At 45.0% G+C, this 72089-nt stretch overlaps 1 protein-coding gene across 1 annotated transcript; it reads right to left on the reverse strand.

The window, feature by feature from the left end:
- Positions 1-24514: 24514 nt before the first annotated feature.
- On the reverse strand, positions 24515-36689 carry LOC141192247 (uncharacterized). Its single transcript, XM_073661742.1, has 7 exons — positions 36588-36689; positions 34252-34401; positions 33943-34122; positions 33737-33860; positions 33556-33653; positions 33267-33357; positions 24515-28036 (listed from the first exon to the last, which is right to left on the reverse strand). The coding sequence occupies exons 2-7, from the start codon at positions 34327-34329 to the stop codon at positions 26775-26777; spliced, it is 1833 nt and encodes a 610-aa protein (XP_073517843.1). The 5' UTR covers positions 34330-34401; positions 36588-36689; the 3' UTR covers positions 24515-26774.
- Positions 36690-72089: the final 35400 nt, after the last annotated feature.

Genomic DNA, 72089 nt, shown 5'->3' on the forward strand with positions numbered 1-72089 from the left:
ATTGGGTGGGGCTGAGGAAAACCTAGCGGTCATGGTACACATTGGTACCAATGACAGAGTTAGAGGGAGGTGGAAGGTCTTTAAAAATGATTACAGGAAATTAGGAGAGAAGCTGAAGTATAGGACCTCCATGGCGGTGTTCTCAGAAATACTTCTGATTCCACTAGCATCACTAGAAAGTCATGGGGAGCTTAAGGAGATAATTAAGTAGCAGGAAGAAAGGGTTTGGGTTCATGGAGAACTGGGCTGACTTTTCTGTCAGCTACAGGCTCTACGATAGAGACAGGCTACAGTTCTAATGGGGAGGGTGCAGCTGTGCTGGGGGAAAAAATGGTTAGATGGATGGAGGAGCTTTCAAACTAGGATGTGGGGGAGGGAGGGTAGCTGTCCAAATAAGGGAGTAGAGTAGACAGAGTGACACAGTAGGGGTCAATGAGGATTTAGGGGGGCTGGAACATTCAAGGAAAGAAAGAAGGCGAGTAGCAGTAATAAATGTGCTAATAGTATTAAATGTCTGCAGACAAATGCAAGAAGTCTTGAAAACAAAATAAATGAATTAGAGACTCTTATGTCAGCCACAGATTACGATGTAGTGGCCATTACTGAAACCTGGCTGGATAAAAGCCATGACTGGGTGACAAACATAGAGGGTTACACTACATTCAAAAGGATAGGAAAGAAAAGAAGGTAGAGGGGTGGGTAATTTTGTTAAATCCAACTTAAGACCTTGAGCTCAATGACCACATAGGGGGAAGCTTCAACAATGTAGAGCAGACATGCCCGATTTTGGGTGATTATATTTGGCATGCGACACCAGAACCACCACACCTATGTGGGGCTATTATTCTGCATAGAGGACTTTGTGGGGCCCATTATACTGTATGGAAAGCTATACAGGGCCCACTAAACTGTATGGAGGACTATGTGGGGCTCATTATACAGTATACTGGTTGGCCCACGACTTTGTTCAAGTTTTTCATTTTGGCCCTCTGCGTGTTTTTAAGTTTTACATCCCTGATGTAGAGTCAGTATGGGTAAATGTACAGTACAGACCAAAAGTTTGGACACACCTTCTCATTTAAAGATTTTTCTGTATTTTCATGACTATGAAAATTGTACATTCACACTGAAGGCATCAAAACTATGAATTAACACATGTGGAATTATATACTTAACAAAAAAGTGTGAAACAACTGAAAATATCTCTTATATTCTAGGTTCTTCAAAGTAGCCACCTTTTGCTTTGATGACTGCTTTGCACACTCTTGGCATTCTTTAAATGAGAAGGTGCGTGCAAACTTTTGGTCTGTACTGTATTGAATAGCATAATGATGTGAATTCATGTTATGGTAAGCCGTAACTAATATTCATATAAAATGTATAATTATACTTCCCTAAATCTAAATCGAAGCAATCACAGGTCCAATCGTCATCGTCTGATGTCATCGGGTCTTCGTCTCGTCTTCTTCTTGGTTCTTTTATAACACAGTCTTTAGAAAAAAACTCCTTTGAAATAAATTATAGCGTGTAGCTATTGTACAGTCCATAATTGTATTCATTATTGTTCAGTCCATAAACTGTACTATGTGTCATGTGTCAATCAAAGTCCATAAATTAAATGTTGATAAGAAAACAAAGTCCATAGATGAAATGTAGCTTTAATATCTGTGCAGAGTCACCTGGACTTACATTGGATTGTCATTGGATAATTCTGGAATCCGCACTGGTCTCGTGTCCTTTGTGACTTTTGGAACAGATGTGACATCTTTGGTCAGCATAGCAAGGGTTAATTTGACACTTCCCTGCTTTATATAGCAACATAACCAGTACTTAATCCTTAATGTACAGGACACATATGTCAGGATGATAGCTTCCTGACAATCACCTTTCATTTTCACCAGCTTTCATTGAAGCGTTGCAGGTGATAAGAATAGTGTTGAGCGATACCTTCCGATATCGGGAAATATCGTATCGGATTGGATCGGACCGATACCGAAAAAGTATCGGATATCGCTGATCTGATACCGGAAACCAATTCAAGTCAATGGGACAGAAATATCGGAATGAAAATAAACCCTTTCTTTCCTTGTAGGTTAATTCTACATGAAGGAAAACAACTAAGAATAATGTAGAATGTATTGGGGGAGGTGGGGGAGACAATAAAGGCATAGAGGTTTAGCCCAATCAAATGGAATAGAAAGAATTAATATTTTTTTAAGACGTTCTGGTTACGGAAATGTTGACTATGTTAAGCTTTTTTATATTTTGTCAGATATTTATGTTTCACTACTTCCATGCTCTTCACCTTCTTTTTTACTTCTCCCACACTTTCTCCTTCATCACTCTCAGCATCAGCATCTTTTTCGTCAACTTCTTCTTCACCTACTTCATCTTCTTCTTCTTCACCTTCTTCGTATTATTCTTTTTTTTTACATTCTTCATATTCTTCTTATTCAACTATTCTTCTTCTTCATATTCTACTTCTTCATCTTCTTCATCTTCTTCATATTCTTATTTGTGACAGGCATTCCTGTAGTTGTTATCTATAAAAGTTTGAACATTACACCTTTCGTTCTGCCCATCACAAAAGAATTACAACAGGATTTGTCTGCGTTCAGTTTGGCCTGCAGCAGCAGGTCTTTTCCAGGGGCACCACGAGGAGGAACGGACTCACCCCCATACACTGCTTAGTCTTCTTCTGCTTATAATTTAGATAATATCTTTTGCTCTGATTTTTAGTCTTATGCTTAATGTTCTTCTGCTTTTTGTTCTGCAGCTTCTTGTACTTCTGCTTCTTGGTTTTCTGTCTCTTGTTCTTCTGTATCTTGGTGGTTGTCTTCTTGTTCTTTGTCCACTTGGTCATCTTCTTCAGGGTCATCTTTTTGGTCTTTTTCGGGGTGGTCTTCAGGGTCGTCGTCTTCAGGGTCGTCGTCTTCGGGGTCCTCGTCTTCTTCGGGGTGGTCTTCAGGGTCCTCGTGTTCAGAGTCGTCATCTTCGGGGTCCTCATCTTCTTCGGGGTGGTGTTCAAGGTCCTTGTCTTCAGGGTCTTCGTCTTCGGGGTCCTCGTCTTCTTCGGGGTGGTCTTCAGGGTCCTCGTCTTCAGGGTCGTCGTCTTCGGGCTTCTCGTCTTCTTAGGGGTGGTCTTCAGGGTCCTCGTCTTCATGGTCCTCGTCTTCTTCGGGGTGGTCTTCAGGGTCTTCGTGTTCAGGGTCGTCGTTTTGGGGGTCCTCGTCTTCTTCGGGGTGGTCTTCAGGGTCGTCGTCTTCAGGGTTGTCGTCTTCAGGGTCCTCGTCTTCTTCGGGGTGGTCTTCAGGGTCCTAGTGTTCAGGGTCCTCGTCTTCATGGTCCTCGTCTTCTTCGGGGTGGTCTTCAGGGTCTTCGTGTTCAGGGTCGTCGTTTTGGGGGTCCTCGTCTTCTTCGGGGTGGTCTTTAGGGTCGTCGTCTTCAGGGTCGTCGTCTTCGGAGTCCTCGTCTTCTTCGGGGTGGTCTTCAGGGTCGTCATCTTCGGGGTCCTCGTCTTCTTCGGGTTGGTCTTCAGAGTCCTCGTCTTCGGGGTCCTCGTCTTCTTTGGGGTGGTCTTCAGGGTCCTCGTCTTCAGGGTCCTCGTCAGGGAGATCCAGAGTGATTACCAAGAACCATTTTAAAAAGCTTGAACTTGGAAATGTAGCAGAAGGTACAAGAAGGCTGAGGAACTGCCGAGAACCAGCTGATGGTACTGGAACTCGGATGGGTAGCAGAAGGTACAAGAGCCAATGGAACTACCGAGGACCAGCTGACGGTACTGGAACTCGGTTACTAAGCAGGAGGTACCTGTGCCAGAAAGCACTACCAAGGACCAGCAGACGTTGGTGGAACTTGGATACCGAGAAGGAGGCACCTAAGCCAAAGGCACTGCCGAGAACCAGCTGACGGTACTGGACCCGGATGGGTAGCAGAAGGTACCCATGTAAAAAAAAGTTGCAAGGCCACGAGCCGGCCGCAGTTACCGAAACCCACAGTCCTACAGGGGGTGCTTGTCTTATTGGCACTATGGAACCAGCCTTCATTGCCAGATCCCGCAGCCCACATAGGAGTCACCTAAACTGCAGGCACCATAGAGTCGGCTAACCCGACCGCAACACGACAGGACAACGCATTGGAGGCAAAGTGTCGTTGACACTACCCGGAAACAGCTGGCGTGCTGGAACCAGGCTGGGCAGGAGTGAGTACCCGTGCCCAAGACACTGCCGAGAACCAGCTGACGGTACTGGAACTCGGATGGGTAGCAGAAGGTACAAGAGCCAATGGAACTACCGAGGACCAGCTGACGGTACTGGAACTCGGTTACTAAGCAGGAGGTACCTGTGCCAGAAAGCACTATCAAGGACCAGCAGACGTTGGTGGAACTCGGATACCGAGAAGGAGGCACCTAAGCCAAAGGCACTGCCGAGAACCAGCTGACGGTACTGGAACCCGGATGGGTAGCAGAAGGTAGAAGAGCAAATGGAACTACCAAGGATCAGCTGACAGTACTGAAACCCGGATGGGTAGCAGAAGGTACAAGAGCCAATGGAACTACCGAGAACCAACTGACGGTACTGGAACTCGGTTACTAAGCAGGAGGTACCTGTGCCAGAAAGCACTACCAAGGACCAGCAGACGTTGGTGGAACTTGGATACCGAGAAGGAGGCACCTAAGCCAAAGGCACTGCCGAGAACCAGCTGACGGTACAGGAACCCGGATGGGTAGCAGAATGTACCCATGTAAAAAAAGTTGCAAGGCCGCGAGCCGGCCGCAGTTACCGAAACCCACAGTCCTACAGGGGGTGCTTGTCTTATTGGCACTATGGAAGCAGCCTTCATTGCCAGATCCCACAGCCCACATAGGAGTCACCTAAACTGCAGGCACCATAGAGTCGGCTAACCCGACCGCAACACGACAGGACAACGCATTGGAGGCAAAGTGACGTTGACACTACCCGGAAACAGCTGGCGTGCTGGAACCAAGCTGGGCAGGAGGGAGTACCCATGCCAAAGACACAGCTGGGAAACAGCTGGCGGTGCTGGAACCCAGGGTAAATACTAAAAACAGAGTGGAGCCAGAGGCCTAATTGGAGCAAGTTTAAAATCAGTAGTAGTGTGAATGTGGACAGAGCAGGAGAAATTGACGTACGCACAGCAGGGGAACAGCTGACGTTACTGAACCCCAATAACACGGCAGCCAGTGTTGACTGTGCATGAAAAAAGCCTTGGCACTCGGAATGTTTCCAAATGTGAAAATTTTATTATTGCAGTCCAAAATTTTATAAAACGTTTCGGTCTTGGTGACCTTCATCAGTTAACTGCAAAATGTGACATAATGTGAGTACAGAAAATACAATACATATATTAAATACAATAGACATTCAAATTTTATACATGTAAGGGACAGGACCACTGACAAGGAAAGACAACGTGAGGATGGTAATTAGGAGGGATAGGGGACAGGGATGCGGATCTATAAGCAGTGCTCAGTAGATTAAGGCAGACTACACATACCGCATGTTAGAATGTGGCTAAGGATACTGATATTCACTCAGTATGGACGATAATGGTAAGGACCACCTAGAATCAATAATATAGGTGAGCATGTATACAGAAGCTAGTATGTTACACAGGGAGTGCTGTGTTAGTGACAGAGGGCATTACCTTATTGCTTCATATGACCTGGATGGCGCCAAAATGCGGTGTCCACCGCTTGTTGTGGTAGCCAGTGTGTGTGAGAAGGTTCTCATTTATGCAGGAGCTAATAGAGCCCTGCGCAGGTGCTGCTGGGGTTAATTAGCGTGCACTTGGGAGGCTGAGCGCGCGGGACCGGAAGTAGCTCGATGACGTCACCGGAAGTGACGTTCCCTAGTGATGATTGCGTTCCACAGTCACTGTGTTTGCGTTCCAGCTAGCAGGAAGCGCTAGTACGTGCTAGTAGAGAAGAGGGGCGCTTTCCTGGACTAGGGTATAACTGAGTAGGGCTTTCAGAGAGGAGGAGGAGGAGAGGACCAAGGGTAGGGAACATCTGAAACAAAAATAATCACAATTAATATCATGATATACTGAACAAAATCGCACAGCTTGAAAAGGATAATAGTTGAACTATAGTAGATGAATAATTTATATACAGTCTATTCACATAAGTGCCTAAAACCAGAAAGCTGTAAATTTATACATAAGGCATTTTGCAATGAGCGGTATGTATACAATACTGCGTTAGTAAATAAGTCTATGTACCTGTGTCTGCATTACATTGTGTGTCTGCATTTCATTGTGTGACACCTGTATGTATACAAATGGTAATCTAGTTTTCCTCATGTGGATGTTGGATATTCATGTACACAGATACACCTACATATTCCCATTAATGTATATACGTACATGAAAAACGTACAGAGAAAAGTGTATAGAGAAAATATAGACATAAATCCCAGCATATTGTTACATAGGTGCTAGATGACTGTCTGGGCTGTCTAGACAATGGGTGAGTATCCATTAGGTGAAGGATAGTAAGTCGTATTCGCGGTTGAGGCCTTTGGGTGATAGAGACTCTAGAGTGTGTATCCAGAAGGCCTCTCTCTGTTTAAGGAGGCGGATACGGTCGCCACCACGTCTTGGTTGTGGAACCTGTTCTAGGACTTGATACTTCAGTTGAGATATATTATGTCCTTTACTGATAAAGTGGTGTGGAATGGGTAGTAATAGGTTTTTGCAGCGGATTGTGGACTTGTGTTTAGAGATCCTGTCCCTAACGGATTGGGTGGTCTCACCTATATATATCTTGCCACAAGGGCATTTGATAAGGTATACCACAAAGGAACTTTCACAGGTGAAGTAGCCTTTGATGTGAAATTTCTTACCCGTATATGGGTGGTGAATGGTATTTCCTCGTAGGACGTTATTGCATTGTCTGCATTGGAGGCATGGGAATGTGCCGGTTTTGGGGTTCTGCAGGAATCGTTGTGTGGGTCCCTGTTTGGTGATGCCTATATCTGCCCGAACTAAAGAATCTCTGAGATTGCGGGCCCGTTTGAAGCAGGGCAAAAAGGGCTTCTGGAAGCTAGGGATAGTAGCATAGCCTGAGCGCAGTATATTCCAGTTTTTTCGGATTGTTTTATGTAAAACATATGCATAGGGGTGAAAAGTGTGGACAAAAGGAATCCGGTCGGAATTATCGCTGCGAGGCCGAGGCTCTGTTTGTTGAATTGTTAGTAAAGATGGAGGGTATCCTCTGGAGATGAACTTAGAGCCCATTTCTTGTAGCCTTTGATGGCGTGTACTGGGATCTGATACTATCCTCTCTACTCTCTTGAGCTGGGACCTAGGGATAGATCTTTTGATATATGCCGGATGATTGCTGGAATAGTGGAGTAGTCCGTTGCAGTCCGTCGGTTTAGAATACAGGTCTGTGGAGAGGAAGCCATCGTCATCTTTGATGACGACAGTGTCCAAGAAGCTTACTTTATGCTGGTCATAGGTGACAGTAAAACCTAGATCAGGCCAGGCTGTGTTGAGGAGGTTGAAGAACGTGTTCAGGGTTTCCGGGGTGCCATTCCAGATGCAAAAAATGTCATCAATGTATCTCTTCCAGAGTACGGAATGTGTCTGGAAGAGAGGGTTAGTATAGACTACCTGGGTCTCGAAGGCTGCCATGTAGCAGTTAGCATACGGTGGCGCTACGTTCGAGCCCATAGCCGTCCCTTTGACCTGGAGATAGTACTTATCTTGGAACATGAAGTAGTTTTTGTGAAGTACTATGGTGAGTAGGTCAATTACCAGGTCAGTAAGTCTAGGGTCAGTGTCGGACTCCTTAAGCAGGGACTCCACCGTGTAGATGCCCTGATTATGAGGTATAGAGGTATATAGATTCTTGATGTCAAATGACACTAGAAGAGAAGCGGCGGGAACTTGTTGTAGATCAGATAATGTTTTCAGGAACATACCGGTGTCTAACAAAAAGGCCGGGGTTTTCTGAATCAGGGGTGTGATGATTTTCTCGAGAAATCTGGACAACGGAGAAAAGATGGAGTCGGTGGAGGCAACTATGGGTCGTCCGGGTGGGTTAGTCAAGTCTTTATGTATCTTGGGTAGTATATAGAAAACTGGAGTGATAGGGTAAGTTTTGTTGAGAAATTCACCTGTCTTACTGTCGATAATACCCGTTTCTATGTATCTATTAACTGTAGTCCTAATGAGGTTGGTGAAGGAGGTGGTAGGGTCCTGAGGGAGTTGTCGATAGGTAGTCGTGTCATGCAATTGACGCTCTACCTCCCGGATATATTTGTCTCTATCCATGATCACTATAGCCCCTCCTTTGTCAGCGGGCTTAATGATCAGGTCTTTGTCATTTTTGAGGCTATTGAGAGCCTGTTGGTCCAGTGCAGACAGATTGGGCTCATAATGGAGTTTCCCTCTGTCTACACTGGTCCTTAGGTCTCTGAAGGCTGAGTCTACGAACCCAATAAAGGTTTCCAGAGCATGTGAGCCATGGGGAGGCCTGTACATACTTTTGTTGAATAGACCCAGACTCTGAGATGTGATAACCACGTTAGTGTTAATTCTCGTGGTGGTTGGGTTTTTTGTTAAGGAGGGGAGGTCGGTATCCATGAAATGAGTCTTGAGCCTAAGAGAGCGATAGAAGCGTTGTAGCTCCATATCGAGTTGGAAGGTGTTATATCTCCCTGTAGGACAAAAGGACAGACCCTTCTGTAATACAGATAACTGGGTAGTAGTTAAAGTCTTAGATGAAATATTTACCACCAACGAGGTTGGGTTTGGGATCGAGTCACTCTTGTGAATTCCATGTTGCCGCCTGTGTTGGCCGCCTCTCCTCGTCTTCTTCTTCGGGGTAGTCTCCGAGGGAGTCCTAAAAAACGAGAGGAAGTGGTGAAATGGTCTCTCCTGTCCATTTCGGACCCTGATGAGGAGAAATCTGTGGAGGAGCGTGCGGGTCTGTAGGTATTTCCACCCGTATAGTGTTTCTCTTGCCATTTGTAGACTCTGTTGAGCTCGTAATCCTCGGTGTCTCTTTGAAATTTGCTTCTCTTTCTCGATTCAGTGTCCCGGTAAGTCGGAGAAAAGGATGTCATCTTCCACCTTCTCATACAATGCGGACGAAGCTTCCTCTATCTTGGCACAAGGCACCATATCTAGCGATTTCTTGAGGGCCCCCCCAGGCGAGACAAGGGGACGCGACTTGGAAAAAGAGAGACGACACCTCATCAACCTTGAACTGCATTGCGCCACGTTAACTGAGTACTTGAGGGTACAACGCATTCCAAGAGGTCTAAGGGTGGCACTGAGACCCACCCTTTTCTCCGACTTACCGGATTATTGCAGCAGATTCGAGCAGATTCTCAATAAATGCTCCTTCGATCTCATGACACGATCTGTTGATTTTTTACACAAAGCCATCACATCAACCAAAGACCAGATCAAGAATATTGAAACTCAATTAAGCACTTCGGCCAGTGCTGAAGAGTGGTTGACATTACAAGCAAAGATCAAAGCCAACACAGACCAACATAAAAGGGACACTGAATCGAGAAAGAGAAGCAAATTTCAAAGAGACACCGAGGATTACGAGCTCAACAGAGTCTACAAATGGCAAGAGAAACACTATACGGGTGGAAATACCTACAGACCCGCACGCTCCTCCACAGATTTCTCCTCATCAGGGTCCGAAATGGACAGGAGAGACCATTTCACCACTTCCTCTCGTTTTTTAGGACTCCCTCGGAAACTACCCCGAAGAAGAAGACGAGGAGAGGCGGCCAACACAGGCGGCAACATGGAATTCACAAGAGTGACTCGATCCCAAACCCAACCTCGTTGGTGGTAAATATTTCATCTAAGACTTTAACTACTACCCAGTTATCTGTATTACAGAAGGGTCTGTCCTTTTGTCCTACAGGGAGATATAACACCTTCCAACTCGATATGGAGCTACAACGCTTCTATCGCTCTCTTAGGCTCAAGACTCATTTCATGGATACCGACCTCCCCTCCTTAACAAAAAACCCAACCACCACGAGAATTAACACTGACGTGGTTATCACATCTCAGAGTCTGGGTCTATTCAACAAAAGTATGTACAGGCCTCCCCATGGCTCACATGCTCTGGAAACCTTTATTGGGTTCGTAGACTCAGCCTTCAGAGACCTAAGGACCAGTGTAGACAGAGGGAAACTCCATTATGAGCCCAATCTGTCTGCACTGGACCAACAGGCTCTCAATAGCCTCAAAAATGACAAAGACCTGATCATTAAGCCCGCTGACAAAGGAGGGGCTATAGTGATCATGGATAGAGACAAATATATCCGGGAGGTAGAGCGTCAATTGCATGACACGACTACCTATCGACAACTCCCTCAGGACCCTACCACCTCCTTCACCAACCTCATTAGGACTACAGTTAATAGATACATAGAAACGGGTATTATCGACAGTAAGACAGGTGACTTTCTCAACAAAACTTACCCTATCACTCCAGTTTTCTATATACTACCCAAGATACATAAAGACTTGACTAACCCACCCGGACGACCCATAGTTGCCTCCACCGACTCCATCTTTTCTCCGTTGTCCAGATTTCTCGAGAAAATCATCACACCCCTGATTCAGAAAACCCCGGCCTTTTTGTTAGACACCGGTATGTTCCTGAAAACATTATCTGATCTACAACAAGTTCCCGCCGCTTCTCTTCTAGTGTCATTTGACGTCAAGAATCTATATACCTCTATACCTCATAATCAGGGCATCTACACGGTGGAGTCCCTGCTTAAGGAGTCCGACACTGACCCTAGACTTACTGACCTGGTAATTGACCTACTCACCATAGTACTTCACAAAAACTACTTCATGTTCCAAGATAAGTACTATCTCCAGGTCAAAGGGACGGCTATGGGCTCGAACGTAGCGCCACCGTATGCTAACTGCTACATGGCAGCCTTCGAGACCCAGGTAGTCTATACTAACCCTCTCTTCCAGACACATTCCGTACTCTGGAAGAGATACATTGATGACATTTTTTGCATCTGGAATGGCACCCCGGAAACCCTGAACACGTTCTTCAACCTCCTCAACACAGCCTGGCCTGATCTAGGTTTTACTGTCACCTATGACCAGCATAAAGTAAGCTTCTTGGACACTGTCGTCATCAAAGATGACGATGGCTTCCTCTCCACAGACCTGTATTCTAAACCGACGGACTGCAACGGACTACTCCACTATTCCAGCAATCATCCGGCATATATCAAAAGATCTATCCCTAGGTCCCAGCTCAAGAAAGTAGAGAGGATAGTATCAGATCCCAGTACACGCCATCAAAGGCTACAAGAAATGGGCTCTAAGTTCATCTCCAGAGGATACCCTCCATCTTTACTAACAATTCAACAAACAGAGCCTCGGCCTCGCAGCGATAATTCCGACCGGATTCCTTTTGTCCACACTTTTCACCCCTATGCATATGTTTTACATAAAACAATCCGAAAAAACTGGAATATACTGCGCTCAGGCTATGCTACTATCCCTAGCTTCCAGAAGCCCTTTTTGCCCTGCTTCAAACGGGCCCGCAATCTCAGAGATTCTTTAGTTCGGGCAGATATAGGCATCACCAAACAGGGACCCACACAACGATTCCTGCAGAACCCCAAAACCGGCACATTCCCATGCCTCCAATGCAGACAATGCAATAACGTCCTACGAGGAAATACCATTCACCACCCATATACGGGTAAGAAATTTCACATCAAAGGCTACTTCAACTGTGAAAGTTCCTTTGTGGTATACCTTATCAAATGCCCTTGTGGCAAGATATATATAGGTGAGACCACCCAATCCGTTAGGGACAGGATCTCTAAACACAAGTCCACAATCCGCTGCAAAAACCTATTACTACCCATTCCACACCACTTTATCAGTAAAGGACATAATATATCTCAACTGAAGTATCAAGTCCTAGAACAGGTTCCACAACCAAGACGTGGTGGCGACCGTATCCGCCTCCTTAAACAGAGAGAGGCCTTCTGGATACACACTCTAGAGTCTCTATCACCCAAAGGCCTCAACCGCGAATACGACTTACTATCCTTCACCTAATGGATACTCACCCATTGTCTAGACAGCCCAGACAGTCATCTAGCACCTATGTAACAATATGCTGGGATTTATGTCTATATTTTCTCTATACACTTTTCTCTGTACGTTTTTCATGTACGTATATACATTAATGGGAATATGTAGGTGTATCTGTGTACATGAATATCCAACATCCACATGAGGAAAACTAGATTACCATTTGTATACATACAGGTGTCACACAATGAAATGCAGACACACAATGTAATGCAGACACAGGTACATAGACTTATTTACTAACGCAGTATTGTATACATACCGCTCATTGCAAAATGTCTTATGTATAAATTTACAGCTTTCTGGTTTTAGGCACTTATGTGAATAGACTGTATATAAATTATTCATCTACTATAGTTCAACTATTATCCTTTTCAAGCTGTGCGATTTTGTTCAGTATATCATGATATTAATTGTGATTATTTTTGTTTCAGATGTTCCCTACCCTTGGTCCTCTCCTCCTCCTCCTCTCTGAAAGCCCTACTCAGTTATACCCTAGTCCAGGAAAGCGCCCCTCTTCTCTACTAGCACGTACTAGCGCTTCCTGCTAGCTGGAACGCAAACACAGTGACTGTGGAACGCAATCATCACTAGGGAACGTCACTTCCGGTGACGTCATCGAGCTACTTCCGGTCCCGCGCGCTCAGCCTCCCAAGTGCACGCTAATTAACCCCAGCAGCACCTGCGCAGGGCTCTATTAGCTCCTGCATAAATGAGAACCTTCTCACACACACTGGCTACCACAACAAGCGGTGGACACCGCGTTTTGGCGCCATCCAGGTCATATGAAGCAATAACGTAATGCCCTCTGTCACTAACACAGCACTCCCTGTGTAACATACTAGCTTCTGTATACATGCTCACCTATATTATTGATTCTAGGTGGTCCTTACCATTATCGTCCATACTGAGTGAATATCAGTATCCTTAGCCACATTCTAACATGCGGTATGTGTAGTCTGCCTTAATCTACTGAGCACTGCTTATAGATCCGCATCCCTGTCCCCTATCCCTCCTAATTACCATCCTCACGTTGTCTTTCCTTGTCAGTGGTCCTGTCCCTTACATGTATAAAATTTGAATGTCTATTGTATTTAATATATGTATTGTATTTTCTGTACTCACATTATGTCACATTTTGCAGTTAACTGATGAAGGTCACCAAGACCGAAACGTTTTATAAAATTTTGGACTGCAATAATAAAATTTTCACATTTGGAAACATTCCGAGTGCCAAGGCTTTTTTCATATATCTGCGGGTTCGGCCCCCTACTTGAGCACCATTAGACCACAGTGCGGCGATTTTCTTTTGAAAGTGTTGACTGTGCAGACGGCACTTCTGAGCGCCAACTGGCGGTGTTGGAGCTCAGGGATAATACTGAAAACAAAGGAGCCAGAGGTGTAATTGGAGCAACTTTAAAATCTGTAGTAGTGTGAATGTGGACAGAGCAGGAGAAATTGACGTATGCACAGCAGGGGAACAGCTGACGTTACTGAACCCCAATAACACGGCAGCCAGTGTTGACTGTGCAGACGGCACTTCTGAGAGCCAACTGGTGGTGTTGGAGCTCAGGGATAATACTGAAAACAGAGGAGCCAGAGGTGTAATTGGAGAAACTTTAAAATCTGTAGTAGTGTGAATGAGGACAGAGCAGGAGAAATTGACGTACGCACAGCAGGGGAACAGCTGACATTACTGAACCCCAATAACACGGCAGCCAGTGTTGACTGTGCAGACGGCACTTCTGAGCGCCAACTGGCGGTGTTGGAGCTCAGGGATAATACTGAAAACAGAGGAGCCAGAGGAGTAATTTGAGCAACTTTAAAATCTGTAGTAGTGTGATTGTGGACAGAGCAGGAGAAATTGACGTACGCACAGCAGGGGAACAGCTGACGTTACTGAACCCCAATAACACGGCAGCCAGTGTTAACTGTGCAGACGGCACTTCTGAGCGCCAACTGGCAGTGTTGGAGCTCAGGGATAATACTGAAAACAGAGGAGCCAGAGGTGTAATTGGAGCAACTTTAAAATCTGTAGTAGTGTGAATGTGGACAGAGCAGGAGAAATTGACGTACGCACAGCAGGGGAACAGCTGACGTTACTGAACCCCAATAACACGGCAGCCAGTGTTGACTGTGCAGACGGCACTTCTGAGCGCCAACTGGCGGTGTTGGAGCTCAGGGATAATACTGAAAACAGAGGAGCCAGAGGTGTAATTGGAGCAACTTTAAAATCTGTAGTAGTGTGAATGTGGACAGAGCAGGAGAAATTGACGTACGCACAGCAGGGGAACAGCTGACGTTACTGAACCCCAATAACACGGCAGCCAGTGTTGACTGTGCAGACGGCACTTCTGAGCGCCAACTGGCGGTGTTGGAGCTCAGGGATAATGCTGAAAACAGAGGAGCCAGAGGTGTAATTGGAGCAACTTTAAAATCTGTAGTAGTGTGAATGTGGACAGAGCAGGAGAAATTGACGTATGCACAGCAGGGGAACAGCTGACGTTACTGAACCCCAATAACACGGCAGCCAGTGTTGACTGTGCAGACGGCACTTCTGAGCGCCAACTGGTGGTGTTGGAGCTCAGGGATAATGCTGAAAACAGAGGAACCAGAGGTGTAATTGGAGCAACTTTAAAATCTGTAGTAGTGTGAATGTGGACAGAGGAGGAGAAATTGATGTACGCACAGCAGGGGAACAGCTGACATTACTGAACCCCAATAACACGGCAGCCAGTGTTGACTGTGCAGACGGCACTTCTGAGCGCCAACTGGCGGTGTTGGAGCTCAGGGATAATGCTGAAAATAGAGGAGCCAGAGGTGTAATTGGAGCAACTTTAGAATCTGTAGTAGTGTGAATGTGGACAGAGCAGAAGAAATTGACGTACGCACAGCAGGGGAACAGCTGACGTTACTGAACCCCAATAACACGGCAGCCAGTGTTGACTGTGCAGACGGCACTTCTGAGCGCCAACTGGCGGTGTTAGAGCTCAGGGATAATACTGAAAACAGAGGAGCCAGTGGTGTAATTAGAGCAACTTTAAAATCTGTAGTAGTGTGAATGTGGACAGAGCAGGAGAAATTGACGTACGCGCAGCAGGGGAACAGCTGACGTTACTGAACCCCAATAACACGGCAGCAAATGTTGACTGTGCAGACTGCACTTCTGAGCAGCAACTAGCGGTGTTGGAGCCCAGGGTAAATACTAAAAACAGAGGAGCCAGAAGTGTAATTGGAGCAAGTTTTAAATCTGTAGTACATTGGATGTGGACAGAGCAGGAGAATTTGCCGGACACACAGCTGGGGATCAGCTGACGTTACTGAACCCCAATAACACTGGAACAAGCGTTGACTGTGCAGACGGCACTTCTGAGCAGCAACTAGCGGTGTTGGAGCCCAGGGTAAATACTAAAAGCAGAGGAGCCAGAGGTGTAATTGGAGCAAGTTTTAAATCTGTAGTACATTGGATGTGGACAGAGCAGGAGAATTTGCCGGACACACAGCTGGGGATCAGCTGACGTTACTGAACCCCAATAACACTGGAACAAGCGTTGACTGTGCAGATGGCACTTCTGAGCAGCAACTAGCGGTGTTGGAGCCCAGGGTAAATACTAAAAGCAGAGGAGCCAGAGGTGTAATTGGAGCAAGTTTTAAATCTGTAGTACAGTGGATGTGGACAGAGCAGGAGAATTTGCCGGACACACAGTTGGGGATCAGCTGACATTACTTCACCCCAATAACACGGCAGCAAGCGTTGACTCTGCAGACGGCACTTCTGAGCAGCAACTAGCGGTGTTGTCGCTCAGGGATTACAGTTCAGGTGGTAGAAACATGAACACAACAGGAGACCTGGATACTGTTGCCAACCAATTATTTATTCCGGAAGAGAACTGGCAAATTAATGCGAGATCCAGGCCTTGTTCATTTTCAGAAAAGTAAGCCAGTCAACGTTATCGGAGGATAGTCGCATGCGACGGTCTGTTAGTACACCACCTGCGGCACTAAAGACGCGTTCCGATTATACACTAGCAGCAGGGCAAGCTAGCACCTCCAATGCATACTGGCTAAGCTCTGGCCATGTATCCAGCTTAGAGACCCAAAACTTGAAGGGGGCAGAGCCGTCTGGGAGTACACTGAGAGGGCAAGACATGTAGTCTGTCACCATCTGACGGAAACGTTGCCTCCTGCTGACTGGAGCCGTCTGTGATGGTGTAGACATTTGTGGCGGCGGGGACACAAAACTTTGCCACACTTGGGCCATACTGGTCTTGCCTTGTGCTGAGGCGCTGCTTCTGCTCCCTCTTTGTGCAGAGCTTCCTCCACTGCCTCGACGCACTGAGCTGCTTTGTAAAGCACTAGCAGCACTGCTCTCGGTTGGAATGGAGAACATGATGGAATGCACCAGTGCGTCTTGGTACTCCCGCATTTTACGCTCCCGGTTCAACGGTGTTATGAGGCTTTGTAAGTTGTCCCGGTAGCGAGGATCTAGGAGGATGGACACACAATAATCAGCCGTGTTGAGAATGTGAGCGATGCGGTGGTCGTTTCTCAGGCACTGCAGCATGAAATCAACCATGTGCTGCAGACTGCCAACTAGCCAAGAAACGCTGTCCCCTGCTTGAGGCGTGATCTCTGCCTGCTCTGCATCACCCCACCCTCGCTCTAGATACTGACTACTAGAGCATTGTGTACCTCCCTCCTCTGGACAGATGTCTTCCTCCTCCATTGACTCCTCCTCATCCTCCTCACAAAGTGTCCCCTGCCTAGGCCTTTGTGAGGAACTACGTTGCGCAGACTGTGCAGAAGCAGATGGCATTTGTGACTCCTCATCCTCCACCTCTTCCAAAACCTCGTCCCTTAGTGCTTGCAGTGTTTTTTCAAGCAGGCAGATAAGGGGGATAGTCATGCTGACTAGTGCATCATCTGCACTCGCCATCCGCGTGGAATAATCGAAGGCACGCAAAACGTGGCAAATGTCCTTCATAGAGGCCCACTCAGTGGTGGTGAAGTGTGAACGGCGCGCACTGCGACTTGTTTGCGCCTGCTGCAGCTGGTACTCCATTACTGCTGCCTGCTGCTCACACAACCTCTCCAACATATGTAACGTTGAATTCCACCTGGTGGGTAGGTCACATATGATGAGATGTTCCGGAAGACGTAATCGGCGCTGCAGAGCTGCAATGCGCGATCTTGCGTTGCTGGAACGCCGCAAGTGAGCGCACTCTATGCGGACCTTGTGAAGCAGTGCATCAAGTCATCATAGTCCCTCAAAATACTCTGCACGACCAAGTTGAGCACATGTGCCAGACATGGGATGTGAGTGAGGTTGCCTAGGCCCAGAGCTGCCACCAGATTTCGGCCATTGTCACACACTACCATGCCTGGCTGGAGATTCGCTGGCACAAACCACACGTCGCTCTGCTGCTTGATGGCATTCCAGAGCTCCTGCGCTGTGTGGCTTCGATTCCCGAAAGAAATTAATTTTAATACGGTGTTGACGTTTGGCCACGGCTGTGCTCATATCGGTCATCATAACAGGTAACCGTTCACGGGTCGATGTGGAAATAGACCGTGACGGCTCCTGCAGCGCTGATTCAGAGGAACTGGAGTATGAGGAGGAGTCAATGTGTACAGACTGGATTCCTGCAATCCTTGGAGTTGGCAGAACACGTACAACGCCACTCTCAAGATCTGTACCCGGCTCCACAACATTTACCCAATGGGCAGTGAGGGAAAGGTATCGTCCCTGTCCATGCTTACTGGTCCACGCATCGGTGGTCAGGTGGACCTTGCTACTGACGGCGTTTTGTAGCGCATGTTTAATTTTTCCCTCCACATGCTGTTGCAGGGCAGGGACGACTTGCCTGCTGAAGTAAAAGCGGCTGGGCACGTTGTATTGTGGGACTGCCAATGCCATTAAGTTACGGAAGGTGTCAGTCTCCACCAGCCTGAATGATAGCATTTCAAGGGCCAGTAGTTTAGCAATGCCAGCATTCAGAGCCTGTGCTCGGGGGTGGTTTGCAAAGTATGGGCGCCTTTTCTCCCGTGCCTGTGCTAACGATGGAGGTAGACTGGCCTGGGAGTGTGAGGATGACAGGAAAAGTGGTGCTGTGGGTGGAATTACACTGTGTCTCTGTACAACAGTGCCAGAGGTTCTTCCATGGCGATCCTGTGAGGAAGCCGAACCAGCTGTGTGTGAGCTGGAGGAAGAGGCTACAACACGAGCTGAAGAGGTGGTAGGTGGCGCTGTTGGTTGGCCTAGGTCTTCAGTGTGTTTTTGTAACTCCACCACGTGCTCGGTCCGCACATGTTTCCACATATTTGTGTTATTGAGGTTGCTGACACTTTTCCCTCTTTTCACCTTCTGATTACACAGCTTGCATTTGACAAAGCAAATGTCATCTGCAACTGTGTCAAAAAAGGACCAGGCACTGCAAGTCTTGGGAGCGCCCGCTTTGGATTTTGGAAGAGCCATGCTCCTAATGGGTGCCGAAGTGGAGGCTACAGGGAACCAAGTCTGCCCCCTCCCTCTCCCTCCTTTTTGGGCCATTCGGGGAATCTCTTCCTCAGAGCTGCTCCCACCACCTTCCTGTCCCTCATGCCATGATGGGTCAAGGACCTCATCATCTACACCACCCTTTTCAAACAACTGCTTCTCCTGGGTAGTCTCGACAGCACAGTACGCACCAGAAAGTGGCACCTGAGTCTCATCATCAGATGCGTACTGAGGTGTGCTGCTGACTATAGGCACTGGCCCACCCGCCTCTTCAGATTCAGAGAGACAAAACGGTTGCGCATCACTGCATACTATCTCTTCTTCAAATTCTCGAATTCTGCTTGGCTGGCCCCCTCTTTCCAAGCCAAGAGATTCAGAGAACAGAAGTAGAGATGGCTCCTGTCCAGGGCTCTCTGACTGCCTGGGCAGTTTGGCAGGTGGTGAAGAGACAGATGGGTGCTCTTCAGTGCTCAGGACCTGAGAGGATCTGGAACTAATTGAAGTCGATGTGTTAGCTGCCATCCATCCGACAACGGCTTCAATTTGGTCCTCCCGCAGCAGTGGGGTACGGCTAGCTCCTACAAAGCTGCGCATAAAGGACTGTTCCCTGGTAAAACTGGGGGATGCTGAGTCACTGGTGCCCGCAGCAGGCACAGAATCCCCACATCCTCTCCCTGCAGGCACAGAATCCTCACGTCCTCTCCCTGCAGAAACTCCACGCCCACAAGCCTTACTCCCTGCCTTCTTCATCTTGGTAGACTGATAAAGATAGGCAGAAAAGTACTAAGGGCTTAGTGTGCTTATTCCTGAACAGCTGCTAACAGGTATAAGAAACACTAATTTTATAAAGTGTGGACTAGACTTTAATATGAGCTAATGTGGCCTACACAACTGTAAAGTGGAGTGTTTGGTGAACTTTATTTAGGATTTTTTTGTCACAAAAAGACACTGGATGTGCCCAAAGATGTAATACCGATAGTATCACAAACTTTTTGTAGCTATTACAATGCAGGAAGGTAACCTACAATGCAATAGATGAGGCTACAAAAAATAGGCTAATACTAATCTGGCTGGGGCTGCACGGCACAATGCTGCAGAAAGGCTCCTCTATCTACTCCTATATAGTGTGTTTGGAACCAATGTAGCTGAATACGGATGGAACCACCACACTAATAGGAGAAATCAGGAAAAATGATCAATTAGCAAAAAAGGACAATGTATGAGGCAGTGACTCACGCTGAGCGCACTACAACCAGAGGTGGCTGAAGCACACACTACAGCGTGAGCTGCACTCACACACAGAGACCTTGCAGACAGGTGTGAACAGTGCAGATGCAGAGCACTGTGCACTAGCGCTGCAAGACAAAAAAAAATTCTCTATCTACTCCTATATAGTGTGTTTGGAACCAATTTAGCTGAATACGGATGGAACCACCACACTAATAGGAGAAGTCAGGAAAAATGATCAATTAGCAAAAAAGGACAATGTATGAGGCAGTGACACACACTGAGTGCACTATAACCAGACGTGGCTGAAGCACACACTACAGCGTGAGCTGCACTCACACACACAGACCTTGCAGACAGCGGTGAACAGCACAGAGAACTGTGCACTAGCGCTGCAAGGCACAGCGATTTATAAAGTAGCTTGGGTAAAGCAGAATAGAGCAAATAGGTAGCTAAAACTGTCCCTCAGAACAACAGCATCCTATCCCTAACTGAATTCACAGCAGAGTGAGCTCAAAATGGCGGCGGAGGCTTTTATAGTGCATCATGACATCATTTCAGCAGCCAATCACAGCCATTAGTCAACATGCCTACATGCCTAACAGGATGTGCCCATACTTCTTAGGATCCTCATTGGCTGAATAAAATGAAACTGGCTCATTGCATTCCGGTATACGATATGCTAAAAGTATCGGAATTAAGTATCGGAATTCCGATACCGCGAATATCGGCCGATACCCGATATTTCAGTATCGGAATGCTCAACACTAGATAAGAAACCACTGGAACTTGATGAAAACTTGAACACAACACTGTTCATTTAGGATCATCGTCCTCTGTAATCCTGGTGGTCAGTGGTGTGAATGTATTGAATTGACACATCTATCATCACTGAGCATTCAGCAATTTTACCTTCTGATACTTCTGGATAGCGTCTGTTTCTTCTTGTAATTTTTGAGAATCTCTTTAGATTTATAAATATGGAAAGTCTTTATTAAGATAAAATTAATAATTGCAGTATTTTGATTGAAGTCTTCATTCCCTAATCTAATACCAAATCTGGCAATTTCCTAACCTATAATATCACAGCATACCATAGCAATCAGTAATATTCATCTAATTATTTTCAAAATATTAATATCAATGATGTTTGGAATAATAAAACAATAATAGAAAATAATTATTAATCAGGTTCTTCATGTGATAGAACATTTTTTCATATCATAGGTGTAATTACCTCCTTTTCCAACCCATAGGTGTCAGTGTGTTTTGATGTAACAATGTTTATATCTTTATTAACTAGAGATATTGATTAAACCAGTAATACCAAAGAATGTATACTCTTGAACCAAAATGAATAAATATATGAATGAATGAATGACTTGTATTTACTCAAAAAATTGAAATATTTTCTTTTAGTGGAACCATATCATTATATTTAATAAAGCAATATTCTTGTACTAGACATTACTTTATCAAATATTGATGGGCATGGAGAGGGGGTGAATATTCATGCTCTTTAACAGTGGGCACACGCGATCGCCCGGCCACAGCAGGAGCCGCGCTGCTGATACACTGTGTGCCGCTATTAAGGAGCATGAACTGCGACTACGCTGTGTGCCGGCTATTAAGGAGCTTTAAGTCACTGCTCCCCACGCACACAGTCCCGACGTGGGGAGCAGTGACTTCCGGCAGCTGATCTCTCCTTGTGAGCCGCGCATGACGTCACATGTTGAGATCAGTGCGGGCAGACAGGATGCAGCGCTGAAGGAAAGAGAAGAAAGGTGAGTAGGAGTGTTTATTTTTTATGTGAAGCCTGATGGGGATTAGGGGGACCATGCATACTAGGATAAGGATGAGGGGGCCATACATACCAGGATAGGGATTAGGGGTGCCATGCATACCAGGATAAGAATGAGGGGGCCATGCATACCAGGATAAGGATGAGGTGTGCCATGCATACCAGGATAGGGATGAGGGGTGCTATGCATACCAGGATAGGGATGAGGGGTGCCATGCATACCAGGATAGGGATGAGGGGTGCCATGCATACCAGGATAGGGATGAGGGGTGCCATGCATACCAGGATATGGATGTTGGGTGCCATGCATATCAAGATGGGGATGGGAGCCACGTATAATAGGAAGGGGGGGCATATCTACCAGGATGGGGGGGTATTATCAGAATTGGGGGACATTGCCCCTATTCCAGTGTCAGCAGCAGACCCACTCTCCCTTAACAGTGCATCGTGACCACATTTTTAGCTTACTTTTTTTTTTTTCTATTTTCCTTCTCTAAAACCTAGGTGTGTCTTATAGTCCGAAAACTACGGTAAGTTATGCAACTTCGCATGTAATACCCTTCTTAGTTATACCATTGTACCTTATTAATATTTCTTCTTTATTAAAATGTGTGAAAAATAAGTATTGATCAAAAGTGATTATATAAATCAGGATCAAAAACACATTTTCCCCCTTAATGCCCAAAAAATATTATTTTATAAAATAATTCACCAAAATTAAAAATAATTATTTTATAAATATTTTGCATACATTTCATATCAATGTGTAGCATATATTTGTCTGAAGATGTGTGTACTCATCTAGGTAACCATTAAAAAATATTAACCTTGAATACTATAAAATTATAATGTGGAAAATTATTCTAAATTATTCTAAATGTAAATTTCCTTTATAAATCATTTTGATGTGTGCTTGCACTTATCCACTATAAACTAAATCAAGAAATAATAATTACTAAAGATATATATATATATATATATATATATATATATATATATATATAATGTGGATAATACTTAATTATGTATCATAATATTCTCAGAATGAAATGTATTTCTATTACTTCACATAAAAACTTTTTTTTTGGGGGGGGGATTTTGCAGCTGCTCATGTACTCATCTGTCATTTCACTCTGTCCTAGATCTATTCAAACCATACATTCAACATGCAAAGGTATGAATACATATGTTTTTAACACAAAATTATTATATCCTAATTATCAATGAGCATTGTAAACTATTAAATTTAATATCTTAATATTTCTTTGAATATTCCCCACATACATATAACTATTTCCTTTACTTGCAAAGATAGAAATGTCTTGGAAATTCTCTCTACTCGGCTTACAAGCTTTAAGTTACACCAACAGAAAATAGGAATTCACATATAGTAAAAGGAAAGCCAGCTCACCCAATACTTATAATCTAGCTTGCACGGAACCAGGTGATTCCACACCAGAATATGCTAAAAAAAGGGATAGTTGTTCCAGAGTCTGGTAAAATAATTCTTTCTTTATTTTTCGTCCATTAAAAACTTGCAAAAATTACAAAGGTTGCATAGACAGGGAAGGGGAGCAAGACGCGTTTCGAACGCTCACTTGCGTTCTTTATCACTGCATAGCTACACAATGAACAGGATTTTCTAAAATAATAAAAATGTGCCAATGAAAACAGTTGGAACAAATCACATAATATAATTACCACATTAAGCAACAGTCGTGTATGTTATCAAGCCAAAATCACCAGGGTATGTGAACTTTTGATCAGGGTCATTTGGATGTTTTTGGTTGTCATTAAGATTTAAAAAGAGAAAACACAGTAGTTTGACAATAAATGGCTTCACCCAACCAATAACCATGAGTGGAGAAAAGGGTTTTTTTGTTATCATTCATATTCTCTGAAACAAGGCCAAGAAAGGAAAAATTCTGCCGGGGTATGTAAACTTTTGATCACAACTGTATATACAGGGTGGGCCATTTATATGGATACACCTAAATAAAATGGGAATGGTTGGTTATATCAACTTCCTGTTTGTGGCACATTAATATATGAGAGGAGGAAAACTGTTCCAGATGGGTGGTGACCATGGTGGCCATTTTGAAGTCGGCCATTTTGGATCCAACTTTATTTTTTTCAATTGGAAGAGGGTCATGTGACATCAAACTTATTGAGAATTTTATAAGAAAAACAATGGTGAGCTTGGTTTTAACATAAAACTTTATTCTTTCATGAGTTATTTACAAGTTTATGACCTCTTATAAAATGTGTTCAAAGTGCTGCCCATTGTGTTGGATTGTCAATGCAACCCTCTTCTCCCACTCTTGACACACTGATAGCAACACCCCAGAAGAAATGCAAGCACAGGCATCCAGTATCAGTTGTTTCAGATGCTGCACATCTCATATCTTCACAGCATAGACAATTGCCTTCAGATGACCCCAAAGATAAAAATCTAAGGGGGTCAGATCAGGAGACCTTGGTGGCCATTCAACTGGCCCATGATGACCAATCCACTTTCCAGGAAACTGTTCATGTAGGAATGCTTGGACCCGACACCCATAATGTGGTGGTGGCACCATCTTGGTGGAAAAACTCAGGGAACGTGCCATCTTCAGTGCATAAAGAAAGCAACACATCATCATGTAGCAATTTCAGATATCCAGTGCCATTGAGGTTTCCATTGATGAAGAATGGCCCCACTATCTTTGTACCCCATATACCACACCATACTATCATTTTTTGTGTTCCAACAGTCTTGGAGGGATCTATCCACTGTGGGTTAGTGTCAGACAAATAGCGGTGGTTTTGTTTGTTAACTTCAACATTCACAAAAAGTTTGCCTCATCACTGAATATAATGTTCTGTGTAAACTGAGGATGCTGTTCCAATTTTTGTTTTGCCCATTCTGCAAATTCAGTGCGTTGATCTGGGTCATCCTCGTTGAGATGCTGTAGCAGCTGGATTTTGCAAGGGTGCCATTTGTGAGTAGCTAATATCCGCTGAAGGGATGTTCACTGAACCTGTTTTACGAAATTTGGCAAGCAGTTTGGTAACTGTAGCATGGGAGATGGGTGGTCTCATAGGGTGTCTTGCATTGAATCTGCTGCAATGACCTGAGTACTGCGCGTTCACCAGACATCAACACAATTTCTATCCACTCCTCAAGTGTTAACCTCTGTGACATATCAATGGCTGTAAACAAAGAGAAACTTGTAAAAAACTCATGAAAGAATAGAGTTACGTTAAAACCAAGCACACCATTGTTTTTCTTATGAAATTGTCAATAAGTTTGATGTGTCACATGACCCTCTTCCCATGGAAAAAATAAAGTTGGATCCAAAATGGCAGACTTCAAAATGGCCACCATGGTCACCACCCATCTGGAAAAGTTTTCCCCCTCCCATATATTAATATGCCACAAACCGGAAGCTAATATCACCAACCATTCCCATTTTATTTAGGTGTATCCATATAAATGGCCCACCCTGTACAGACATGGATTTTGGCATGATTTTTTATAATTTTAACAAATTTTTCCTAACTTTAATTTGGAATTTGGCCTGTGTAGCTTTTAAGTTTTCTTCTAGTTTTAATGGTCTTTGTACATAAGCTCCTGCTACATCACTTGAGTCAATTATCATGTCTCCTCCTACATCACTTAATATGTCAGTTTCTCTTTTGTCCGTTCCCATGTCAGTCTCTTTGTCACCAGACGGTCACCTTCAGTAGCTGTTATCCTGTTCAATTTCCACATTACAGTCAGAATCAGTAACATCATTAGTATCCTTTACACTATTACACAGTCATGCTTTGACTTTTCTGACACAAGTTTGTGAAATGTCAACCAATTGTAAAATATTTTTCAACTTCTCTTTGTCTCTATAAAAGGACACCAGCTTAGAATCTAATTTTAAATTCTCCATTTCACATTCTGCACATAAGCTAAGCCACAAAACGTCTAAGTCAGTCTCGTCAGTAGCCTTTAATTTTAGTTTACTTTGCTTAGAAAAGAAGAAATAATATCCATATTTTTCCTTAACTTCAGATTTCTCAGATTCTCCTTTACACTGGGGTTTGGTCATCAGTGTACTTCTGATCCTTGTAGTACTTCTGGTGCCTGTCAATCCATCTGGAGAATATATCAGTCCTCAATCATCTGTAGGTTCTTTCTGATTCTTGTGACAAAGTTAGTGGATTTCCCGACACTTGGACAACAGGTGTTCAGCAAAAGCTTTCCTCCTCTCCCCCACCTTGTTCAAGGAGAAGGAAGCCACTTGAAAGCACAAAAAAACTCAGGACTGGGGGCTCGCCAAAATGTTAAATATAATTATTTTTGTATATTTATATATAGATAGGACTGTTTATCAGATGCGATTGTTCAAAGAATATATTATTTATTCTTGGGTTGTCCATTAAAAAGAATAATTCCAGCAGTTACATAAAATAGGTGAAATAGTTACAAAGTGATTTTCCATTTGTCCATAATTAGCCTATTAGTTGAAATTCACCTATCTTTTCCTGGGATCCTGAATGGTAGGTTGCGTCTGTCTGTGTCCAGCACGTGTGTCAGGGCCTACATGTCAGCTGTCTCTTCAGCTCTTAGATCCTAGGACTGAGCCATGTAATGTAGAATGGAAAAGAGACCCCGAGACCCCCACCCTGTGTGGGTTATATTGGCCCCTCACAGCACCTGTTGTTCTGCTTATGGCACTAACTTACACTGAGCTAAAAAGACACGAATAGCCTGAATGTCTTGTCAGCAAAACCTAGCTCGAGGCTGATCTATATAGAATTCAGATTAAAAAATGAATATCCATAATTCATATTTAACAGTAATATAGCACACCTATAAGTGTATAGGATTATAATGTTTATTACAATATTATGGTTATATAAGAAATTTCAAGAATGTGGAATGTTAATTGTAAGATATAGTGACTGCAAGTTATCAGACGGTAATGGGCAAGCTGAAAGGATATATAGGAGAGATGCATGTATGTCATCCTATGGTATGTTATTTTATTACTGTATGTACTGGTTTCTTGGTTTGTAAAAAAAAAACCTAATAAAAAAATATCTATAAAAATGTATTGGATTAAAAAAAAAAGATTAGGAAAAAGGCTTCTCCCCTGTGTGAGTTCTCATGTGTCTATCCAAAGCTGATTTCTGGTTAAAACTTTTCCCACATTCAGAACATGAAAAAGGCTTCTCCCCTGTGTGAGTTCTCTGGTGATTAACCAAAGCTGATTTCTGGTTAAAACCTTTCCCACATTCTAAACATGAAAAAGGCTTCTCCCCTGTGTGAGTTCTCTTGTGATTAACCAAAGCTGATTTATGGTTAAAACATTTCCCACATTCTGAACACGAAAAAGGCTTCTCCCCTGTGTGGGTTCTCTGGTGCTTAATCAAAGCTGATTTCTGGTTAAAACATTTGCCACATTCTGAACATGAAAAAGGCTTCTCTCCTGTGTGAGTTCTCTGGTGACTAACCAAAGTGGATTTCTGGTTAAAACATTTCCCACATTCTGAACATGAAAAAGGCTTCTCCCCTGTGTGGGTTCTCTGGTGCTTAATCAAATCTGATTTCTGGTTAAAACATTTGCCACATTCTGAACATGAAAAAGGCTTCTCCCCCGTGTGAGTTCTCTTGTGGATATTAAGAAGTGATTTCTGGTTGAAATATTTCCCACATTCTGAACAGGAAAAAGGCTTCTCCTTACTGTGAGTTCTCTGGTGTCTAACAAAAACTGATTTCCAGTTAAAACATTTCCCACATTCCGAACATGAAAAAGGCTTCTCCCCCGTGTGAGTTCTCTTGTGGATATTAAGAAGTGATTTCCGGTTAAAATATTTCCCACATTCTGAACATGAAAAAGGCTTCTCCCCCGTGTGAGTTCTCTTGTGGATATTAAGAAGTGATTTCCGGTTAAAACATTTCCCACATTCTGAACATGAAAAAGGCTGCTCCGCTGTGTGAGTTCGCTGGTGCGCAACAAAAACTGATTTCTGGTTAAAACTTCGGCCACATTTGGAACAAAACAATCTATTATCCGCTGTGTGTATTTTTTGATGTTTAAGAATAGACTTTTCGAGGGTAAAACTATTTTCATTTTCTGAAAGTGAAAATGACCTCTTTCCTTTAGGAGCAGTTCGTTTTTTAATGCTTATTTTTTTATTTTGATTTTTTTCTTTCATAGTCGGTAATGAATCAGAAGACAGGACCTGTTCCATAGGCTTAGATGATAGATCTTTGCTTTGAAGGGAAGATGGGATATCTGGAGAAATGGCATTCACTTCAATTGTATCCTGTGGGATCTCAAGATCATCCGATTTAAAAATCTCCTGTCTCTCTGATCTCCAGGTACAGTCATCTGCCAAGAAAAAAAACAATTAATAATTTTAAATGAAATATCCTTGAGTTTACATTTTTCAAAACATTTCTACTTAAATGTCTGTAGAAATGGCAAGTTATTGACAGAATGACAGTGAAAAGTGAAAACCTCATAGAATGAACCAGTAGAGCGTAGTGTTCAACTGTTTGTTCATTCTGTCTCCAAAATATGGAATAAGAAGCCATCAAAAAATGTTATGTAGGCAAAAATAATACCAATAAAAACTTCTACTCATCCATAAACCAATGCAGCAAAATCCGGTCTCCCAAAGTCAAATCTCCCCCTTCCTTCTGAGCCTTGAAGTGTGCCTAAACAATATTTAGCAACCATGTATTTGGCATTACTATAGTGAGAAGAACCCACTTAATTTACGGTGTGTGTCTCCTAGAGCACAATCTGGGAACCAGTAAAATGGCAAATGTGTAATTTTCACCCTCCAACATCCACTGTGTGCTAATTTCTGGAAAGTGATTGTGGAGTCAAAATATTCACTTCTCCTATAGATTAATTCACTGAGGGTTATAATTTTCAAAATGAAGCTACTTTATGGTGATTTCTACTGCTCTGGTTTTCTGTCATTTTATTATATTAAGGCTTCTGTAAATGGTGTGTCCCATCTCCTCTGGGGATAAGCAAGGCAGTCCCTGGGATCTGGAAAATGGATTATATAGCACCAAGCCTGTTAGTGGTGGCCATCTTTTGAGCTGTCAGGTGACCATGAACAGTGCCCCCAATACATTGTGTCTGCAAACTATTCCAGCAAGATCTGCAATACAATAGCTAAATGTCGCTCCTTCCCTTCTTAACCTGCCATGTGCCCAGACAGTAGTGTACAGCTGTATATAGGGTATTGTCAAATTCAAGAGAAGTTGGAACATAATTTGTAAGGTCCATTTGTTTCCTATTATCCTTTGTGAAGAATTCCAAAGTTATCACCACATAAAGTGACACACGTCAGATTTGAAAATGGAGCCTGATTAGGAACACAAAACTGGCTGCAGGAAGGGGTTAAATCAGAGGATCACTGAAGTCAAAAACTGTGACTATAGACAATAACACATCTACTGAAATGATCAAACTCAATAGTCTCCATCAGTTAAAAACGAGTAACTAGTGGTGAAACCTCTCTGGGGTAATTGGAGTATGGGGCTCGGTGGCTCTTCGTAATCTAAACTATGATAAGGGACAATATATTTTCTGTCAGAGGAGTTTCAAGAAGAAATATTAGACATTTAAAGAGAACTTTTTATAATAGTGCAGAGCTGAGGTGTCTTAAATTTAGACCTCGGGCATTGGGAAGACATAATGGAGACCTTCTTTTAAAGACAACGAGGGAGTTACAGAGTCACATAAGTGAGTCAGGCCGATTCCACCACACTCAAACTATCATACAAAATGAACCTGTAAAAAAAGACAGAATAAAAGATATGTTACATCCCCAACAACAATATATGTATCAGGGGAGAACTACAACACTAAACCGGAATTGCAGTCGTTTATGGTGGACCATTGGAGCTACTATGAGTCCTGATGAGAAGAGTAGAGAAAGTATTAGTGCTCCTGTCAGGCAAAATGTATTTTTGGTCATAGTTTTAAAAAATGAGAGCTGTCTCAAATCTCCACCCCCCTGTCCATTTGTAAGAGTTTTACATAGAACTCACTGTTGCTTTTCCCCCAAACCTCAGGAATTTTTATGAGCGTCATAAAGCCTCAGCCCAGAGCAAGCACTGGTATACCCTGGATTTTTCCCTCCAATCCTATTGTTTAGCTGCACAAACGTTTAATGTCGATTTTAATAATGCACATGACTGTCAGAAACACAGGGACCACATTTTTGAGATGGTCATCTTTTTCCAATTGTGATGGTGTGGTTTTCGTGACGAGGAGACCACCGGAAGCCCGGGAAATGGGTTCTGAGCATCATAGAGATTTCATATTTGATATCCGTCTTCATGAATAGTGGTGACGGCAAACATGATGTCTCCATCTTGGATGTGGGACCCCCCCCCCACACCAAGATATGAAATCTGAAGGAGTTTTAGGTCTTCTGCAGCTGGGTGGGGTCACAAAGCCGAGTCCCCGTGTGAGGTAAGCACCATGGGTGTCTCCTAATGTTTTGGCCCCTTTGCTAAAAACCAGAACGGCCATTTTTTAAGTCATTCTTGCCCCGGGACGTCAGACGCATGCACACCACGCTGCGTGGAAGAATCAAATCTAATTTCCGGGGAGCCGTCCCCCCCACAGAATCTGAGACCATCACAACGTGGCACAGGTTTTGCTATTACTTATCCCTTTTATTTTAATAACTGTTTATTCATATATGTACATTGTCTCTTTTATAATATCTTGTATATCTTTTGTAAACACTGCCCACTTTCGGGAGTAAATCATTATTATTTACCAGCTTCGTTCTTCTTGTCCTATGTTGAGCAAACACGTTCCTCACCCGCTAATTCACATTACCTAATGGGTACCCAATCCACCTGTTAAGCGATTGGTGGTGGCAGTATACCAGTATTTATGTGATATTGTGGGTTGAGGGTGGCTGGTCAGAGGTATATATACAGTGCTGGCCAAAAGTATTGGCACCCCTGCAATTCTGTCAGATAATACTCAGTTTCTTCCTGAAAATTATTGCAATCTCAAATTCTTTGGTATTATTCCCTTCATTTAATTTGCTTGCAAGGAAAAAACACAAAAAAGAATGAAGCAAAAATCAAATCATTGATCATTTCACACAAAACTCCAAAAAAGGGCCGGACAAAAGTATTGGCACCCTCAGCCTAATACTTGGTTGCACAACCTTTAGACAAAATAACTGCGAACAACCGCTTCCGGTAACCATCAATGAGTTTCTTACAATGCTCTGCTGGAATTGTAGACCATTCTTCTTTGGCAAACTGCTCCAGGTCCCTGATATTTGAAGGGTGCCTTCTCCAAACTGCCATTTTGAGATCTCTCCACAGGTGTTCTATGGGATTCAGGTCTGGACTCATTGCTGGCCACCTTAGAAGTCTCCAGTGCTTTCTCTAAAACCATTTTATAGTGCTTTTGGAAGTGTGTTTTGGGTCATTGTCCAGCTGGAAGACCCATGACCTCTGAGGGAGACCCAGCTTTCTCACACTGGGCCCTACATTATGCTGCAAAATTTGTTGGTAGTCTTCAGACTTCATAATGCCATGCACACGGTCAAGCAGTCCAGTGGCAGAGGCAGCAAAGCAACCCCAAAACATCAGGGAACCTCGGCCATGTTTGACTGTAGGGACAGTGTTCTTTTCTTTGAATGCCTCTTTTTTTTTCCTGTACACTCTATGTTGATGCTTTTTCCCAAAATGCTCTACTTTTGTCTCATCTGACCAGAGAACATTCTTCCAAAACGTTTTAGGCTTTCTCAGGTAAGTTTTGGCAAACTCCAGCCTGGCTTTTTTATGTCTCGGGGTAAGAAGTGGGGTCTTCCTGGGTTTCCTACCATACAGTCCCTTTTCATTCAGACGCCAACGGATAGTACGGGTTGACACTGTTGTACCCTTGGACTGCAGGGCAGTTTGAACTTGTTTGGATGTTAGTCGAGGTTCTTTATCCACCATCCGCACAATCTTGCGTTGAAATCTCTCGTCAATTTTTCTTTTCCGTCCTCATCTAGGGAGGTTAGCCACAGTACCATGGGCTTTAAACTTCTTGATGACACTGCGCACGGAAGACACAGGAACATTCAGGTCTCTGGAGATGGACTTGTAGCCTTGAGATTGCTCATGCTTCCTCACAATGTGGTTTCTCAAGTCCTCAGACAGTTCTTTGGTCTTCTTTCTTTTCTCCATGCTCAATGTGGTACACACAAGGACACAGGACAGAGGTTGAGTCAACTTTAATCCATGTTAACTGGCTGCAAGTGTGATTTAGTTATTGCCAACACCTGTTAGGTGCCACAGGTAAGTTACAGGTGCTGTTAATTACACGAATTATAGAAGCATCACATGATTTTTCAAATGGTGCCAATACTTTTGTCCACCCCGTTTTTTAGGTTTGGTGTGGAATTATATCCAATTTGGCTTTAGGACAAGTCTTTTTGTGTTTTTTTCATTGAAGACAAATTAAATGAAGAGAATAATACCAAAGAATTTTTGATTGCAATCATTTTCAGGAAGAAACTGAGTATTATCTGACAGAATTGTAGCGGTGCCAATACTTTTGGCCAGCACTGTACGTTCCTGGAAGGAACTGGTGGTATATATACGTCCTGTCACATCACGTGCCCCAATAGTCGACATAAATTAGAGCAGCTGCGCCCGTGCTTATCCTCGGTCAATACCATGTTTGACCAGCAGGATAAGGGGGCGCCAGAGAGCTGCAAGGTCTGACCAATTGGTGTTTTCGTGACAGCTCCCCATTTCAGGAGAGATTGTGCAGTAATCTGAATTCCTTAGGATCGAAAACATAATGGAATTTATGACGTGGAGTGACTCCATGAAACCAGGGCTGGAGCCAACACATCTCCTGCAGGCGTGAATAAATGTATATTACAGCCATCAGCCACGCACAGCTTAGAGATATATCATGGCACAGGTGTAATGTTTTCTGTATAGTTTATCACAATCCTGTTTGAAGTTAGTTGGTTTAAAAAGAAATTGAAAAGTCAGGATAAAGGGAAACTCTGCTGTTATTGTACAGAAATTCACACTTGGCCTCACTGCACATTTAATGTTGTCAATAATAAAAGTGAAGTTTGGCCAGAAAGACTGGACCTGGTCTTGTAGGGACCATATGAGCACATTCAGCAGCACAGAAGGGAGAGAAGGTAGATTCATCCAATAAGATATCAGGGATCTAGGAAGCCAACACCATCATTACCCTCCGCTTTCTCTTACAGACCCATCATAATGTTTTTCTTCAAGTGATTTTCTAACTTGTCAGCACATTCTACGTACGCTGTCATTTGGCTTTACAGTTTACAGATCTGGGCAGGTAACGGACAGCGTCTCCTAATCCCAGGGGGTAGGTGGATCCTCCAGGTTGTAAGTTCTCTAGAAAAGGGCTTTCCCAATTCACAAAGTAATTTGAATATTTTCGGATGGAGGAGAATGTTGTGATCGAGCGGCAAAATGGTGATCACACGATTGTGATACGACCGGACTGCACTACCAATAAAGCAGCCACAGCTGGTGACTGAGAAGAATCTGTGACTTCTCTGCATTTAGTGGTTACTACTCACCTGGGTAGTCATATGTAGGAATCTCCTCTTTACACCGCTCATCACCCCTCACATATGTCTCTGTAGTATTAATATGGGTCAGATCTTCACCCTGAAACAAATATTGTAAAAGTCACAGACAGATAAAGAAGTCACATCTATGATCAGCTTTAATCCTGCCATCTCCACCATTCTCATTTCACAAGTATAAAACATATAATACTGGTGGATAAAACAAAATTGAGCACAAGACCCTCACAGCCGTCTACACATCATAGGTGAGATCTCATGACACCTTCTCTTCATCTACCTGATGATCCTGAGGAACACTGGGATCTTCTTGTTTACAGTCTTGTGAAAGAAGAGGACGGGGACATCTCTCTGGTGTTGTTCTCTTACTGGATAGGTCTGGAGGAAACACATACAGGGACTGAATTCATCCTTTACATACAGATAATTATAGGCCATGTGTATTTAGTCCTGTCTATTACCTGGTGATGTGAGGGGCTGGGGAACCTCCATCATGACGTTCTTGTACAGATCTTTGTGTCCTTCTAAATACTCCCACTCCTCCATGGAGAAATAGACGGTGACGTCCTGACATCTTATAGGAACCTGACACATACAATGATACAGTCATCCCCTGATCTCTTCATAGCATTACTGTATAATGTCCCAGCATTCCCAGCAGTGTCACCTCTCCAGTCAGCAGCTCAATCATCTTGTAGGTGAGGTCTAGGATCTTCTGGTCATTGATGTCCTCATGTATCAGGGTGTAAGGTGGAGGCCCCGTGATTGGGCTCAGGGGTCTTCTCCATCCCTCAGACACAGGGTCCTGACAGCGCTCACTAGAGGTCTTCTTCACTACTATGTAATCCTGGTAATGGAGAAACTCATTAATAAATCTCACTACAGACATTTCCAGAGGCCTCACCTATCCAGTTCTGTCCATCTGTTATTCCCATAGATAAGAATGATGTAATGTGACATCATCAGAATCTCTCACCTCTCCAGTAAGCTGGAAGAGGATCTCCAGGGTGAGGTGTAATATCCTCTCCGCCATCTTGTCTCTGTCCATATCCATCTTTGATGGGTAAATCAAGAAAATTCTCTTATCTAGAAGATCTTCTCTGAGAGGATCTGATATTGTAGAAACCTGAATAAGAAGATGAGACTATGTAACATCATAAAAATCCTGTGTAATAATACAATTACTGGAGATAATAAGGGAAACATATGAGGAGATTTATTATTTTACAGTATTTCGTTTTCTTCTTCACATCTACTAATAAAACCTATATATTTTATGCCACAGAAAACAAGCATTTTCTTCCTCTCCAGTTGAATGCGTTTCTCATAGACTCATCTTCCATAACACTAATTGTCGTCTCATTTACCGACACTGGAATTGGCATTATCAATACTGCAGGAGATATTCATTACACGTGACATGAGAAATAACTACTTCATGATGAGGATGACATATTCATTTCTACTACAGCTCTAGAAACATTTTTGGCCAGAGTCCGTCACTTACTACATCACCACCACCCGTCTATATGAATGTTTCCCGTCTTCCCCGGGCTCTACCATGTTAGATCTCATGACTGATTCACACACAGAAGTTTGAGGCTTTTATAAAAGCTTTTTTGTTTGCACAAACACCGCAGATAGAAATGATTTGATACCAAAGTCTCCATATACAGTTTTTTATGGGGTTTATTTCTGGCCTCAGGCTTTCCTATATTACAAAAAATACACCAGAAAAAAATCAGATATTAAAATGTTTCAAAAGAAAACTGGCACCAACAATTCTTGTAAAAAGAAAGAAACTTGCAAAACGTATTAGGCCCATTGTTATTTCTTAAGAGGTTAAACATTTGTTTTTTAAAAAAAAATAACTCTTTAGGGCACCAGAACATAGATGTACACTGCAGGGATGGCACAGGTGCGGCTGCAACAGAAATCTTGGCAGTTTAACCACTTGCTGCTGTCAAAAGGAAACATGGCATCTAAGAAGGTTTGACAATGTTCGGCTCAATTCCCCTCCTCACCCAAGTACTTGATAGTAATAAGTTACCTTTTAACACCCCCAAACACATTAGACTAAAGTTTCATTAAAGCACTGATTTCAGTGGGGTTTAGTCGACTATACAATGTATTCGGGGCCTACCGGCAGATGATGTCAGGGCAGGGAAGGATCTGGCATCCTGAATTTCAGAGGCTATTCCATTTGTTCTTCCTGTAGATAATCCTCCGCTAGAAGAGTCTGGAGGCGACTCTCTCATACAGACCACAGGAAAGCTGGAACATTTGTGTGTACGGTAGAGTTGGGAGAGATAGCCGGCTGCCAAATGACCATTTAGGCAACACTTATCTCTTGTGTATGGGGCTGTTAGTATTACACTGACAGGCAGTGATAATACACAGCACTACAGTAGTACAGTGCATCACCGGAGCAATCAGAGGTTTGTATGTTGTATGATCGCACTAATCAGTGTTGTTTAAAAAAAAGTTTAAAGTGAAAAAAATATTACAGTTTTATCAACAAGAAATATCAGTCACTATAGTGAAAACAGATTCACTGCGCAATGTTAGGTAAGTCACGTCCATAGCAACAATAGCTATAATTTGGCCCCCGAACCTCAAAAGGAAAAAAAAATATATATAGAGAACTCATATCTCCCGACTCTGCAAGCCTGGACCAGATGATGTGGAGATGAACGAGGAAGAACAATGTCCAAGGGTACGTGCCCACAATCAGGAATACCAGCGTTTTGGATGCAGCTCACCTGCGCTGCGTATAAAACGCTACATTCCACATTACAAGCACAGTGGAAGGGATTTATAGAAATCCCATGCCCACTGTGCTTCTATTTGACGTTGCGTAAACTCACCAGAGGTGCGGTTTTACGAGCCACAGCATGTTAATTTCTGTTGTTAAGACACTAGTCTCCGCAAACAGAAATTTCCACATAGAATGTATTAGATATGGTAAATCCGCATTGTTCAATGAACACATGCAGATTTAACTGCGTGATTGAATGCAGCGTATGAATGCATAATGCAGAAGAAGCAGTCCGGAACTTTCTGGTTACATGTAGCAGTACATAACTTTTGTTACAAGCCACAACAGTCCAGCAAACCATTATGAGAAGGCTCATCATCCCCTGTGTCACTACGGCCCCTGAGAGCTACTCTAAGCTCCCAGTTGATTTGTGAGGACCTCACTGGCTGAGGTCCATCGGTACAACTTCTCAGTAGTACTCTCTATGTCCATTCGATGACTGGCTTCCTCAGGGGGCTGGGGTTATAATGCAATAAAAAAATGGAGTCACTTACCTTTTAAAGCCTTTGCTTTAGCACCATAGGTCCAATAGGTACCAATAAATTGGCCACTTCTATGTCCAAAATCTTAATTGCTTCTTGCTCTTTCTTCCTGCAGTCATAGTGGAGATAATATGGCGAAATTTTAAATTGATATACCACTTTTAAAGATAAATCATGTTTTAATGCTTTTAACCCCTTAATAACATCTGACGTACTAATACGCGTCTGTGCCCTGGGACTTAAGAGCCAGACCCGTATTAGTACGTCATGGGGATCGCGCGCGCACACAGGCTGTGTGGGCGCGATCGCCGCCGGGTGTCAGCTGATTGTCACAGCTGACACCCGGTACTATGTGCAGGGAGCGGTCCTGCACCGCTCCCAGCACATTAACCCCTGCGATGCTGCGATCGAAGTCGATCGCGGCATTGCGGGGGCAAGGGGAGGTGATCGGCGATACTCACCTCCTCTTCCGGCTTCCAGCGCAGTCTGCAAAGGATTCCCGGGTGTTGCCATAACGACCCGATGTCGTCATGACAACATCCGGGTCACCAGAGAGCAGGAAGATTGCTTGGGCATGCGCAGTGCATCTCCAAGCAATCTTCACACTGTGCACTTCTGACAGCCTTCATGGCATAGGGATGGTGCTTCATTCCTGTGCCATGCAGGCGATCAGAAAAAAAAAAGTGAAAGTCCCAGAGTGGGACAAAGTAATAAAGTGTATAAACTGTGTGAAAGTGGAAAAAAAAAAAAAATGTGCAAAAATATTATAAAAAAATAAAAAAAATAATACACCAAAAATAAAAATATAATGTACCCATCAATAAATATTATTATAAAAAAAAACAAAAAAAAACAATAAAAGTACACATATTTGGTATCGCCGCGTCCGGAACAACCTGACCTATAAAGCTGTCCCACTAGTTAACCCCTTCAGTGAACACGGTAAAAAAAAAAAAAACGAAGCAAAAAACAATGCTTTATCACCATACCGCCAAACAAAAAGTGGAATAACACGCGATCAAAAAGACGCATATAAATAAAAATGATACCGCTGAAAACGTCATCTCGTCCCGCAAAAAACAAGCCGCCATACAGCTCCATCAGCCGAAAAATAAAAAAGTTATAGCTCTGAGAATAAAGCTATGCTAAAAAATATTTTTTTCTATAAAATAGCTTTTATTGTGTACAAGCGCCAAAACATAGAAAAATGATACAAATGTGGTACCGCTGTAAACGTACTGACCCGAAGAATAAAGCTACCTCATCAATTTTACCACACGCGGAACAGAATAAAAAAAAAAAAAATTCCTGAATTGTTGGTTTTTGTTTATTCTGCCTCCCAAAAATCGGAATAGAAAGCGATCAAAAAATGTCACGTGCCTGAAAATGGCACCAATAACAACGTCAAGTCATCCCGCAAAAAACGAGCCGTCACATGACTGTCTGCCAAAATCTGTAAAAATTATAGCTCTCAAAATATGGCGATGCAAAAACTAGATTTTACAAAAAATGCGTCTTTTAGTGTGTGACAGCTGTCAGTCATAAAAACCCCATATGATTCTGGCATTGCTGTAATCACACCGACCCGAAGAATAAAGTCGTCTAATCACTTATACCGCACAAGGAACGGCGTCAAAAATAAACTCTTGGGTTAGGATTGGGCTAGGGTTAGGGCTGGGTTTGGGGCTAGGGTTGTGCTGGGGCTAGGGTTGTGCTGGGGCTAGGGTTGTGCTGGGGCTAGGGTTGTGCTGGGGCTAGGGTTGTGCTAGGGCTAGGGTTGTGCTAGGGCTAGGGTTGTGCTAGGGCTATGGCTGGGGTTGGGATTTTTTTCAAAAGTAAGAAAAAGATGACGATATGGCGACTAGTGTTGAGAGCAAGTGCTCGCTACTTGAGTTTGCATCGGGTGCTCTGGTATGCATTGAGTATCGTGGGTATTTGAGTGACATGCTCGAGTCTCTGCCCCATATGCTTCGCGGCCAAAAAACTTTACGGGGATTGCCTGCCATGCACGAGCAATCCCCGCATGTTTTTTTTTGGGTGTCTAATAACCGTGAAACATGCGGAGCAGGGACTTGAGCATGTCACTCGAGCACACGCTGTACATGGTGCATACCTGAGTACCCAATGCAAACTCAAGTAGCGAGCACTTGTGCTCAAGAATAATGACAACTTATTCAATATGATGACCTAATGTAAACAAATTCTGTGCCGTACCTCTGGGTTCAAAATGTTCACTATACACCTTAATAAAATCCTTGAGGGGTATAGTTTCCAAAATGGGGACACTTGTGGGGGAGCTCCACTGTTTAGGCACATCACGGGCTCTCCAAACGCGACATGGTGTCTGCTAACAAATTGAATGGAAAATCGGCTCAAATTGTTAGCGGACGCCATGTTGCGTTTGGAGAGCCCCTGTGTGCCCAAACATTGGAGCTCCCCCACAAGTGACCCCATTTTGGAAACTAGACCCCCCAAGGCACCTATCTAGATGCATAGTGAGCACTTGGAACCCCCAGGTGCTTCACAAACTGATTCATAAAAATGAAAAAGTGTTTTTTTTTTCACTTTTTCATTTTTACGAATCAATTTGTAAAGCACCTGGGGGTTCCAAGTGCTCACTATGCATCTAGATAGGTGCCTTGGGGGGTCTAGTTTCCAAAATGGGGTCACTTGTGGGGGAGCTCCAAAGTTTGGGCACACAGGGGCTCTCCAAACACAACATGGCATCCGCTAATTATTCAAGCAAATTTTACAATCAAAAAGTCAAATGGCGCTCTTTCCCTTCCGAGCCCTGCCGTGCGCCCAAACAGTGTTTTTTCCCCAAATATTGGGTATCTGCGTGCCCAGGGGAAATTGCACAACAAATTTTGGGGTCCATTTTTTCTTGTTACCCCTGTGAAAATAAAAAAAATTGGGTCTAAAGTAACATTTTTGTGAAAAAAGTTAAATGTTCATTTTTTTCTTCCACATTCAAAAAATTCCTGTGAAGCACCTGAAGGGTTAATAAAGTTCTTGAATGTGGTTTTGAGCACCTTGAAGGGTGCAGTTTTTAGAATGGTGTCACTTTTGGGTATTTTCTGTCAAAAAGACCTCTCCAAGTGACTTCAAATGTGATGTGGTCCCTAATAAAATGGTTTTGTAAATTTTGTTGGAAAAATGAGAAATCGCTGGTCAACTTTTAACCCTTATAGCTCCCTAACAAAAAAAAATTTTGGTTCCAAAATTGTGCTGATGTAAAGTAGACATGTGGGAAATGTTATTTATTAACTCTTTTGTGTGACATATCGCTCTGATTTCAGGGCTTAAAAATTCAAATTTTGAAAATTGCAAAATTTTCAAAATTTTCGCCAAATTTCTGTTTTTTTCACAAATAAACGCAAGTGATATCGAAGAAATTTTTCCACAATCATGAAGTACAATATGTCACGAAAAAACAATCTCAGAGTCAGTGGGATCCGTTGAAGCGTTCCAGAGTAATTACCTCATAAAGTGACAGTGGTCAGAATTGTAAAAATTGGCCCGGTCATTAACGTGCAAACCACCCGCGGGGCTTAAGGGGTTAATCCTTTAATTAGGGTTTATTACCAAATTACCGTAGCGGTAAATATGTAAATATCTCATAGGTCCTGGGTTTATTAGCATCTGCACCAAGAATGGGGCTAAGTGAGAATTTATTAATTAGCCATGGGGTAGATAGTACCATTTTGTGTATGTAGGAGGCAGTACTGTGGGAAAATTTTACTGTGTGTGGGGAGGTGGCAGTACTGTGGGAACATTACACTGTTAGTGGGGGATGGCAGTACTCTGGAAACATTATAATGTGCATGGAAGGATGGTGGTATTGTGGGAACATTAAACTTTGTGCTAGGGGAATGCTAGTACTGTGGGAACATTATACTGTGTGTGGTGGGAATGGTGGTACAGTGGGAATATTATAATGTGTGTGAGGGATGGTGGTACAGTGGAAACATTATACTGTGTGTGAGGGGAGGATGGTGGAACTGTGGAAATATCTTTTGTATGAGAGATGGCAGTACTGTAGGAACATTATACTGTGTGAGGGGCATCATACATACTGCATAAGGGGTGTAAGATTGTGCGCCATAAAGCGCCATAAAAAGCGAAAATCCTCAGTGTTATGCAGCATTTGTATAAGAAGATTGCCATCTGTCATCCAAGCGGAACCCTCCAGAACCAATGGGAAGAGGTAGAGTTTCAGGAAGGAGTCTAGATGGTTCACCTGGTAAGGTGACTTTGATGACCCAGTTTCTTGACATAAAAGGCCAGCTCCCCAAAATGGGAGCAGATCTGTTGCCAAGCAAAGAATCAAGCACGATATGTGCAGGGGAATCTGAAGCTGAGGAACCAGGCCGTGGTAAAGAGCCCAAGGCAGTGCGTTGTGGTGCGCCGGGCAGCAGAACCCGGCCGGTGCCAGATGAGTCCCAGAATCCAGTCTATGCTAGCTAAAGCCCGAGAACCAGACCTGCGCCGGTCAAGAGCTGAAGTCTCAACTACACCAGTCAAGGCCAGAGAACTAGACCCCAGTACTTCGGGAATGAGAAATGCCCACAGTTGGATAAGCACCGAAGATCCGCGAGGAGATTCCTCTCGGGAGTATACGCCTATGGTGAAGAGTGGGAGGCGCAAGTGAGCCAGGCTGCTGCTTCCAGCACTGACGTATGGTACAGGGGTTGGTCCAGGCTACTACAACAAGCAGGGCAAGGCTGGTTGAAGTGATGGCGGCCCAGCGAGCCTTGATAAACTTTGTCAGGAGGACTTGCATCCTAGGGGGAAGAACCGGAAACCCCCGCTAGGGAAAATAATATATACTGTGGGTACAGAAAGTATTCAGACCCCTTTAAATTTTTCACTCTGTTTCATTGCAGCCATTTGGTAAATTCTAAAAACTTCATTTTTTTCTCATTAAAGTACACTCTGCACCCCATCTTGACTGAAAAAAAAACAGAAATGTAGAAATTTTTGCAAATTGATTAAAAAAGAAAAACTGAAATATCACATGGTCATAAGTATTCAGACCCTTTGCTCAGACAATCATATTTAAGTCACATGCTGTCCATTTCCTTGTGATCCTCCTTGAGATGGTTCTACTCCTTCATTGGAGTCCAGCTGTGTTTAATTAAACTGATAGGACTTGATTTGGAAAGGCACACACCTGTCTATATAAGACCTCACAGCTCACAGTGCATGTCAGACCAAATGAGAATCATGAGCTCAAAGGAACAGCCCAAGGAGCTCAGAGACAGAATTGTGACAAGGCACAGACCTGGCCAAGGTTACAAAAGAATTTATGTAATACTCAAGGTTCCTAAGAGCACAGTGGCCTCCATATTCCTTAAATGGAAGAAGTTTGGGACCACCAGAAGTCTTCCTAGACCTTGCCGTCCAGCCAAACTGAGCCTTGGTGAGAGAGGTAAAGAAGAACCCCAAGATCACTGTGCTGAGTTCCAGAGATGCAGTAGGGAGATGGGAAAAAGTTCCACAAAGTCTATCAATGCAGCCCTCCACCAGTCGGGCCTTTATGGCAGAGTGGCCCGACGGATCCTCTCCTCAGTGTAAGACATATGAAAGCCTGCATAGAGTTTGCTCAAAAACACATGAAGGACTCCCAGACTATGAGAAATAAGATTCTCTGGTCTGAGACGAAGATAGAACTTTTTGGTGATAATTCTAAGAAGTATGTGTGGAGAAAACCAGGCACTGCTCATCACCTGCCCAATACAATCCCAACAGTGAAACATGGTGGTGGCAGCATCATGCTATGGGGGTGTTTGTCAGCAGCAGGGACAGGACGACTGGTTGCAATTGAAGGAAACATGAATGCGGCCAAGTGCAGAGATATCCTGGATGAAAACCTCTTCCAGAGTGCTCTGGACCTCAGACTTGGCCGAAGGTTCACTTTCCAACAAGACAATGACCCTAAGCACACAGCTAAATCAACAAAGCAGTGCCTTCAGAACAACTCTGTGACCATTCTTGACTGGCCCAGCCAGAGCCCTGCCCTAAACCCAATTGAGCATCTCTGGAGAGACCTGAAAATGGCTGTCCACCAATGTTCACCATCCAACCTGACGGAACTGGAGAGGATCTGCCAGGAAGAATGGCAGAGGATCCCCAAATCCAGGTGTGAAAAACTTGTTGCATCATTCCCAAGAAGACTCATGGCTGTACTAGCTCAAAAGGGTGCTTTTACTCAATACTGAGCAAAGGGTCTGAATACTTATGACCATGTGATATTTCAGTTTTTCTTTTTAATAAATTTGCAAAAATTTCTACATTTCTTTTTTTTTTTTCAGTCAAGATGGGGTGCAGAGTGTACATTAATGAGAAAAAAATGAACTTTTTAGAATTTACCAAATGGCTGCAATGAAACAAAGAGAGAAAAATTTAAAGGGGTCTGAATACTTTCCATACCCACTGTATATAATATATATATTTGTCGGGACCATCACCCTTGTCAATAGCTAAAGTAACATACGGTTAGAGGCGGCTATTAGGCTGAGTTCACACGATGCGTATTTAATGCGTTTCCGCGGCGTTTTTGCAGTTGCGTAAATGCCGCGGAAACACATGAAAAACGCATGGTAGAAGGGCAGCAATGTTCCCCAATTGAAATCCGCATGTGCTGTGCCCATGATGCGGATTTGCGCTCAAAAATCCGCAGCATGTCAATTAATTTTGCATAAACGCGGCGTTTTCGCCGCCATTGACTTGCATTAGAACGCGCCAATTCCGCAAGACTGCATCTGTACTTGCGTTATTGGCGCGTTCTAATGTGCGGATGGTACCCGGGTGTGGAGAAGAGGAGACTCTCCTCCGGACCCAGGTACCATTTAAAAAGCTGTAAAACAAGAATAAAATAAAAAAAATATATATACTTACCATCTGTCGGCCCGCGCAGCGCTCCTGCTTGGTTCCCGGCACTTACAGTAAGTTGTAGGACCTGCGCTGACGTCAGAGTCATGTGACGGGTCACGTGACGCTGACGTCGGCAGGTCTTTCAATTCAAAGTTGCCGGCAGCCGGGAGAACGGAGTGAGCAGGACAGCGCGGGCCATCGGAGGTAAATATATACACTCTCTCGGGTCACACTATATAAATCCATGCCGTTTGCATGGATTTATACAGTGTGACCTAGTTGTCAAGCACTTTCCAGGTGATGCTAAAAATCGCCTGGAAAGCGCTTGTCAATCTGCATACGGAAACGCATGTGAATCCGCATGTGGATCCGCATGTATTCTGCAGGAAAAACGCATGCACAATCTGCATGCGTTTTTTCTGCCAGGGAGATGCAGAAATTTTCTGCTTCATTTCTGCATCGTGTGCACATACCCTTACAGTTAGTGAGCCGGAGAATTCATTGTATATCTGATATTGTAGATTTCACCTTGTAATCTCCCTGTTCTGCATTATTCACTGTTGCTATAGTTATCACAATTCCCCCATATTAGGGACATAAATAATTATATTGGTTACTCCCACATTGTCTATGTCTGTGCGTTGTACCCAGTCACCTGATTACAGGGGCATAATGGGGGCATCATACATCCTGCATAAGGGCATAATGGGGGCATCATACATCCTGCATAAGGGGCATAATGGGGGCATTACACTGTGTGGGGGCATCATACATACTGCATAAGGGGCATAATGGGGGCATTACACTGTGTGGGGGCATCATACATACTGCATAAGGGGCATAATGGGGGCATTACACTGTGTGGGGGCATCATACATCCTGCATAAGGGGCATAATGGGGGCATTACACTGTGTGGGGGCATCATACATCCTGCATAAGGGGCATAATGGGGTCATTACTGTGTGGAGGCATCATACATCCTGCATAAGGGGTATAATGGGGGCATCATACATACTGCATAAGGGGCATAATGGGGGCATTACACTGTGTGGGGGCATCATATATCCTGCATAAGGGGCATAATGACTCCATAGTTGGGTCGTATGTATCTATTACAGGAAACAGAACAAAAACCTTATGATTCTTATAAAGGGGCAACACAAGACCCCAAAAGAGTCTCCGTGCTGAAGGGGTTAATGCCCCCTGCGCCCAGTAATGGGGTCTCCACATACCTCCACCTGCAGAGCCGCCACCACATATATGGCTGCTCTGTGCGCACAGGAGCTGTGATGAGGTCACAAGAGGGGAGGAGTCAGGGGTCACATGATCAGGGGCCTCAGTGGATGCAGGACTCTGCTGTGCTGGTTGTCATGGTGCTGGATGAGCTGAAGTTTATGTGTGGGGTCAGGAGGGGTTTACAGTGTGGATGTAGCAGAGCCGTGTGTGTACGAGGTGTACGGAGCGGAGCCGCGTGTGTACGAGGTGTACGGAGCAGAGCCGTGTGTGTACGAGGTGTACGGAGCAGAGCCGCGTGTGTACGAGGTGTACGGAGCGGAGCCGCGTGTGTACGGAGCAGAGCCGTGTGTGTACGAGGTGTACGGAGCGGAGCCGCGAGTGTACGAGGTGTACGGAGCAGAGCCGCGAGTGTATGAGGTGTACGGAGCAGAGCCGCGTGTGTACGAGGTGTACGGAGCAGAGCCGCGTGTGTACGAGGTGTACGGAGCGGAGCCGCGAGTGTATGAGGTGTACGGAGCAGAGCCGCGTGTGTACGAGGTGTACGGAGCAGAGCCGCGTGTGTACGAGGTGTACGGAGCGGAGCCGCGCGTGTACGAGGTGTACGGAGTGGAGCCCTGCGTGTATGAGGCGTACGGAGCGGAGCCGCGCGTGTACGAGGTGTACGAAGCGGAGCAGCGCGTCTCCGCGGTGTACGGAGCGGAGCCGCGTTTGTACGAGGTGTACGGAGCGGAGCCGCGTTTGTACGAGGTGTACGGAGCGGAGCCGCGTGTGTATGAGGTGTACGGAGCGGAGCCGCGTTTGTACGAGGTGTACGGAGCAGAGCCGTGTGTGTGGGGAGCCGCGTGTGTACGAGGTGTATGGAGCAGAGCCGCGCGTTTACAAGGAGTACGGGGCGGAGCCGTGTGTGTACGAGGTGTACGGAGCGGAGCCGCGCGTGCGAGACGTGCGGAGCGGATCCGCGCGTGTACAAGGCATATGGAGCGGAGCCGCGCGTGTACGAGGCGTACGGAGTGGAGACGCGTCTGTACGAAGTGTACGGAGCGGAGCCTCGCGTGTACGAGGTGTACGAAACTTTGGCCATGCCCCTGGCCACACCCCAATCAACGCCCATTTACCATTTCTTTCTCCACTGGCAAGAGGTGTTGTCAGAGGGGCGCTAGTAATGAGGGCCATTCAGCAGACGCAGGGTGCAGACCCAAATCCAGGACTGTCCACTGTATCTGGGACCATTGGGACGACTGGACAGGAGGCCGTGAATTTCTAATATTCCGGTGTCCCTGGCGGTTTTTGATCACCAGGGCAACGCAACATCATCTGTGCGTCCTGCTCATCTCTAGTTGGGACCTGAGGATTATTTTTTGTTCCTTAATTCTCAGTCGGAGCCGCCAGAACTTTGTCATCTTTATGTAGCTTCACTACGACATCTTGCTTATTTGTGTCTGTAAGGCCATGTTCACATGTCCCAATCCTGGTATGCATGGCCCCCTCATCCCCAATCCTGGTAAGCATGGCTCCCTCATCCCCAATCCTGGTAAGCATGGCCCCCTCATCCCCAATCCTGGTATGCATGGCCCCCTCATCCTCAATCCTGGTATGCATGGCCCCCTCATCCTCAATCCTGGTATGCATGGCCCCCTCATCCTCAATCCTGGTATGCATGGCCCCCTCATCCTCAATCCTGGTATGCATGGCCCCCCCATCCCCAATCCTGGTATGCATGGCCCCCTCATCCCAATTCTGGTATGCATGGCTCCCTCATCCCAAATCCTGGTATGCATGGCCCCTTCATCCCCAATCCTGGTATGCATGGCCCCCTCATTTCGAATCCTGGTATGCATGGCCCCCTCATTTCCAATCCTGGTATGCATGGCCCCCTCATTTCCAATCCTGGTATGCATGGCCCCCTCATTTCCAATCCTGGTATGCATGGCCCCCTCATCCCCAATCCTAGTATGCATGGCCCCCCCATCCCCAATCCTGGTATGCATGGTCCCCTCATCCCCAATCCTGGTATACATGTCTCCCCTGTCACTGCACACATAAAAAAAATAAACACTCATACTCAGATTCCTTCCCTCTGTTCTAGCGCTGCGTCCTGTTCTGCCAGCAGCAGCTCACATCAGCATCTGAGCAGCGCATGACATCACTGCCATGTGCCCTAAGACGCTGGTGTGAGCTGCGGGGATATTCTCTCTTCTCCATGCCGGGAATATGGGCGTGGAGTGGAGTGAATATTTATTCTCCTTATTAGCGCACACTTTTAGCAGCGGTTGCAGCTCCTGCTGCGGCTCAGTGATTTTCTATGCCTACTACTAAAGAGAATGAATATTCACTCTTCTCCACGCCCATGGTAAGGTAATGATAAAAGGAACTGAACTAGTATGTACTAAAATGCTGCCTGCAAAAGAGACAATCCATCGTGTCTGCTCCTCCGGGTCCCCCCAGCAGCAGCCACAGCCTGTGTGCTCCCTTTTGTAGCTGCACTCTGAGTCCCTGTGTATGCCTGCTTCTTCAGTGCTATGGGGTTGCTGCAGGCACACAGGAACTAAGAAACCAAACACAATGGAGCACACAGGAGCTGCTGCTACTGAAGAGGATTGCAGTTTTGCTGCTGAAATTATTACCTTAGACTAGTCCAGGAGAACGCCGGAATCAGGATATGCTGTGTGCTTGCTCTCTGAACCACCGGTAGAAGAGGAGATAGAAAGGGCGTAGTCTGATACATGGAGGGGGGTATGTCAGGCTATTGTCTGCTTCTCACTGCGTGGAAGAAGTAAGGTCCTGGCTGGGACGACTGCATGACAGAGTCTTAAAATCAGGACGGTGCCACAATATGCGGGACGGTTGGGAGCTATGCGCTGGGTTTCCTCCTTTGTGAGGCTGTGCCACCTTTACTGCGGTGACTTCAGTTGTAGTTTGTCTGTGGGTCTTTCTGCCTTAAATTTTGTGATCAGCTTGTGAAATGCAGCTCGGTGGGGTTGAGATCTGGTGACTGACTCGGCCATGGCAGAGTATTCCATTTCTTTACAGTAAAAAACTCCTGGGTTCCTTTTGCACTATGTTTTGTGTCATTGTCCATCTGTATTGTGAAGCTATCTTGTGCTTACCAGTATCGTGACTCCTATGGGAATACAGGTGTCTCCTGTGCCTTGTTTTCAGTGGGCGGTCCACCTGAGGAAAGCGTCTGAAGCCACTACCGCTTCTTCGATGATGTCCCATTCATTTTGTATGTGCAGCAATCCACCTGTGTTACAACTGTTTTGATTGGCTCCTACATGTGTAAATAGCCTGGTTGTTTAGTCCACCATCACCCATTGACAAAGCTAGGTGCCAAACGCACGTTTTTTCCTTTTGATCGGTGTGGTTACTTTATGCCACTGGGCATTTCTTATACTTAAGTAAATATATACAGTTGAAACCAGAAGTTTCCATACACTATATAAAAAAACATGTTTATCTCAATATCTGACATGAAATTAGAATAAACCTTTCCCGTTTTAGGTCAATTAGGATTACCATAATTTTTAATATTTGCCAAATGCCAGTATAATGAGAGAGAGAGAATGTTTTAAGGCATTTTTATTACTTACTGCAAAGTCAAAAGTTTACATAAAGTAAGATTACTATGCCTTTAAACAATTCTGAACTGCCTATATGATGATTGTAACATACCTGGTGGCGGGCTTGCATGGTGCACCATCTCTCACTATGCAAGATCGCAAACTTGATCATCAGTCCAATCTGCTAGCCTGGCTTCTATTCATGCTGTCTGTTTGTCTCTGTTCTGACTGCTTAGGGCGGCGGCCCGGTTACTTCCTGTTTCTTGTAGCTGCTGTGGGCACACCCCTAATGCGTCCTCAGCCTATTGCTGTCTGTCACTGGATATTTAAACCAGCTTCACCTGGAAGCTGGTGCCTGAGCAACTTTAACATTCAGTGTGCTCCTTGTCTCTGAATGTGCCAGGTCCTGTTCTTCCCTGCCTGTCCGCCTTCTTGGAGGCTGTATTCCCAGGCCTGTCTGAACACGCTCCTAGCCTGTTCGTTTCTGCCTCTGGGGGCCGTATACCCAGGCTCGTTCCTGTATTTCGCAGCAATAACAGTTCCTGTCTGAACTGTCTCTTAACCTATTACTTGTTTTGTTTCTATGTCCGTTTCCTCCCTTTTGCTGCAGTGTCTGAACCAGCTTTTGGCTATACCTAGGCTCGTTCCTGTATTTCCTTGCAGTACCGTTCCTGTCTGAACTGTCTCCTAACCTGTTATCTGTTTTGTCTCTTTGTCCGTTTCCTCTCTTTTTCTGCAGAGTCTGAACCTGCACCTAACTCCTACTCGTTGTCGCTGTACTTCTGTTTGTGAGTTTGGAGTCCACTCGCTACTTCTTTGCAAGTACCTTGTGTGTATCTGGTTCTGCCTTTCCCTTCCAGTCTGTTCCGTGTGAAAAGAGTCCTGTCCCCTCTGCTCTGTCTTTGCTCACCGCTTTGGCGGTTTATCTCTGCTCTGCTTTACTTACCGCTCTGGCGGTGTCTGCCCGCTCTGCTTTGTCTACCGCACTTGCGGTTTCGCTCTGCTTAGCCTTGTCCACCGCGCCTGCGGTTTCGCTTTGCTCAGCCTTGTCCACCGCACCTGCGGTTTCGCTCTGCTCAGCCTTGTCCACCGCATCTGCGGTTTTGCTCTGCTCAGCCTTGTCCACCGCATCTGTGGTTTCGCTCTGCTCAGCCCTGTCCACCGTACCTGCGGTTTCGCTCTGCTCAGCCTTGTCCACCGCACCTGCGGTTTCGCTCTGCTCAGCCCTGTCCACCGCATCTGCGGTTTCGCTCTGGTCAGCCCTGTCCACCGCACCTGCGGTTTCGCTCTGCTCAGCCCTGTCCACCTCACTTGCGGTTTCACTCTGCTCTGCCTTGTCCACCGCATCTGCGGTTTCGCTCTGCTCAGCCCTGTCCACCGCATCTGTGGCTTCGCTCTGCTCAGCCCTGTCCACCGCATCTGTGGCTTCGCTCTGCTCAGCCTTGTCCACCGCATCTGCGGTTTCGCTCTGCTCAGCGTTGTCCACCGCATCTGCGGTTTCGCTCTGCTCAGCGTTGTCCACCGCATCTGCGGTTTCGCTCTGCTCAGCCTTGTCCACCGCATCTGCGGTTTCGCTCTGCTCTGCCTTGTCCACCGCATCTGCGGTTTCGCTCTGCCTTGCCCACCGCATCTGCGGTTTCGCTCTGCTCTGCCTTGTCCACCGCATCTGCGGTTTCGCTCTGCTCTGCCTTGTCCACCGCATCTGCGGTTTCGCTCTGCTCAGCCTTGTCCACCGCATCTGCGGTTTCGCTCTGCTCAGCCTTGTCCACCGCATCTGCGGTTTCGCTCTGCTCAGCCTTGTCCACCGCATCTGCGGTTTCGCTCTGCTCAGCCTTGTCCACCGCATCTGCGGTTTCGCTCTTCTCAGCCTTGTCCATCGCATCTGCGGTTTAGCTCTGCTCAGCCTTGTCCACCGCATCTGCGGTTTAGCTCTGCTCAGCCTTGTCCACCGCATCTGCGGTTTCGCTCTGCTCAGCCTTGTCCACCGCATCTGCGGTTTCGCTCTGCTCAGCCTTGTCCACCGCATCTGCGGTTTCGCTCTGCTCAGCCTTGTCCACAGCATCTGCGGTTTCGTTCTGCTCAGCCTTGTCCACCGCATCTGTGGTTTCGCTCTGCTCAGCCTTGTCCACCGCATCTGCGGTTTCACTCTGCTCTGCCTTGTCCGCCGCATCTGCGACCTTGGTCGGATCGGGTAGATACTTAGTTACGCCCCTCCAGGCACTCTCCGGTCCATGGTCCAGTGGGATCACTAAACATGCACACGCCAGTCAGTCCGGGCGTGTGCATAACAATGATGTCATGTGTTTGGAAGCTTCTGAGACACACCGGTGGATGTATTTTAATGCACATCTGAAACACACTGCTTCTTTGTGCAGCATCATGGGAAAGTCTAAAGAAATCAGCCAAGATATCAGAAAGAGAATTCTGGACTTACACTTGTCTGGCTCATCCTTGGGTACAATTTCAAGATACCTGAAGGTGCCTCGTTCATCTGTACAAACAATTATACGCAAGTACAAACAAGATTGGAATGTCCAGCCATCATACTGCTCAGAAAGGAGACGGTTCTGTGTCCCAGAGATGAACTTGCTTTATTCCAAAATGTGCATATCAACCCAAGGACCAAAGCAAAAGACCTTGTGAAGATGATGGCAGAAGCTGGTAAGATTGTGTCAATATCCACAGTGAAACGAGTACTATATCAACATGGGCTGAAAGGCCACTCTGCCAGGAAGAAGCCATTACTCCAAAAGAAACATAAAAAAGTCAGATTAATGTTTGCAAATGCACACAGGAATAAAGACCTTAATTTTTGGAGACGTCCTGTGGTCTGATGAAACTAAAGTTCAACCTTTTGGGCATAATGACTATTGTTACATTGGGAGGAAAAAGGGAGAAGCTTGGAAGCCAAAGAACACTATCCCAACTGTGAAACATAGGGGGGCAGCATCATGTTGTGGGGTTTTGCTGCAGTAGGGACTGGTGCACTTCACAAAATAGATGGCATCATTAGCAAAGAAGATTGTGGCAATACTGAAGCAACATCTCAAGACATCAGCCAGGAAGTTAAAGCTTGGACGGAAATGGGTCTTCCAAATGGACAATAACCCGAAGCATGCTGCCAAAATGGTAACAAAGTGGCTTAAGGATAACAAAGTCAATGTTTTGGAGTGGTCATCACAAAGCCCTGATCTCAATCCTATTGAAAATTTATGGGCAAAGCTGAAAAGGCAGGGGCGAGCAAGGCGACCTACAAACCTGGATCAGTTACACCAGTTTTGTTAGGAGGAATGGGGTCAAATTCCGACCAACTATTGTGAGAAGCTTGTGGAAGTATATACCAAATGTTTGACCCAAGTCATTCAGTTTAAGGGCAGTGGTACCAAATACTAATGAAATGTATGTAAACTTTTGACTTTGCAGTAAGTTATAAAAATGCCTTATACATTCTCTTTCTCTCATTATTCTGGCATTTGGCAAATATAAAAAATAATCCTAATTGACCTAAAACGGGAAAGGTTTATTCTGATTTCATGTCAGATATTGAGAAAAACATGCAGATGTGTCTTTTTATATAGTGTATGTAAACTTCTGATTTCAACTGTATATATTGTATCATGTGCCCCAAAAAATCTGCACTTTTATTCCTCATTGGTTTTGAGTTAGTTACTCAAATCTATACCCCTGATGTCAATACAATGCAGTTTTTTATTCTAAGGCCCCGGTCCCACTATCAGTATTCGGTCAGTATTTTTTATCAGGAATGGGGGATAAATGCAGAATTGGTGCACGTGTTTCTATTATACCTTTTCTCTGATTGTTCCTCACCTGGCTTTGGCTCCCACTCCTGAGAAAAAATACTGACCGAATACTGACCAAATACTGATAGTGTGACCGTGGCCTAAGATCGCTAGTGTTTCTAGTTAGGTAAGGATGAGGTTGCTTTATTATTTAACTTTCATTGCAGGGGACATTGGCTTCAGCTGGAATGGGCATTATGGTAAGTAGGGTTTAATTTAGAACAATAAAAGGTCTCTGTGTTTATTTCAAATAAAATATTTTATTCATGGTGTTGTAGTTATTTCACATTTCACTTTCACTATGGGGTTAGTAATGGGGGCGTCTTATAGACGCCTCTCCATTACTAACCTGGGCTTGATGTCAGGTGGCCTTATAAGCTGACATCAACCCCAGCCCTATAACCCCACTGCCACCGCTACAGGGCAGTGGGCAGAGCGGAGGCTAAGTGCCAGACTTGGTGCATCCTATGGATGCGCCACTTCTGGGGCGGCTGAGGGCTGCTGTTTCTAGCCTCGGAGGGGGCCATTATTTATGGCCCCTTTCTAGGCTATTAATATCAGTCCCCAACTGTCTACATAGCCTTTGCTAGCTGTTAAAAGAGGAGGACCCAATGTCATTATTTGGGGGGTGCCCCATTTTAATAGCCTGTAAAGGCTAAGTATTCAGCTGGAGGGGCTGATATTAGTAGCCTGGGAAGCTCCGTGGGTATTACCCCTTTACCAGGCTTCAAAAATCTGCCCCAGCTGTCTGCTTAACCTCTGCTAGACTATAAAATTACGGGGGACCCCACACCAATTTTTAAGAAATCATTTAATTTAACAATAAATGATAACTACAGTAACCAACAGTCACTGTACTAATTATATACATGACTGACACCTTTCTATCTATCTATTCTATGTGTATAGCTATTCTTTCTATTCTAAATTGTTGGGCACCGATGTATTGTAACTGTATGCGGCTGATGAATTGCTGGCTTTTAAAGAGACGGGTGAGTGAAAATCGGACGCCACTCGCATGGTCCGAGTGATGTGCGTGCAATTTTTTTCACGTACCCGTTGACTGGCACTGGCGAGTCTCGTCCGAGATACATGGCAAATCGCTGCATGCTGTGAATTTTTTCTCAGCCCGATTTCAGCGGAGAAAAAAAAAAATCGCAGATGAGATGTCACTCATTCATTAACATTGGTCCGAGTGCAATTCAATTTTTTATTGCTCTTTCCCAACTAAAGCAGAGAGGGAAAGCGCACGGTGGATCTGGGCTGTGCTGTGCGGTGAAACCCCGACCACAGCCCATCACTCAAGGGGGAGGGCGTCACTTGCTCGCGTCCGACTGCAGCCGGAACTTGACGTGACATCAGAGGATGTTGGAGTCGGCAGCAGCCGGGGTCACGTGATGCCTGGTGAGTGGCCAGCAATAGCGCCGCTCACAGGCAATAAAGAACAAGCAAGATATTTACAAAAAGACTTGTTGGCACAATTTAAATCCATGGGGGCATTGTTAATAGTAGTGGTCAACCTCTTTAAGGCCTGGAGGGAGGTCGAAATGTATCTTTTGGTAGATAGTGACTGGGCGAAAAGAGTTGCTAACCGCAGACGTAGGAAGGCTCCTGTCTTTAGGGTGAGGGATTTCGTGTGGTTGTCCTCAAAAAATCTGCGCTTAAAGATCACATCTAGAAAGTTTGCACCTAAATTTGTAGGTCCTTATAAAATTATTACAATTTTAAATCCTGTGACAGTTAAGTTGCAGCTTCCTATTGCCTGGAAAATCAATAATCATTTCCATTCTTCTCTTTTAAAAAAATTTGAGGGGACCTCAAGACATAATTGAGGTGGATGTGGAAGGGTATCGGGAGTATGAAGTAAGGCGAATTCTTGGTTCCAGGTGGGTCAGGCACGGTTTGCATTATCTCGTCAACTGGAAAGATTATGGTCCTTAAGATAATTCCTAAGTTAATTTGGGGTGTTATGGATAAATATATGTATGATTATGGAAGTTATATGAAAATAGTATGTATTAAGAATTGCAGACAATCCAAAATTCCCTCCTCCTGCCCGTACCACATTGTACCAATAACCTCATATTGATCAAAGATCCACATACTACGTGGAACATAGTATGACAGAATCACTGACTGGGTGGATCAGGGAAATGCTGTAGATATAGTATATGTTGACTTCAGCAAAGCATTTGACAAAGTATCTCACACCATCCTTATTGAAAAAATGACCAAGTATGGAATGGACAAGGCAACTGTTAAGTGGATTCATAATTGGCTTATTGATCGGACTCAAAGGGTGGTCGTAAATGGCTTCACATCCAGCTGGATGAATGTCTCAAGTGGGGTACCACAGGGCTCTGTCCTGGGACCTGTATTATTTAACATCTTTATCAATGATTTAGATGAATGAATTGAGGGTAAACTGATTAAATTTGCTGATGACACAAAGCTAGGAGGGATAGCTAATACTAGAGAAGAGAGAGAGAGGATTCAAAAAGACCTAAATAAAGTGGAGCAGTGGGCAGCAACTAACAGAATGGTTTTTAACACTAGGACTACTGGACTCGTGACCCCACCTAGAACTACTGAAAGGAGTCATTTTGACTCCTTGCTTGTTTTCGTTTATTTTTAGAGTTTCATTTGTGGTTATTTATTAATAATTATATTTTTTGTAATGTATTATTATTGTGAGATCCAACAGTAATGCTTTTGATTGTTTTTTTTCTGCTTTTCTTATTTTTCTACAGAAAATAACAATAATTATAATAGACGTTTTTCAAACATTTTTTTTTATTCAAGTGCACACATATAAACAACAACTGAAGAACAAAAAGCAGAGAAAATGTAGGTGGAGGAGCATAAAAATGAAAATATGGCGCAGAATTCACCTTCTAAACATTTGGTGTTTCGCATTTTAGGCATTGCCTTTGATTTATGGCAGTACATTGCCCACACAAAGACTTACCACAAGTCTTACAATTTCCGACAGATCTATTTTTCTTGCACTTTTCTTTGATCTGGCAAAATTTTGTTTGAACCATCACTTCTGAGCATGTAGAAACTTGGGACGTGGAACCCTTTTCCCTATCTGTGACATAAGGACCACTCAACTCTCTCACAAGCGTTTGCAAAAATGCCTTGCGTGACATTTTTTGGTGGGTAATCTCCTTGAATATTATCCATGCATTTATACCCGCAAAGTCTAAGGCATTTTCAAATGCATGAACAGGCCATCTCCTTGTGCATGTTCGTGTGGTATATTTTCGTGCCATCTGATCCACTACATCTACTCCATATTTTGTTTCATTGTAAAACTTTACCGTTTCTGGAGTTTTTTTAGCGGAATCAGACGCAACAACAACATCTGGATGGACGGAACTCAAAATGACAACATTTTTGTTGGGCTTTCCTTGATATACTGTAAGTGTAAAATTGTCTTCATTTCTAAACCCTTTAGTGTTGTACAATTCCTCTTTCATGGATTTTATTTCTTTAGGCACTTCTCACCTTATCTTGTTCAGTGTTCCCACGATGGTTGTTCCTTTGCTTTTTAGCTGTTTAGCTAATTTTACTGAAGTAAAATAATTATCAGTTGTAACATTGCGACCTTTTTTCAAAAACGGGTCCAATAACTTCATTACCACATGGTCAGCTAAACGGTCCACAGCACGGCGTGTGTCATCTTTGCCTAGATAAGGGAAGCCATTTGCCAGATATTTGCTCCTCTTATCAACAGCTAGCCAATATTTGTGGCCATATTTATCTGGTTTGGAAGGCATGTACTGCGTGAATGGACACCTAGTTTTGCTTGGGAAAAGTTGCTCATACACCGTTATGTATGGGCCAGGTTTGTAACACGCAATACAATTTTCAATAAACCTGTCCCACACAGTAGAAAATAGAGCAAACTTGTCCGTTTACAGTCTCTCCGATCGAGTAGATTTCTCATCAAATCTGAGAAACCTCATAATTTCAACAAAGCGGTCCCTAGACATTGTCGCTTTGCAAAACGGTATTCCCCAGTCATTACACCAAATACTGCTAATCGAGTGACGGTTCGTGCCAGATATTCCACGAGCATAGAATATCGCAATGAATGCATCTAGCTCCTCATCAGATAGAGTAAACTGTAAATTATTGTTCCTGCATGCTTCTGCAAGCGTACAGTTCTTTATATGTGTCAATATATATGAATCAAAAAATAAACGCCATGCGCTCAAAGGACTATCGATAATGATATTTCTTCTGGCGTATCCTGTAGGGCCAGGTGCTTCTCGAAGAATATTTTGGCTGTCACGCCTACCAGGCAAGTGTTCTCCAATTTCAACAGGTTTCCATTGAATACCATCCGCTGAAACTAGTATTCCTTCAGATTCGCCTTCTCTGGTGTTTGTTGTTGCATTACCTTCGCCGCCATCGTTATCTGTTGTTCTTTCATTTCTGGGACGTTTTGCTGATTTTTTCTGTCCACGACCAGGAGGATGGTCACGAGGCAACATAACTGCATGAGCCCGATCCCCAGTTGATGTGCTTGGAATATCTGTAAAAAAGTTGATGAATATTTAGAATTTTTGTTTTGTAAGGGTCCGTGCACACTGGCTGGATTAGCGGCGGAATATCCGACCGGATATTCTCACCACAATCCGGCCCGTACCTGCCCGCTCAGGTACAGAGCGGAGTTTCATACCTGAAGCTCCGCTTCGAACCCCGGGCTGGAGCCGCTGTCTGGGACGGAGCCGTGCTCGCACGTAAGCAAGCGCTGCTCTGTCCCTGACAGCGGCTCCAGCCCGGGGTTCGGAGCGGAGCTTCAGGCATGAGCGGGCAGGTACGTCCTGTATTGCGGCAAGAATATCCAGATGGCTATTCAGCCAGAATTCTGCTAGTGTGCACAGGCCCTAACTCAGTGTGTGGAAGAACAAATAAATACACATAACTACTTACCTTCTGGATTTGTTCCTTCTGAGTCTTCAGATTCACTTGATATGTTCTGAGGAATGAAATCTTCATCACTGTCAGAATCAAATACATGTTCCTGCAATTCGGATTCCGATTCATCCTCCGGTATGGATTGCAAAGAAGCCAGAATATCCTGAGGCTTTATCAAACGTCTTCTCTCCATATTCCTCACAAATTCCATAATTCTATATAGTTCCCTGCTGAAAAATAGAAATGAAATGAAAACTAAAAGAAATAATAACTGTTCTGCCACCTTCAAAAGTAGGTGGGCTGAATCAGTTGACAGACAGCTAAACTATTTCATAACAATTCATACCTGTATGAGTCTTCAGAGCTCGTATGTCTGCGTCTGTTCTCTTTGTCTCTTCAGCTGAACTGAAAGTAAAGTTACTATCCAGAATACTGTCTCCTGCTAGGACCTTAGAAAAACACCACCCTTCATTAGCATAAGATAAGAGCCTAGAGTAAACAAGCTATTTTGTTCAGCATTACACAGTAATACAAGCAGGTAAAACACAAGGAAAATGTGAAAAGTTGACATGTAAATTGAACTACATCTATATGAACATCAGGGTAAATAAGACAGAGTGAAAAAATTATGCACAAAACTTTATAGCAACATTTAGTGACAAAAGGACCTCAAAATATAGTAGGGAGTCAAAATGACTCCCTTCAGTAGTTCTTGGTAAATTTTGAAAAAAACGCGCAAATTTTTCACCAAAATTATTTATTCTCACAAAATCTTTTTTCACATCATATTTGAGGAAAAGTCACCGAGTTTCAAGCCGGAATTCTGAAAAATGTAGTCACAGAAGAGAAATAAAAAACGAAAGGAGTCAAAATGACTCCATCAGTAGTTCTAGGTAAGACCCTAACAATGCCCCCGCTGCTATCCGTCCTTGGTGACACTGTTTACCTCTTGGTATCACTTTGCAGCAGCCAACAGAATGTCTCCGCACTGTGACCCTAAACTACATTCTCACTTATCTTTTTGCAAAGGACCAGAAATAGAGGGGAGGAGACATCACACCATGTGAGCACATCCCGCCCACTTTTACTGCAGTCTTAATGCAATCTAACACTACACTAGATTCATGGGAAATGTCTGCAGCTGCTCCCCCTAGTGTTTAAAAGTTGAAAATATCAAAACTTTTACAATTTTTATATTTTTTTACCATTAAAAGATTTTTGTTTTTTAAATTAAAACTTTAGTGCTTTACATTTTTTCAATTGTTGCTGCGAGACCTCTGAAGATGATGAGTATTATACTATCCATTTCTGAGCTTTACATTGCTTTACTCCCTACTTCACAGTACACTGACGTTGAGTATGGCCTCATCCATATGGGGTCACAAAAGTTCAGCTAATGTTATCGCCTTTTGCAGGGCTTTTCATACTGGATACATCATCGTCCATCATATGAAAGTCCAACCATAAACAATATTCCATGGACCCTCAAGGTAAATCCCAAACTTCTTCCTGATCTTCTCTATGGGATATTCATGAAGCTGCTTTATATTTTATCCATGACTGTATAATAACAAGGGCTCTCTGGTTGATTAGATTATGTATAAGAGAATTTCTAAATGTTTTTTTTTTATTACAGGATGACCCACTACGTGTGGATCCCTGGAAAAATTCCTCTGAAGATTCCATCAAGTTTCCTCTTTGGATCTTCCGTGCCACAGTTTTTGTTGCGCTGATGACACTTGTGACAATACTAGAGAACTTGGCTTTAAAGCGCACCTGTCAGCAGGATTGTGCTTAGTAAACCACATACACTGACCGGTGGGCGCCATTACACTGAGTAAAATGATAGCTTTGTTGATGAAATCCATCCAGAGGTTCTTTTATAATATATATCTATAGAGGGCACATAAGATGACTAACTATAGAAAGCATAGTATCGCCTGATATATACTGTATATTCTAGATGGCGCTATTACACTAAATACATCACAACCTCCAGGGTGATATTACCGTACAATGCGAGATCACTAATAATGGCCACAGATTATAAGAAAATGATCAGCTCCATAGTCCTGGAGTTATTATAAATGTCTCTAGTGTGAGGCAGGGACTGGACGAGTGTTGGAGGAGGTATATTCCCCCAGGACGTCCTTTATGTATCCATGCTGAAGAATCTGCCGTATACTTCTGTTCTAGCAGTCAGACATTTCACTCTGCAGATCACAGGCTCAACATTGTGTAAAACTAACACCGTATATAAGAGCACTCAGAATAAAAACTAGCAGCATGCCATGCACTGCCCACGTCATGTGTACGGGATACAGGACCTGCAGGACCTGGTACGGCCATTATAGTTGATAGATTAATGATACCTGTGCAGATGAAGGGAAAAAAATATGTGCAACAACAGGAGGAGAAAGTCTCAAAATGTAATTTGAAGAGTATGAGATGCAGATATGTGGTACCAGGGAGAAACGTAAGTGTAGTCAGACAACACAATGACCTGGAAACGGGTCAAGCAGAGCCGGGTATGTGGTAATAATAAATGGGCAAGGAAATGAGTCAAAGTTTTGGTAATCATTGTGTAACAGACCGGGTAGACTGACTGGGCAGGAGAGAATTTTATGTTCTTTTGATTATAGAATCATTCGGAGAATTCCTGCTCCTTAATATTTAAAGGGGTTGTCCGGGACTATTTTTTTTTTTTTTACCGTGGACTAGTGTTGAGCCACCCCCGTAGTGTTCGAGTTCGGTTCGGTTCGTCGAACACCCGTGTGTTCGCCGAACTGTTCGCCGAACTGTTCGTCGAACACCGTTAAAACCAATGGCAGGCAAACAAAAACACATAGAAACACATAGAAAACACCTTCAAAGGTGTCCAAAAGCTGACAAACTGCTCAGAAGACATAACTAACACATGGAAAAGTGACAAGTACATATAGTCATGCGAAAATAAAAGAGGTGGAGGAGTAAAAGGAGGGGGAGACACAGATATAGGCATGTCATGCCCTTCTAAAATCCAAAAAGTGAGAAGCCGACACGGCCAGTCCGCTCCTGCCCGTGCCACCTCCGTGTCGCCAGGTTTGTGCCAGAGCCGCGGTGAACCCTGACGGCCAGCCCCCCTCTCCCAATACTGGTGCCTGTCCGCTGGTGGGTCGAGCGAGCCCCCCTGTGGTGGAGGCAGCTCTAAGCTTTTTAATTTAAATTGTCTCTCTAATTTGAATGAATACACTTTAAATCCATTTACAAGGATCTATTGGAGGGCAAGTCTCATGCCAGCAGCCGCGTAATTCCAGCTCCAGTAGCGTCCACTAAAGCTGCTGCAGTTAAAAAGCTTTTATAAGGATCGAGCTCGGCTGTCCACCGCAAGGCATCCTACTGCCAGTCCCAGCCCCTATGCCTTGGGGTGCCTCCTGATGCTCTTCACTAAGTATCCCATAGTCCCGAATCATTTCCTTTGAAAAAATTAAGTGTCTAAACTACAGGTGGTGTAGCTTGCTTAACAGCCGGGATAATCCGCTGACTAGCAGACACTGCTACTAGGCACAAAGTATTTCCTGGGCTAGATGCAGTTAAAAATTTGTAATTAGATACTCTCGTTGGATGCTGAGAAAGCATTCCATAGAGTCTCCTGGCACGCCATATATGATTCTCTTAAAAAGCTTGGGGTAGGGGTCTAGGGGACCCTTTTATAGCCAAAATCACGGCCCTGTATCGCAATACGTCACCTAGGCTGAAGATAAATGGAACTGTAGCACCCTGAGGGCTCGGTTGCTACAGACGTATTGCACCTCACCCAGAGGTGTGATATCTCACTCTCAGGTAAGGATGGAGTGTGGATCAGGACCCGACACCTGCATGCATTACACCACATTGCCGTGGGGCAGGGCGACCAATATGCCCCTGAGATGGGCACGACAGTCCCTGTCCCTGGCTGGAGTGGGGGGAGGGGACACTGAGGAAGGGGAACCCTGTAGTGCAGGAGCAGGGAGGAAGCAGTTCCTGGGTGCATTGAGAAGGGAGTATAAAAGGTGGGCACCATCTTAGTTCAGTGCAGAGAAGTCTGAGCAGAAGTGGCAGGGAGCAGGGGCTCTGCATGAGCTCTGCTCCGGAGGCGGGCCTAGTAACAGAGGCCCAGGCCTGGAAGAGGGAGAAGGAAGGAAGAGGAGCGGAGAAGGCTCCAGGAACGAGGAATGAAGGGATCCCAGGGGTGCGGACGGGCGAGTCGCCACCGCACGCCCGAATCCACCTGCGTGGAGGGGTCAGGCCAAAGGGGGAGACCGGTCCCCGAACTAGTGGAGGCAGGAAACGACCCTCAGCTAGAAACCGGAGGCTCTGACATTTTATGTGGCGCAGCCCCTCGCTACACCCGCTAGGAAGGCACCACATAGGGTCAGGGAAACTGGCGCCAAGTTTACCAAGAGGAGGCCCGAGGCAGCCGGACAGAAGTGTTGGTAAGAAAGGCCAGACAAAGGACACACAAAGGGGGTCCTGTGAAGTGCTCCAAAGTTATCTGGGAGTTGTCTGAGCCCCTCACCTGGTGAGCACAGTACGACGTGGGCAGCCGTTACCTGCAGACGTGGTCTGGATAATAAGAACTGTGAGTAAAGGCCCTGGACTGCATCACTGACTCCGTGTCGTTACTGCTGCTGCCCTGCACCATCACCCCCATCCTCCGCATACACTGCCCTGAGGCTATACTCCTCCCGTGGGGAGTTATGCTACGCTCTGCTGCACCCACAACACCAGCCTCAGCGGTCTGCCCTGTAGCGGCGGTTCACTCTGACCGCAATCCACGGGTGGCGTAGTCGGACATTTAAACATCAAAACCACATAAATAGTTCCGCCACTGGTTTGACCGCCCTGAGCCACGGAACCGGGTCGCCGCCATGAAGACTACAACCACCAGCATCCACCAAAAAGGGTCCGGCTCCGGGTGTCCCAAGGCCCAGGGGGTGCGTCAGAACATTTTCATCACCTTTCACAATCACCAATGGGACAAGGCAGGGATGTCCTCTGTCCCCTCTCTTATACATCCTAGAGACGGAGCACCTGCTCTCATCAATTCGCCATAACCCCAATATTAGGTGGATTGAGGTGGGAGGCACCGAGTACAAGTGCTCTCTATTTGCTGATGATGTCCTAGTATATATCACTCAATCACATATATCCATCCCTGCTGTTATGGCTGAAATAGATCACTTTGTTACATGGTCAAATTTTAAAATCAATGCAGCGAAGTCTGAGGCCCTCGATGTCTCCCTCCCCAAATCCATATAGGATTCCATCCAGTCCAACTTTCCCTTTGCCTGTCCCTCACAGGGTATCAAATACTTAGGAATTCCTATTCATAGAGACCTCTCCCATCTATGTTATCTTAATTTTGGGCCCTTTATTGAGCAACTCCATACAGACCACGGTTGGCAAGTTAGAACTGTAAGATTCACTACGTGAACCGCTGGTGTTTTGTGGAAAAGCACATGTACACTGCGTTCCAAATTATTATGCAAAAAGTGTTTAGGAGTGATAAGGGAAGAATTTGTTTGTTTGTCAGTTAAACTCATTGATGGTGATGTGTGTCAGGGCTCTTTATATCACTGTAAGCAATTGCAGACACCTGTGCTAATTAGTTTGGCAGGTGTGTCCAATGAAAGGCAAGACTACTTAAGAAGGCTGTCTCACATTATTAAGCAGCCTACATTTTCTGCCAAAATGGGAAAGAAAAAGGATGTGTCGGCTGCTGAGAAGCAACAAATTGTGGAGTGTTTAGGTCAAGGCATGACTACAATCAACATTGTGCGATGATCAGGATGAAGTGTCTTGGCAATCAAGAAGTATGTAGCTGATTCACAGTACACACGTGTGCGTGCTGATAAGGGCAAATTGAGGACTCTTTCCTACAGGCAATTACGTCAGGTTGAAAGAGCAGCGGCAAAAAAGCCTTGTCATAGCAGCAGACAAGTTTTTGAAGCTGCTTGTGCCTCCAACGTCCCCCGAACAACAAGATGCAGGGTCCTTCAGAGGTTTGCAGCTGTGCATATGCCATCCTGTCGACCTCCTCTATCCACTTCACACAAGCAGAAACGGCTCCAGTGGGCCAAACATTACATGAAGACTGATTTCAAAACAGTTTTGTTCACGGATGAGTGCCGTGCAGCGCTCGATGGTCCAGATGGATGGAGTGGAGGATGGCTGGTTGATGGACACCCCACGCAAACACGGCTACAGCGCCAACAAGGAGGAGGTGGAGTAATGTTTTGGGCTGGAATCATGGGGAGAGAGATTGTCGGCCCCTTTAGGATCCCTGAAGGCGCTAAAGATGAACTCCATAATGTATGTGGATTTTCTCAAACAGCACTTCCTGCCATGGTTCAAGAAGAAGAACCGTGTATTTCACAGCAAGATCATTTTTCTGCATGATAATGCACCATCTCATGCTGCACATAAAACATCTGCATCTCTGGCTGATATGGGCATAAAAGGGGACAAACTTATGGTGTGACCCCCATGCTCCCCTGACCTCTACCCCATTCAGAACCTTTGGAGCATCATTAAAAGGAGTGTCTATGATGGCGGGAGGCAGTTCACATCTAAGCAACAGCTCTGGGAGGGTATTCTGTCCTCATGCAAAACAATTGAAGCAGAAACCATCCAAAACCTGACAAATTCAATGGACGAGAGAGTTCAGAAGCTCCTTTTGAACAAGGGGTCCTATGTGAAAATGTAACATCACCTAGAATAAAGTTTTAAGTTGAAAACTGTTTGATTTCAGTTTCTAACAACCTGCTAATGCTTATAATTTCAAAAATGACCATTTTTTTGGTCTTTATTAAAATGAAAAGGTTGATCGAAAAGTTTGGGGGATCTAAGAGTGTGGCAACCCAGTAGTCATGATTACTTCGAATTCTGACAATATGAGGGTCATGCTGCAGGTAGTGCAGCAAGAAGGCACTTATGTGTCTTGCGCATCTCGGAGCCCCAAAATTATTTTCCGGGCTAGATGCAGCTAAAAATTATTTTTAATTTTAAATCTGGTGAAGCTTTAGTATAGATGGCCTAATAGGATCAGTGCTGCACACTGCTACAAAGCCCAAATTATTTTCCAGTCAAGATACAGATAAACATGATTAGTAATTTGAAAGCTTAAAACGGTTGGTAGGGTGATTTTAACCAATCATCAAGCTTTTACTCTCCCCAGGATGACACAGGGGTAGAAAAGTCATTTCGGATCCATGATTTGTTCATCTTTATGAACGTGAGTCTGTCTACATTATCAGTGGAGAGCCGCGTGCGCTTATCTGTCAGCACACCACCAGCAGCGCTGAACACACGTTCAGACAGAACGCTGGCTGCGGGGCATGACAAGATCTCCAAGGCGTAAGTGGCTAGCTCCGGCCATTTATCCAGATTGGAAGCCCAAAAAGAGCAAGGGTCCAGTGACACAGTCGTGGCTTCAATGTTTACTTGGAGATACTCCTGTACCATCGTCTCTAGGCGTTGACTATGTGTCAGACTTCTTGTCTCCTGTGGCCTTGCAAAGGATGGGCTAAAAAAGTGGTGAAATGATTCCGCAAAATTGATGTTACCAGCAGATACTGTGGTTCTGTTACGGTTTGAGTGCTGAACACTTGACGGTCCCACGGTTGGCAAGTTGGAACTGTGAGATTCACTACGTGCACCACTGGTATTTTGTGGAAAAGCACATGTAAGATTCTGCAACAGTCTCTGCTGATACTCCTGCATGCGTGCATCCCTTTCTATGGCAGGAATAATTTCTGCAAATTTACTTTTGTACCGGGGATCTAACAGTGTGGCAACCCAGTAGTCAGGATTATTTCTAATTCTCACAATTCGCGGGTCATGTTGCAGGTAGTGCAGCAAGAAGGCACTCATGTGTGTTGCGCATCCAGGAGCACCAAGTCCCTGTTGTGTTGGTGGCGAGGTAACAATCATGCTTCCTTCCTCTGTCCTCTCCCCCCAACCTCGCACAACAGAAATGTGATCAAGGTCTCCCTCATCTGATGAGTCTTCCATCAGTTCGTCCTCCACTTCTTCCTGGGCTCCTGCACCTTCCTCACTAGTTTGGCTGCTACCATGCGCCCTGGTAAAACCATCTCCCCCACCCTCACATGCCTGCCGCCTTGGTGCTGCCGACCGTCTGGACCTTGCAGATGTTAGACCTTCCGCATACAACTCCTCCTCCTCTACTTCCTCCACCTCCTCTTGTGCCACCACCTGACTCCGAATTCTGTTTAACATGTGCTCCAGCATGTAAATCACCGGAATAGTCATGCTGATAATGGCATCGTCAGCACTAAACATCTTCGTCGCCATTTCAAAACTGTGCAGAAGGGTGCATAGGTCCCTGATCTGAGACCACTCCTCCAGCGTGATTTGCCCCACCTCTGAATCTCGTTGGCCCAGGCTATACGTCAGAACGTATTGCACCAGGGCTTGTCGGTGCTGCCACAGTCGCTGCAACATGTGCAGAGTTCAATTCCACCGGGTAGGCACATCGCATTTTAGCCGGTGAAGTGGCAGGCCCAACGACTTCTGTAGAGATGTAAGTCGCTGAGCTGCGGGATGCGAACGGCGGAAGTGAGCACACAGCGACCGTGCCCTCTGCAGAAGGCCATCTAGTCTGGGATAGTGGGCTAAAAATTGCTGGACAACCAGGTTCAACACGTGAGCCATACAAGGCACGTGTGTGACATTGCCCCGGCGAAGGGCCGCACCCAGGTTTGCAGCATTGTCGCACACGGCCTTCCCTGGTTTCAGGTCCAGTGGAGACAACCATTCATGAAATTGGTTCTCCAGAGCTGACCACAACTCCTCAGCTGTGTGACTCACATTTCCCAGACATTTCAATGTAAAAACCGCCTGATGACGTTGAGCCCTACTGCCAGCATAGTAAGGAGGTGTGCAGGATCCCTTCTGCGCAGTTAGAAAGCTTGTGGCATGACCAGACAGGCTTTGGGTGCAGGTGGAAGACCGAGAGGAGGTTGAGGAGGCAGAAGCAGTGGAGGAACTTTGACATAAAGAGGATTGACGCACAACTCGTGGGGACGGCAAGACTTGGACAGCAGCCCCTTGTCCTGCTGTCACCATAGTTACCCAGTGCCCAGTCAGCGACATGTAACGCCCCTGTCCATGCCTACTCGTCCAAGTGTCTGTGGTGAAATGCACCCTGTCACACACAGAGTTTCTCAAAGAAGCGGTGATGTTGTGTGCGACATGCTGGTGGAGCGCAGGCACACCTTTCTTTGAGAAGTAGTGCCGACTGGGCATCTGGTACTGGGGCACTGCGACGGACATAAGGTCTCGAAAATCCTCTGTGTCCACCAGGCGGAAAGGCAGCATTTCTGTAGCCAAGAGATTGCAGATGGTGAAATTCAACCTCTTAGCTTTCTCATGGCTAGGAGGAAATGGTCTTTTACTTGTCCACATCTGAGGGACCGAGGGCTGGCTATTGTGCTTAGACGGGGTTGATAAGGGTGTCCCCGGCAAACTGCCGGTCCGTGAGGAAGATGCAGGCGGACATGTTAGGTTGCCTTGATCCAAAGGTGGTGCTATCGATGTCGGACAGCGCTCAACACCAGCTGGTGTTCCCACCTCCAAAGAAAATGATGACCTGCCAATCACGCTGGCTGTTGCGGGTAAAGAGGTGGCAGGTCTGCGCCCCAAAACAGGTGTGACTGCTGTCCCCCCAGTCACAGAGGATGAAGAGGCCGCGGATGCACAAGATATGGCAGACGGTGGTTGGCCCGGCCGGCTAGGCCGCATTGTAGCACACTGAGCTTCCCACTGCAACTTATGCTTCATGTCCATGTGCCGGTTCATGCATGAAGTACTCAAACTATGTATTTTTTGGCCTCTACTTAGCTTTTGCTGACAAATGTTACAGATAACACGAGTTGGGTCATCTTTATCGATCTGAAAAAATGCCCAGGCTATGCAAGGCTTAGCACCCATGCGACCTGAAGAGCCACCACGACTTGTCGTGAGAGGCAGAGTTGTGTTTGAGGATGCAGTTGTTGACGTGCTTCCAGTACTACGTCTCTGTCCAGGAAGGCGCAACCTGACCTCGTCGTCACTAGCATCTTCCTCCACCTCCTCTGCTGACCTCATCTCTTGGCTGACTGTGGGTTGACAGTAAGTGGGATCTCCAACCTCATCATCATCACCCTGTGTGTTATCACACCCGTCGTCCTCAGAGCCAACCTCTTCCTGCCCTGACAAAAAACTAAAGTTGTCGCTCCAATCAGGTATTTGAGTCTTATCATCGTCTTCCTCATTGTCTCCACCAACAGGAGTTACAGTTTGGGAATGAGGGTCTACATTATGGTCAGAACCTTCTGCGTCTGGTCCTGGATCCGACTCATAAAGATTCTGGGCATCAGTGCAGATCATTTCCTCGTCTGGATTCACAGAAGCGCTGGAGTCGACCTCTGATTCCCAGGCTATAGTATGAGTAAACAGCTCTGCAGACTCAACCATCTGTTCTACCTCATACTCAGACGGGCAGCTGGAGATTTGGGAGCTGTGAGGAAGCAAGTGCGATTTGGGTGACACCTTTGAGGACTGGAGTATTTGTGATGTTGAAGTTGATGTGGAGGAGAGCCCACTTAAAGGAGCACTTGATATCCGTTGAAGCACCTGCTGTTTTTTTGCCTCATCTGGAATTTGTAGCGATTGGCGTGGCCGTAAGAAAGGGATCTTATCACATTGTCCGCTAAAAGAAGTAGACATTTTAGTTTGGCTGGAAGATGGTCTTTCTTCTGCAGATGTTACTGTTGCTTTAACACCTACCCCACGGACACAACCTTTTTTCCCCTTCCCAACACGCCTATTCCCCTTTCCACCAGCAGCAGGCCTTTTTCCACTCATTTTGGTGGTTAACTAATTCACAACTCTGGAGTTGTTTGCACAAAAAAACAATGGATGGTAACCGAGCAGAGCTGAGTGGCCAAACTGTGGTATTAGGCCAAAACTATTGGCTGGGTTAGATGCAGAAAAAAATTATATTCAATTTGCAACCTGATGGAGGTCAGTATAGATGGACTAATACAACAAGTCCCACACACAGCTAGAAGCCCAATATTTTTTCAGAGGTAGATGCAGAAAAAAATATATTCAGTTTGCAACCTGATGGAGGTCAGTATAGATGGACTAACAGAGAAAGTCCCACACACTACTAGAAGCCCAATATTTTTTCAGAAGTAGATGCAGAAAAAAATATATTCAGTTTGCAACCTGATGGAGGTCAGTATAGATGGACTAATACAACAAGTCCCACACACAGCTAGAAGCCCAAATATTTTTTCAGAGGTAGATGCAGAAAAAAATTATTTTTAATTTGCAACCTGATGGAGGTCAGTATAGATGGACTAATAGAGAAAGTCCGACACACTACTAGAAGGCCAAATATTTTTTCAGAGCTAGATGCAGAAAAAAATTATATTCAGTTTGCAACCTGATGGAGGTCAGTATAGATGGATTAATAGAACAAGAACCACACACAGCTAGAAGCCCAATATTGTTTCAGAGGTAGATGCAGAAAAAAATATATTCAGTTTGCAACCTGATGGAGGTCAGTATAGATGGACTAACAGAGAAAGTCCCACACACTACTAGAAGGCCAAATATTTTTTCAGAGCTAGATGCAGAAAAAAATTATATTCAGTTTGCAACCTGATGGAGGTCTGTATAGATGGATTAATAGAACAAGACCCACACACAGCTAGAAGCCCAATATTTTTTCAGAGGTAGATGCAGAAAAAAATATATTCAGTTTGCAACCTGATGGAGGTCAGTATAGATGGACTAACAGAGAAAGTCCCACACACTACTAGAAGGCCAAATATTTTTTCAGAGCTAGATGCAGAAAAAAATTATATTCAGTTTGCAACCTGATGGAGGTCTGTATAGATGGATTAATAGAACAAGACCCACACACAGCTAGAAGCCCAATATTTTTTCAGAGGTAGATGCAGAAAAAAATATATTCAGTTTGCAACCTGATGGAGGTCAGTATAGATGGACTAATACAACAAGTCCCACACACAGCTAGAAGCCCAATATTTTTTCAGAGGTAGATGCAGAAAAAAATATATTCAGTTTGCAACCTGATGGAGGTCAGTATAGGTGGACTAATAGAACAAGTCCCACACACTGCTAGAAGGCCAAATATTTTTTCAGAGCTAGATGCAGAAAAAAATTATATTCAGTTTGCAACCTGATGGAGGTCAGTATAGATGGATTAATAGAACAAGACCCACACACAGCTAGAAGCCCAATATTTTTTCAGAGCTAGATGCAGAAAAAAATTAGATTCAGTTTGCAACCTGATGGAGGTCAGTATAGATGGACTAATAGAATGATGCTATGCCCAAAAGATTTTACTTCACTAGGTGCAGTAAAAAAATTGGTATTCTATACACAGGTGGTATATCTTGCAACACAGATAGGCTACTCCACTGACTAACACACTCTGCAATAGGCCAAAAAGGATTAGCTTTGCTAGATTCAGCCAAATGCTGTGAAAAAAACTTGCACAGCACTGGCACAGACCTGCCTGGCAAAAACTGATAGGAACTGATGTAACCTAGTCCTGAAAAGGACTCCAATTACAATTAGTCTTTACTCCCACAACCTATCTATTTAAGAGCACAGACCTGCCTGATAAAAGTCGTAGGAAATGCTGTAACCTAGTCCTTAAAAGGACTGCAATCACAACTATTCCCTACTCCCAAGCTATCTGTATATTTGTGCGAAAATTGGCTTGAAATTAACAAGGTATAGCGCACACAGCAACAGCGGTGCCGTCTAACACGCAGCTGCAGCAGTGAGAAAATGGTGGCGACAGGGAAAATGGCTTGGTCTTATAGGGCAAGGACATGTGACATACACTGCCAATGACACATGCCCTTGCTTGTGTGAAAAAAAGCACTTCGCTTCGTGTGTGCGCTGCTGATAGGCTGACAGATTGCACCTCCCCACTGTAAATGCGGGAAAGAGAAAAAAAAATGGAGATCTTCATTGTTCCTGCAGAGATCCATCCCCTGCCCCTCCCCCCACCCCGCTGTACACTCAAACTGCGTATTAACATTAATTTTCATCATTACTGAGAAAAAATCCAGTTATGATTTTGGTGCACGAACAGTTATCGAACATAACCTCGAACAGCCGAATTTTTCTCAAATTGTTCGTGACGCGCCCCTGGGCCTGAGTCGTGCGGCATCGCGCGCACGGGGCTTACCCGGAGCCGGATCAGATAGGGGTAGTAGTCTCGTGGCGGTGACCCGGTCCGTGCCCAGGGAGTCAAACTGAGCGGCACTGTTTTGCAGTAGATGTTAAAATGTTCGACTACGCCACCCGTTGATTGCGGCTATGAGGCCGCCGCTGCAGGGCAGACCGCTGAGGCCGGTGATAGGATTGTGCAGCGTAGATGGTATAACCCCCAACGGGAGGGGTATGGCCTCAGGGCAGCAGATGTAGATGACAGCGGTGGTGATGGTGAAGCAAGGAAGCTCAGAGACGTGTGGTGTAGTTTCAAGGCTTTTACTCACAGGTGTTGCTCCGGTCACTTCGGCCAAGAGTGACCACCCAAGCCGTGCTGCGTCCACCAGGTGCGGGACTCGGCCAACTCCCGGGCAGTTCCAGAGCGTGGTCCTGAGCTCCCCTCTCTTCCTTCCTACTGGCCGTCCTCACCAGGGACCCACCTATGTCCGGCTCCCTCGGGCCTTTTGGTGGCGAAACCTGTCCCGGCTTCCCTGACCCTATTCGTGGTCTGCCTTCCTGGTGGATATGGCGAGGGGTCGCGCCAAAACTTGTCCACGACCTCCGGTTCCTGGCTAAGGATGATTAGCCTCTACCAGCTTGGGATCCGGTACCCTTTTCTGCCAACCCTTCACCCTTCTGGTTTACTTCTGGGATCTCAGGGTTCCCTCTTGTCTTGTGTCTCTGGGCCTCTCTTCCTCCTTCTCTCCACTACAGGCCTGGCCCTGGAGCTGGGCCCAGCCGGAGCCACAGCTCCCTGTCAGCCCTCCTGGCTGAACTCCCTCTCAGAACTCACCCTGTCTCTAGATGGTGCCCACCATATATACTCCCTCTATGTGTGAGCCCAGGTGACTAGCACCCAATGGGCTCCTACCTCTATGCCCAGAGCCCCTCCCCTATCTGCCCCTACACTACTGGGATGTTCCTCCCCCCTCCCCACTCCAGCCAGGGACAGACGCTGTCGTACCTGCACAACTATTTGGTGGGAGTACCATTGTTCTGTCCCCCGGAAATGGGGTGAGTGTAGTGCATGCAGCTATCTGAGCTCAGACCCACACTCCATCCTTACCCGGGAGTGGAATACCACACCTCTGGTTTGAGGTGCAATACCCCTGTAGCAGCCGAGTCCTCGGGGTGCTACATTCGTGTTCGCCGAACGGCTCGAACACCGCCCAAAACAGCTCGAATTTGAGATTGGCGAACAGTTCGAGTAGAACAACGCTCATCTCTACCGTGGACCTAAGAACTTACAGGCCGATCTTTGCCTGCTAACAGTGGTCACAGCCCGCTCCTGCTGGTGATTCTCCAGCTCCCGCTCTGCTCTGTTGATGGGGCATGACTGCTGGTGTCATACTGACTGACAGCTGGCTCCCCGCTGCCTAACAGCAGGGAGCCGGCTGCCAATCAGCATGAAGTTGGCAGTCATGCCTCCATGACAGAGCAGATAGGAAAAGGAAGAGCTGTCCTGTTGACGTGAAACACCAGAATTGCTGTTAGGAGCAGTTCAGGAGCGATCTGAGTCGCCACCGGCTAAAACAGGCAGGTAGTTAGCAATTACCTGCCTGTTAGTTCTTAGTAATAACTCATAGGAAATAGTAGCATGTTAAACCCAGTATAAAAAAATCAAGGGTTATATAATGGCATAATACACATGCAGGTATTGAAGGACTCAGGTGGACAACTCGTCATGAAATACATATATACGGAGACAAAAAATGACGAGCAATAGTCCAGGGTAATGTACAAAAGTAGGAAAAAACAAGGAGTGATCCAGCATCCAAAAGTCTTCTTTAAAATCAACAATCCTATATTGGAAAACTATTTTAAAAATCAT

Source organism: Phyllobates terribilis, unplaced genomic scaffold, assembly GCF_046119375.1.
Source record: "Phyllobates terribilis strain yellow unplaced genomic scaffold, ASM4611937v1 Scaffold_56__1_contigs__length_8794411, whole genome shotgun sequence".
NCBI classification, from domain to species: Eukaryota; Metazoa; Chordata; class Amphibia; order Anura; family Dendrobatidae; genus Phyllobates; species Phyllobates terribilis.

What these genes read in the sequence shown, in the direction of transcription:
- LOC141192247 (XM_073661742.1), bottom strand. Translation starts at nt 34,329, where the DNA reads ATGGATATGGACAGAGACAAGATGGCGGAGAGGATATTACACCTCACC. An exon ending in TCTTCCAGCTTACTGGAGAG is followed by an intron (nt 34,123 to 34,251) that starts GTGAGAGATTCT and finishes CTCCATTACCAG; the next exon opens with GATTACATAGTAGTGAAGAA. An exon ending in TTGAGCTGCTGACTGGAGAG is followed by an intron (nt 33,861 to 33,942) that starts GTGACACTGCTG and finishes TGTATGTGTCAG; the next exon opens with GTTCCTATAAGATGTCAGGA.